Here is a 68,571-nt window from a genome sequence, read left to right as displayed (position 1 = left end):
TTATAAACTACTTAGAATAAGCGTAAGTACAGTAGAATCATACGTATTTAGGATTGAATGCAGTGATGCGTTATTGCACTGTACCTACGCTACCAGGTTGGTCCTGCACCTGCAATTTCTTCCCGACAAGTTTGGGGGCCGACAAGGCAAGCATGCATTACACGAGGCCCGCGCATGGTCTGTCCAATGTCCATACTCTACTCTCCATCTCTAGCCACTGAAAACAACACGGGAAGCAGGGTCACTGACGTCCATGCTACGAGTACCATTCTCCTCGGCCGTCCAAATCTCTCATTTTTTTTACAAGTACGAGCCGGAAACCTATCTAGGTGTGTGTTCCTCTTCCTGAACAAGATCGTAGAGAGAACATACTCCATTTCTTGGTCTCGTAACAACTAACAAGCATGTAGTACGACTGCTGCAGCCTGCTAGCTGCTCCATTCTCCCACACAGCTAGCTCTCAGCTCTTCCTCACTGACCTGACCGCTGAGTGACGACGACCAAGCGTGCATGGTCCTTGCGCCATGCCCATCATTATTCCCTTCGCTTGATAATGTCTCTGAATGTCCCCAACGCAAGGGTCTTAGTAAATTGTGTTTGCATATAGTTTATGCACGGCTTGTATGCATGCCACTTCCAACTGTAATTCTACCGCCCCCTATCTAGGCATCTATCTGTAGTTTATATGTGCATGTGTTACCCACACTTGGAACCCGAGGTGACTGCATGCCTGATCCTGTAGATTGCTGCCGGGGCATAGAATCCAAGCCTGATCCTGTAGATTGCTCACACTGTAGCTGCTAAGTGCTCTCCTGTCACATTGTGTATGTAAATGCGAAGAGCAACGTTTGCTTGGAGTTTCTTGAGTTGTTGCCACATTCAAGAATCAAGAAGCCGGCCGGCGCGGTCACCGTGATGACGATCTAGCGCTTGCAACCTTTTCCCGTCTTTGTGTATGCTCCCTCCGGATCGGACTGTGCCGTTGCACGAGAAAGGAAAAAGGGGGTAGGGTCGTGGCACGCACTCGACTGCTCGATCGATATGTGACGCTCGACTCCAGCGAACTGCCAGCCCAATCATGATAGGATACGGTAGCCAGGCCGGCGTATCTTGACAAATTGCCATGGCGCTGCTACGGTAGATCTCGCTCGCATCGCGCCGTACATGTAACGACGACGACGCAGGCGATCGATTTTTTGTCAGATTCCGAGCTACTACTACACTAGCTCCGATCGATCGACCGCGGCTGCGACGCCGCCGGACGGCCTACGACCTTATCGGTCGATCTTTACGTGCAATCAATCGTACGTACGTCTGTTATCTTGCTGCGTCCCGCTTCAAATGAAAAAAGTTATCTTGCTGCTTCTTGGCTTCTTGCAATATTCTCCGACAGGATGAGGATGCTGAGTTATTTGATACAGCATGGCGCCAAAAAAGGCGTGAATGGAAATGGACTGCGAGCGTGCGTGCGACAATCAGCCTATGGTTTGATCAAAACTACGCCCTATTGTTTGATTCAAGCGTGCCAAAATTTACATATTCAGGATTTTGTCAGGCTACTTCCGTGTAATTCAGTTCAGTTCCTTAGTTTTTGGTTGGGTCTTCTCAATTTGGCCCATGGACTGAGTTTCCCCTCCTACACGAGGAGGCCCAAGTGATAGCCCGGCCCAACACTAGAACCGCCTCTGCTGCTGCTGGGGTCGGCACAGGCACAACGCACCCGCGCCGCCGCTCAAAACGCAGCCGAGGGGGAAAGGGAAGCACGCCCAAAAATTTCCCAGGTTTTCGCCTCTCGCGGCGCACCAGCAAACACCCGGAGCGGCTCGCCGTCGGCGCGGAGGAGGTACGTGACCGGCGCTGTATTACAAACCTACTGGGCTAGGGGCGCGCGCCTGTCGATTAGGGTTTTTGTTTAGCCGCAAGATTTCTGATTTAGCTTCCGTTTGTGCTAACCGTCAGCTTGATCTCTTGCGTTTGTGCTTTATTTTCCGCGCGTGTCAGCTTGGCTAACTGGGTTTGCCCTTTGTTTTCCCCTTCGCAGGAGGGCGGAGGATACGCGATGGCGGAAGAGAATGTAAGTTGCTCTGTTGGTGCTGTTTAAGGATGCAAATTTCTCGTTTGGATTTACTGTTGTACTTTTAGAAGCCGAGATTACTGTGGGGAACCCGATTATTTAGGCCGGAATTTCAGTTTAAGATACATTCCAAGACTTTTAGCCTCGTATTTCCATATTATTTTCCTTACCCTAGACCTAGGCTAGTTTGTTAGTTGTGAGGTAATGGTCAGGTACAACCTTCGAATTTTTCACTCAGAGCCTTGAATTGGCTAATCCCAACAATTATGTTTAGTGAAAGTGCTTAAGTCAACTGTTGCATTCAGTTTTTTGGAGCAAGGTGCTGTTACTAGGTACTTACAATCATTTGGGTCTGCTACTTATGTGTGCCATCTTTCCACAAGAGAACTTAAGTCAACTTTTTGTTTGAACAAACAAGAAATGTGAAATCGGTCCCATTAATGCATAATGCCTTCTTACAGCAATGTTAGTAACTAATCAAGGACTTAAGCTTATCTTGCTGCAGTCAACCAGTGAAACGGTACTTGCAACTTTTTTTTCTGCGTCCTTTAATGATCCAGAACTTTTGTTATGATCAAGATTGCTAATTTGACCAACTTTTTAAGGGCTGGGCATTTTTATGTTAACCAAATCTCGTAGACTCGAAACATTTTCTGCCTGAGCATAGATGTTGCTGTGATATCACAGAGAAATACAGTTTCTGGTGGAATCATTGGTATGCGTGATTTTTGTGCCTTACATTTCTAACCTCTATTGGTAGACAGAGACAATTCTAACTCTATATCTTTAACCATTTACAGCAGGCTGGAAAGAAAGAGGAGGAGGAATTTAGCACAGGTCCTCTGTCTGTCCTAATGATGAGTGTTAAGAACAACACCCAGGTGTGAACTTTTTCCTGTTTCCCTGCAGTTGTTTTCTCAGAAACCTGTGATCATTGTGCTTCTTTAATTTTGTTCTTTGGGTTTCATACAAAATATGAGACACCAGTCGGCAAATGGAAATAACTTTGACCCTGGCTCAGCCTCTGTTGTTCACACTAGATCTAATTTCACTGTTCCCAATTCAAGAACCTGACTATTATATGACGCATAAAAGCATTTGTTTTAAGTTTCTGTATCTAGTATCCTTTGTGCATGCTCTAGTTGGTTTTCGAGCTTATTCATCTGCCATCAGTTGTAGTTGTTGCATTGATGTATATCTTCTTAGTCTTCAGATTGATTTAATGGTTAAGTATACATTGCACCATGTTGATGTTGCCCTGCTGCACTTTGTCCATAATTAGTCAGCAAAGTTAAAACTTCAATATCTGAATGTCTTCAGGTGCTCATCAACTGCCGCAACAACAAGAAGCTCCTTGGTCGTGTTCGTGCTTTTGATCGCCACTGTAACATGGTGCTTGAGAACGTGCGGGAGATGTGGACCGAGGTAACGAGCTGAGCTATAAGAAGGCTGTGATTGTTTCATATTGACCCTACAAGTTGTTAAATTTTTTAAAGTGTGATGGACTGTGACTCGTTTCTTTATAGGTCCCCAAGACTGGCAAGGGCAAGAAGAAGGCTCTGCCTGTGAACAAGGACAGGTTCATCAGCAAGATGTTCCTCAGGGGTGACTCGGTCATCATCGTGCTGAGAAACCCGAAGTGAGCGTCCAACAAGTCACATTGCAGCTGTTCCCTCGATCTGGGATCTGGGGAAGCCATGTATCTGTTGAAGACTGAACTGTAGCTTATCTGCCTTTGTATGTTTTGGAGGATTAACTGGTAGTCCGGAACCGCTGCTCATGTGGCATGGTGATGGCGCATGAGCACACGTTTCATGAGTTTGTTAACTGGAGTATGTACCTAGCAACTGCAGTGTTTGGATCACGGAATGCTATGCCTGCGTTTCTGGTTATACGGGTCTTGCCCCTTCGTGTGCAGTAACCCTTGCATTGACAGTGTAGCATGTGATTGTTCCTACTAATGGCTTTGCATCCCCACTCGTCCATCGCTGCTAGGCGTGGGCCATGGACGCCGCTAGCACCAACGCATCAGCACGGGTGTGGCCGTGTGGGAGCGCCCTCGTCGGGGATGGCGCAGATGCGTAGCCGTGGCCGCAAGGCAGCATCGCGTAGCCGTGTGGGTATGTGTTGCCTGCCGGGGCCGGATGCGAACTAGCTGACGCGGAGGCTCGTGCCCAGTGTGTGATTCTGCACAAGTTCGCTTCGTTTGTCAGCAATTTTCTCAACTATCCCAGGTAGGATCGGATAAGTTTCGAGTCTTATGCTTAGCGCTACTGCAGCACACGAAGCAGTTGAAGATGACCATGCATTTTGATAGTCGGTTTATTAGGCATGGAGCAAACCCTTCAGAGGCCACTTTGCTGAAGCTTGTCGAACATCACAGGTGGAACAAAAGTGCACAACGGTGGGATAAGAAAAAGGTGCACAACGGTGAAACGAAAACACACACGAGACGAAAGAAGATGATATATGCCGCTCAACTTGTACAGCTACAAGGGCGGCGGCACTGGCTCAGACATCGGAGGGCAGCAACACGCGAGCAGGCCGCAGCAGCTGAGGAACCACAGGCTGCAACAAAGAAACACACGCGCGCCACCGATCAGATGAGCAAAGTGTAACCTTGAGGACGACCAAAGGAGGCCTCGTGTCATGTGTGTGCACGTGAACATGCTGAGATGTGGTTTGCTTTGTTGCCCCCAATCTCCTGTCGACAATGCAGAGAAGGCAACGTATTGAGGCGTGGTGGAACGAGAACTTACCATAGCCGGAGACGGCCATCGCGCACCGGCTCGGGAGCTGGTGGAAGCAGAGGCACCTGGGGAGACCAGGCGGCGGCGGCGGGAGGTGGATCCATGATCGCTAAACTGAAACGGCCAAAGAGACGGAGTAGAATATATGTAGTGGCTTTGCGATAACTCGTGACATGATTGACGGTTATAGATACCCGGCTACTGTAGAGGGTCCAGCCGATCATTAATGGGTCGGTTTGACTTGATGAAGAAAATAGAAGATAGAGTCCAGTTAGAACTCTTCATGTGTTGTAATCCGACTAGATCTCATTTATAGTAACCGACTAAGGGTTCTTACCTCTCGGAATATATAAGGGGAGGTAGTGACATCCCTAGGAGGAGGAACCGATCCAATCTCTCGATACAACAACCAACACCCGAACGCAGGGTGCAATACAATCCCCAAAACAGAACGTAGGGTATTATGCTACACTGGCTGTCTGAACCTGTATAAATCTCTATGTCTTATGCCTTGCGTTACCAAGTTCATGGTTCTGCGATCCTCTCTACCTACAAATCAATCATCTGGATATCCTACGTGGACTGCTGGCTACTAAATCGGACAAGCGATCTTTGTCACCTAACGTTCTTCAATGGAACATTGCCCAATGCCCGCACCTGACAGTCTGCTGCGATTCCGGTTCCGGCGACGCATGGACGAGCCTCCTCTGCAGCGCATTACCCGAAACTGAAAGGCTGAAATATGCAGCTGAAGGTAATAGTTTCAGCTTGTTGCATTACACCGCTCTGACGGAGCTAGCCTGATCTGGTCTGGTCTCTGGTGTATTTGGACTCCAGCTCCAACTCCGGGACCTCGACCTCGGCCGTCCAGCCAGACTCCAGAGCGGATCAAACGCTCCCTGCAACAGTGGGCCCAATGGTGTGGATCTGGAGCGTTGGATCGCATATTAACGGTTAGATTAGCCTTGACCCTCATCAAAGAGAGCAAAGTCTCCCCGTCCTCTCGAGCATCTCTGACAGGCCGCCGCTCCTTCCGGATCTGGGCGAGGCGAGCTGCGGCGCCGGGGCGTCGCGGGGAGGGGGAAGGGAGGATGAGCTGGATCGGGCGCAAGATCCACCTCTACAATGTCACCATCGGCCTCTACATGCTCGATTGGTGGGAGCGCTACCTCTTCAGTATCCTTTCCCCCCGATCGCTTCTCCTGCTGTCTCGTCGTTCCCATCTCCTCCCGATGATTTCTCAGTAGATCCATTTTAGCACCCGGCTCAGTGTAGTTGCCTTTTTGTTCCTTGTCTTTCGTTGTTGAATCTGTGAAAGCCGTGCGGGGATATCCTGTGATCTATCGAATTTAGGCATCTTTCGGCATGCATTGCGTTAGCAGTATTTCTTCCTTTGGCAGCGGCAATTTCACATCTTTCGATTGTAGTTGCCATCTGGGATACCAGAGCTTCCTTTGAGGAATTATACACTAGTAATAGGGAAATTTGTAGTTTTGTAGCCCCAACTATTCGGAGAATATGAGTTGTGTAACAATTTGTATATTAGCTCGGAAGTTCAGAAAGTTTTCTTGCAGATGTTGCGTTTGTCTGCCAATCATAGCAGAGCTCCTACACTAATCCAGGCTTAAAATGACTCAAAGCACTATTTTAGGAAGTCTGAATTTGGATTGTATCATTGCCATTTTTTTTTCTAAAATATGCTGAGAAAGTCATTGTGCACCTGAGTCTTGCCTAAGACAAAGTATTCCTTGTGTACCTGAGTCTGGCTAACCCTGCCCTGATCATGGCATGCTCCTCGAGTCACTGTTTTAACAGTATGCAGCCATTGTTATCCTGCAATTAAGAGTGCTATGCACCATTTTCTTCCTGGTTGCTTTAAATTTCTAATAATACCAAGTTCTATAGTAAATGCTAATGTTCATGTCCACATTGGCAAATTAGCTCCACAATACATAGAGAATCCTGGAAAACAAGATATCGATATTTACTGTCCCTCCACTTCATAAACCCGGAAACTGTGCAAGAAATTTTAGAGGCAACCTTTTATTCAGTAAATTATTTGTTTTCCCTGCCTTTTTTATATTTATGCTGATAAAAAGGCTTTAGTTGATACATGTACACATCCTTTTGACTTTCTCTTGTGTCTTCATGGAATTGAGTGCTGAGTGTGCTGAAGAATATCAGGAACTCTAAAGTTTTTCAATGATGCTGTCCTTTACTACCCCATAAATGCTCCTAAAATAACATGTTATCCCTTGACAATGATTAGATATTTTGATGGTTTGCCTCTTTTGGTACATTCTCCGGTATCTCCTTGGGTTCTTCCAAAGGTACAAATGGCTTGCCTTTTTCAGACTAAGCACTTTCTGATTGAGCCAAAATTGTTTCGGCTGTCATATTCTCCCTGAATCAGAATTTGTGAGGAACTCAAATGGCCATACAAGCATATTATTCGTCCAAGTTTCATCTTTTGTGAAGATGCAAATTCATGAATAAAGTGTAGTAGATATAGGTACAGTCATACAGTAGCAAATACAAGCACAAACTTTCATTAAGCTATTTGTGTCAAGGACACGAGGAAAATATTCATCCTAGAATATTTTGCATTCACTTGTATTTGCCATCTGTGACTAAAATACTATCACTGCCTCTTGAATGTTAGATATCTCTTCGTAATCTCTTTCTTTCTTTTCCTTTCTTTTGTTAAAGATAGAATCTTCGTTGGAATGTAATGCCAACTTTCTATGCCTTGCAGTAATCTGAAGACACTTTTCCAAGATGGAAACTATCTTGTGGGAGGCAGTACATAGCCATGATTGGACGAAATCTGCTTATGATCATTTGCCTGTGTAATTTCATCGGTTTAATTAGTTGTTAACTGCGTAACAGAGAAGGAATTAGACAATTATCACCGTGTAGCCATTTCTGTATCTCCCCGGAAGCTAAAAGTCTTCTGGTATTTCTGTCTAGTGGAGGACAGTACAAATCGATTGTTGTGCAAGATTGACATTTCTGTGTTGTACATGATTGTCATCCCGCTGTGCTTCGTGGACACACCACGACTCCTCTGTGAGATTCATTCCTGATTTCATGTATTCGTACGGTGTGTTATTCATCAGTTCATCACCGAAGTCCAGGGCCTTTTGTCATGTGGCTAAGCATTAGTAACTGTTCATCACCAGATGCATAAATCTTCCAAACGCAGCCTTTACTCGGAATGCAGGTTTTACATTCTTCAAAGTAACTGTTCATATTCCTCCAAAAATCTTGATTTTTCAATCCAAACGCAGAACACAAAATGATGAGCAGTACCGAACGTCTACTATAGCTGAGCTGGTTGTTGCAAGGTCCTTGTCCTTGCTACGCTGGGTGCATCCATGGAAGCACCTATCCTTCCTGCATTCTCCTGGCATCTTCCAGACAAGCCAGGCCTCTCTGACGTCGGAACGGTTAACAACTCTTGTCGCGGCGTTCTCACCCAACAAACCATCGGTGAATCCATCAGGAGTCCAGGCCTGTACGTCGGTTCATTCCGAAGCGTCAACGTTCGCAGCTACTGTCAGTAGTGCAGAAGCAATCCGCAGCCGGAATTCGCTGCCACCCGTCATCACATAGCCTTTTCGAGCGATCAGCGTTCTGGATTGGCCCCGCCCGTTGCGTCTCGTGGCCGTTGGCCGTCGGTGCTTATCGTTTCTTCTAGCATATGCATAGCACACTGGCTCTTGAGTCTTGAGACGTCGCTCTCGTTCCTGCAGAGAAAGAAGAGGAGCTGAGGAGGAAGGGCTGGAGCAGGTTCAGGCGTTCAGCCATGCTTGAGGTCGTGATATCCATCCCGGCGATCCTCCTGGTGATCCTCCTGGCGCTAGGGTGCTACCTGTTCGGCCGCAACCGCGGCCGCGCCGAGGCGGCCGCGGCGCCGCAGCAGTTCGCGCCGCCGGCGCCGCCGCCAGGACTGCCGCCGCCCAAGTAGCAGGGCGGCTAGTCTTCATGCACATGTCCTCTTTCTCCGCTTGGTGCATGCTAGTTCTGCATAGTGTGTTGGCTCATGCTGTGTGATTTCCTCTCCCTTGCTAGGTTGTGGATTGTTTTTCCTTGTTTCTTTCACGATTTTGTATGTCGAGACTCGAGATGTTTGAGTTTTCCAGTTCTAATTTGTGCAAAGTTTGTGTCTCCCGCGCTGTCTATCTGATTGCGTTGTCGTAAATTTCCGTTGGGTTTGGGCGATGTTCTTGGATGGAATTGCGTCGCGGTCTCTGCCTGTATTGTCAAACTAGGACTCTGTTGAAACTTCAGATGAATTCTCCCTGTCGCCACGGATCGTGGCCGCAAGGGTTCACACGCCTTCACGGCTTGATATTCCTTGCAGTCCTGGAACCTTCTAGCTATTGTATTGTTACTGTATTTTCGTAGTCGAATCCAAATCCATGGCAGCTATGCAAAGCGCTTAGGTGTGTATATCGTGCCAGATCAAGATTCAGGCGCCATATGTTCCCATGACCAAACTAACTTCGCCAAAGAGACACACCATAGACAACTTGCAAGCCAGATCAGATGTAGTCCTTGGCCCTGACGCTCTTCCAAACCGCGTAGCTGCCGGCTGCCGCCATGTGAGCCGTGGTATGCCCGCGTGCTGCTCAACTGAGATGAAATGCAGGCGGGCGTCGTCAGTACGCACTGATGGTCTCCAGTGTGCTTTGGATCTCTTTGGGCTTGTAGCCCGTGGGCCGACCACGTCTGCACTGCTTAAAATATGGGCCAACTTTGTGCCGCAAACTGGGCTGATACTCAGTAAGCAGATCGTGCGTGGGCCAGGCAGGAGGCAAGCAAGCCCTATGCGCGCCAAGACGAGCCCAACCAACCTCTTCTCTTCTTCTGTTCCAGTAGGCCTCCCAAAAGTCCGCAGACATCACTGAACAGTGATCACACTGGATTCTGTACTTTATGTTCTTCTTGTGGATATTTGCTTGCTTCCATTTCCAGCAGGGCAAGCCAGCAGCCAGCTGCACATCCGTTGGATAGCACAATTCCTGAAGATTTACTACGGTGGCGGTCCGGGCGGGCACGAACCGCACCACCAACCAAAAAGACCTTCTTTTTCCCCGCGGTGCGTGGCGCAGAGCGCACCATGGCGCTAGCCGGCGTCGTCGCGAGGCGACCAACCGCAGGCTGCACCTACCGGCCTCCGCCCGCGCGCGAGCGATCGCCGCATGTTGTGTTTGGTGGGACTTGTGGATGGCCGGCGTGCCATGCCGACCCAACCAACCCCCTCCCCCCCCGGTCCCGCGACCCATCGACGCCGCCCCCGCCCCGGCCTGCTGCGCTACCTACCACCGCAACCCCCCTTGCGCTGTGCGGCTGTCCCTCCGCGCATCGCATGCAGCGGCTACCGGCTAGCGACGCGATGGCGTACATCGCCGGCTCGCCTGCAATAAGCATGCCCTGCCGGCTGGCAGGTGCCAATCGGCTGGCCGCAGGACGTTGAATGCGGCTACTGCTATACTGCATCTGCACGGCTGCAGTCCTGCAGTGATGGATGGGAGCCTGGGCCATGGCCGGATCGATCGATGGAGACACGAGTTGAACTGATCGAGGAGCTGGTGCTGGTGCTGCAACCCTGCAACCACGTCGTGGCTCGATGAATCATGAGCCCACTAGCTAGCTGCCCAACTAACGTAACGTCGATCCGTCTGTAAACGCCTAAGCCTAACTACCCGGAAGCGTCTAGCTTTCTTCTACTGGTAACACGTACGCGTGAGGCTAGCTACGGCGGATTGGAACGTGTCATTGGGCGTACTGATGGTTACGTTCCTGGGAACGGGCCTGGGTCACGGACAGACGACATGGCATTCAAGAAAGACAAGCTCATGCATGTCTCAATATGTGCGCACTGAGTTTCTCCTCGTCCATGGAGGGATCATTCTTCCTGTGGCTCCTATTTGTTTGCACGATCGAGGTCCCTGTGACCCTGAAGGTGATCGGAGCAAAGAGGTAGTCGACCAGAAAATTTAGCTACGATACGCTTTCTTCAGTGACCGACTGACCACCCAATCCATCTACCTGCCGCGTTCTGTTCATGCATGGAGCTAGCAGAGTTTGGCACAGTTTGGCCGGGCTCCTTGTGCTCCGGCTCCTGCCACTGTAGCATGGCAGGGGGTAGAGGAGCCACGACTCCTCTGGCTCCTTGCCAGTTTGTGAGAGGGAGTGGGGAGAGAGGAAAGTAGCTTCCGTGAACAGTATCGCTACAGCGTTGCTGCAGTGTATTTCCAGGAGGAGCCGGAACCGGTAGAAGCTTGACCAAACTAGCCCTTGTACGACTTCCCGATCGATCGAGCTAAATGGATGCATTCTGCTAGGCTGTAATAATCAAACTGCATGCCTGAAGTACGAAGGATCTGGTCTTTTCCCGTGTTTGTACCCTTGCATTTGCAACACCAACCAGGCACCATGCCGACGAACAGATGAACCGTCTGGGGTTCCACGTACGCGACCGGCCATGCACCGGACGGGGGGACGAGCTCTCGCAGGGCAGTCCACGCATGGCAGCGCGGGGGTCGGAGCTCGAAGCACTTCGTCATGCGTGGGCACTATTTCAGCGTTGGTGGCCGCCGTTGGCTCCACCCGGCCGTAGACCAAGCGTGGCCTCTTCCCGGTCTTCCCCTGCTCAGTTCGGCGCTGATGATCGTTGAACTCGGCGAGGAATGTCAACACACGTGTCTCACCAACCCCAACCAGAAATGGCATGGTCGACCACAGCGGCTTCGCTTTTGGTGGTGGCCGAGGACACCTACCTACTATACGCACTTACGCAGCAGGGAATGCTTGCACATATGCAGCTTGGTTATTAGTAGTTGGTTACTGGTTAGCAACAAAAAGAAGCACGTCCGCGCATGATGTGGTGACGGATGGGGAAAGTTGACTGAACAACTAACGGTGATCTCAACGGGTTGTTGGCCATAGCTGTTCTGTTCTAGCGGCCAGGCCAATCTCGCGGAGAATTGCCCAGCTCAGAGAGACAACGGGACGAAAAGGTGCAGGAATTTTCCACTATAAGGAAATCATAGGATAGGAAACATTTCCACGAAATCATTGTTACTGATGAAGTGGTATGACTGATCGAGACCAAACCGCGCATAGATTTTCACAGAAATCCACATGCAAATAATTAAGACGCTCCCGCATGATAATTTCTTTGTATACTCCTTGACGTGACAGTTGGGATCATGATCTTCATTTTAGTAGCTCCTCGAGAAAAAAGCTTCCTTTTAGATGATGAACTAGTTAAATCAAAGGATAAAAAGGGAGCCTCTGAGAAGCATAGACAGGGGCGCTAGGCCCCCATTTGACAGTGAAATTTCCACTACAAGATTTCAAATTCAAATAATTTTTTAAAAATACTAGCAATGTTGGCCGCACTTAACAAAGAGAAAAACGAATTGCTAGCTCCGCATGTATAATGGAGTCTGCACTAGTTGCATATAGGTGCTCACCTTTGGCCCGAATTAAATTCCAGATTATATAATAGAGGAAGGGCAAGTGGGTGCTTTTGGTAGTAAAAACGTGCGCATATGCTATGTAAGGTTAAAAACTAATCCAGTTTAAACCTAATTTGCATACTTTTGACCAATTAATCCAATCTTATGTATATCTTTGAACTAAAACAAATCATATTTTTTAAGCAAATGGTTGTCTCCTTTTACCTTCAGAAAAAAAAACAACACTGAACTCAAAATATTGTGACTTGATTGAACACGTTCTATAAGATCGTCAACTTCTCTGTACTTAATAATTAAACTTTGTTAGAATCAAAGAGGAAAAAGGGGAGTCTCTAATCCCCAGGCATGGGAGAAGCAGCTTAGTTAAGATTTTTGGTGTTGGATCCTAACCTACTGTATGCGCTCACACTACTACAGTACTACAGAAAAGATTTTTAGTACTGAGTAAAAAGTCATTTGTAGTGGCGGGTATGTTACCCGCTTCTGCTTTTCTTAGCTACAAATAGTTGTTTGCAGGAGCAGTTCCAGATTAAAACATGAAACAACCACGTACCTATTGTGGTTTTTGAACACATAAACTATATTATATGTGTACTAAAATTAATTATTTTGGTCAAAGTTATCTGAAATTTGTTATTCTTGCGTTTAGGAATTAGTAAGGGGGCACTTGATCACCTCTAGCGCGTTTGCGATGAGGGAGAGTGTAGTGAAGAGGTGAAGAAGGTTGGAGTTATTAAGTCACTTGTTGAGTCGCATGAGAGAGAAATAGTGGGTAGAAGTAGGTGTTTGTATCCAATTGGGACGTGATCCAGATTATGCGATGGAGAGGGATACACAATTGGATTGTAGTTATACATAAAAGGATGATTTCAAAACTTAAAATGTTTGGTGGATGCATAGAAGTACATGAATTTGAGGAGAGAGAATGACCATATTGGAAATTTTTAACGAGGTTGAGCCTCATGCTCATTCCTCCCGAACTACAATGACGTGAGCCATTGCATAAGAAATCTATAGGATTTATGGAAAGCTCAAAGGTATTTCTAAATGAAATTTTGGTTCAGAACTTTTGAAAATCCTTTTCTTTAAAGGTTCTTTTGAAAATCCTTTTCTTTAAAGGTTCTTTTGAAAATCCTTCGCTTTCCCTATTTTCCTATTCTCCTGGCCTAGATGCGGAGTATGTGCGCACCTGACTGACTTGGACCAGATATGTGACTAGTGACTTGACCACTCAAGTCTTGCAATTAGTCAATACTATGATGCTGCAATATTCATGGGCAGAGGTAGAGGAGGTAATTCCCTCGAAAAAGTGAAGTTTTAACAGCATATACATCCAAGGTAATTTCTGTTGCAATCCTGACGGGATGCGGAGTGTGCATGCAGATGACCGACCCGGCGCGAGACCAGAGCTCGTCCCTATCACCTTTCGTGTGTCTCTTGTCCGTGTGAAGATGTTGGGGTACGGTCAAGACGGCAAGACCCAAGGACTCCAGAGTGGAGAGAGGCCCCCACCCGCCTGTAGCACCGGCCCAGCAAGTCGTTGCACTGAAGCTCTCTGCAGCTGCACCGTAATCTCGTGCGCATTACAGATTATTCCAGTCTTTGTCGTACTCGCTCTCCACTTGAACGGAGGTGAGAGGTGACCTCGACGTGAGAAAATTAGCCATGTTTAGTTTCTCAGAACTCCCAACTTTGACACTATGCAAAAAGAAGATTTCCCATCATATCAAACTTGCCGTACATGCATGCAGTACTAAATGTAGACGAAATCAAAAACTATTTTCACAGTTTTGTTGTACTTTGCGAGATAAATCTTTTGAGCCTAATTAGTCAATATTTGGATAATAATTCACAAATAGAAACGAAACGCTACAATGTGCTACAATACTATAACGGTAATTTTGCACCTCTAAACTTTGGGCAAGCAGAGACTCATCCGGTGGTCAGGTCAAGTGTGCACTGAGAACAAAACACAGGACTGCACTGCTGCGGTCAGACCGGAAGTCCGCATCAGACGAAGACGTCTGGTTACCTCTGCATTTCGACCCCAATCCCACACCATTTCCGCGAATTGGAACAGCAGCGCGCTACCTGGAGACCAGGAAGTTAACAAACGAAAGCTCCGGTCACTTGCAGCGCGTCAGCCGTGATTCAGTCAGCAGTGCCTGTAAGACCGTTCGTCCATTTGTACGTAACTGGATGCTTACAAGAGATTGGGACTGAAACAGCGTCGTCTCGTATATGCTAATGTACAAACTGAACTGTTCGTGTAACACATGGGACTGTGGGAGTCTGGGAGACCGACTCGCTGACGGACTGTGACGGCGATAGCTCTCTGCAACAAGACAACGGTTCAGCTGCACCATGATTCACTTTGCCTTGCCCGCACAGAAATCGAAGCTCAAAATGTGTTTGGTCTGCTTGCTTTGCTGCCTCGGGGCCTGCACAAGCAAGCATTTCCTTGCCAAAGCGAGCGAGCCGGATTGGCTCTCCGCTGCGGGCAAGGCAAAGCCTGGCCTTGCAAGCAAGGCCAGGCAAGGCTCATGTTGCTACCAAGCAGGCCCTTATGGTATCCGGCGTATTTCTGTTCGCAGCTCACGTTGCAACTGTTCTTTAAGGGTTTTCCCCCCCTCTCCCTCGATTTTAGTTTCAGGCTTTCAGCACAAGATGTAAGCAGCCGCCCAGTGGGATATAAACTGTTCAATGCTGACAAAGTGAAGCGGTTGCGTCAGTACGATGTGGGTGTTAATTACTTGAGAGTTCAGCCTTTTGGCATCGATTAGGTAGCATTTCCAGCACAGGTTTCAGCAACTAGCGGGCATTTCAACTACACATGGGAGGAACATGTTAGTTGCCAACGCTTAAGGATTTGTTGCATGATTAGTAGTCAGAAGATACGAGGGACTAATGATAAGAGAGCGACGAGAGAACGAGATGTGGTTGTTATTTTTTCCCTCTTTTTTCCCCTACTAGTAGAGTGCAGTGCCCCAGGCACGTGTTTCCAAAAACTCTAGTAAATAAGAACTTTAGAATTGTATGCCAAGTATGTGTTTTCAAAAAAAGAATTAGCAAATAAGAATTTTAGATTCGTAGAAAAAAATATACTTATCGGAAGGTACATTAGTGTGTCCTTTGTTTTTTTAAAAAATAGTAGAGATGCACCAACAGATTTGGAGGAAATTGGTAAAGAAACTGAGACTAAAAATTGATCGCACGATTAACCAAACTAAAAAAAATGAATCACGAGTGTATTGCAAGCCTCAATTACCATAACAGTATAACACGTACTTATACCAGGCCCAATGCTAATACTAGCTCCATCCCAAATTATACGTCATTTTAACTTATTTAGATTCATAGATTTTGTTATGTATTTAGATATACCATATGTTTAGATGCATAATAATATCTATGAATGTAATGACTTATAATTTGGAATGAAGGGAGTATAATTGAAGGCAAACATATTGATCTACCGAGTGTTTTCTTTCATATAATATATTCATTCATATCACCCAAGCTTGGAGCAGTCAGAGAGGCGTCATATATCACAGTCAAATATTCATATTGCATAATAACATGAATTCACAGGTTGAAGGAAATGTGCTAACTAGCCTCATATGCAATCATCAGTATGTACACCTCTCAAGTCCCACCAGGCTCGCATATGCAAATTGCAATCATCTAAACCAAAGTAGTTAGATTACCTGTTGACCGGCACGCAGGACATATCAAATAGCTACATCACCATCGCTGTCCAGTTGCCCACGCGCGGGCTGGTGACGGCACAGCCTTTCGCACCCTCGCATCGCCTGTTTGCGTCGATCAAATTAACCAATGCAACGATCCAAATAACGATCTTGGTGTTGCTGTATGGGCTCCGTAACCAAGTTGAAGTTTGCTGCACAGCAGTCCAGGGGGATGGCCTTGCGGAGGAGGGTGAGGCACCGGTGAGCGGTCGCAGAGAGGCGACGGTGATAATGTGAGATGACGGCATCGCGTGGGGGAAGCCACAGGGTGAGGCATCATCCTTCTGATTCGTGATGGATCAATCACGGCGTACGTCACGCGCACAAAATTAGAAACAACGGAGGCGTGTGACTGGGTGGGAAATATGTTTCCTAAATCCTAATTGGCAAGCGCAAAGGGGAGGAAAAGAACGCGTGGAAACCGGGTGGGTACGGTGGGCGGGTAGGAGAAGGGGCTGGTGACTCTAATTCTTCTCTAGAGGTGTAAACATTTTAGAAACACATGATTTCAGGTGTTTCTCCATCCTCCTTCCTCTTTCTCGCCTACAGTGTGGGACCATATGTGAGGGGTAAGGAGGTTTAACCTCAGGTGAGAATTTTTTAAAAATATTTTCGATCCTTATAGTATAGAATTAAATAAAATTTGACAAATCTCTCATCACCTATATTAAAAAATAGACGTTTGTTGTCACCGCAATATCCATACAAAGAGAACCTTGGAATTAAGCGGCTTTCAAATATCTTTGATCGTATTTATACATGGAATAATTCCCTGCAATCTATACATATTGGAAGGGTTGATAGAAAATTTAGTTCATTCCACCCCGAATCCATACATGGAAATAGGGAATGGTGTTATCCAAATAAATCCTGATGGGATTGCCGGTAGCTGTATACCAGCCTGTTCGCTTCAGCTTATCAGCCGGCTTATCAACCACCGAACAGTGTTTTTCTCTCACAACAAATTAGCCGTTTCGGCTTATCAGCCGGCTTATAAGTCCAGCCGAACAACCCTGTAGAAACGAATGGCAGAATAAAGACAAGGCGATCGAGTGTGTGAATCTACTATACTTGTGTGTGTGTAATCGTTCATAGCAAGGTTTGGACGGTAGCGGATAAAACGGTTTCTTATCATTTTCGATCTGACCTCCAACATAACGAAGGCAATGTGGGTGAACAGCGTAAATCCATCACAATTGCGCGGGCTACTCAAGAATTCAAGATGACCACGTAAGGGAGAAACGGATCAACTTTGGTTGCAAAGTTGTTAGCGAAAGCAAATCTCCACACCACCACAACAGCGAGAGTGCACCATTTTAGTCATCGAGGCGCAAGAACACCGCCAACGATAACGCAAAGGTCCGGATGAAATGTCCCCAAAATGGCAAAGACGCACGCCCGGACGTTACGGGAACCCAAGACGGGGACAACGACGACAGCCGCGAGCCGAAACAGGCGTGCCCCGTGCGGCCACCTCCAGCGTGTTCTACTCCTGCTCCTCTGCCCGCACCAACCCCCGTCGTCTCGTCCCCCCGCGCGGCGCGCACCCACCAGAGCCACAAACCACATCTCTCGATGGCTCCGCCGGGCGGCTGCCGCAAAGCCGCCACGGCGCAGCTCTACGTAGCCGGTAGCCACCGTCTGGTCAGTGCGAACCAATCCAGCAGCGGTCAACCCCTGCCCCAACACTCTGACGTCCCGACCAACCCCGTTCCCCCACCCACCCTGCTGCAGTGCTGCCGCCTATTTAAACGCCTCCCCCTGGCCCATTCCCCTCCAAGAAGAGCCTGAGCCGCCGCCTCCTCTGGTACTCGCGAGCTCTTCTCCACTCCACGTCTCCTCCATCCATCCAGGCCGCCCATCACAACTACCAAGCTTCCAAACACAATCACGCACACACAAGCCTCTCCGCCGTTTCGAAATGGAGTGCGAGAACGGTCACGTCGTCGCTGCCAACGGCAATGGCGTCTGCCTGCCGGTGCCGCCGCGGGCCGACCCCCTGAACTGGGGCAAGGCGGCGGAGGACCTGTCCGGCAGCCACCTGGAGGCCGTGAAGCGGATGGTGGAGGAGTACCGGAGGCCTCTCGTGAGGATCGAGGGCTCCAGCCTGACGGTCGCCCAGGTCGCCGCCGTGGCCAACGGCGCCGGCGAGGCCCGGGTCGAGCTCGACGAGTCCGCCCGCGGCCGCGTCAAGGCCAGCAGCGACTGGGTCATGAACAGCATGATGAACGGCACCGACAGCTACGGCGTCACCACCGGCTTCGGCGCCACCTCCCACCGCCGGACCAAGGAGGGCGGCGCGCTCCAGAGAGAGCTTATCCGGTAAAAATAAGCACTAAAGGACAAGTTTCTTTCATCTGCCAGCGGTGAGGTGGCTCATGTATGGGTAATTTTAGAGGCCTTGTTATTTACGCGTCCAGCACGTTTTGTCTGTCGTACCTGTACAGATTCCTTAACGCCGGAGCGTTCGGCACCGGCGACGACGGCCATGTGCTGCCGGCGTCGGCCACGCGCGCCGCGATGCTCGTCCGCATCAACACCCTGCTGCAGGGCTACTCCGGCATCCGTTTCGAGATCCTCGAGACGATCGCGTCGCTGCTCAACGCCAACGTCACCCCGTGCCTGCCGCTCCGGGGCACCATCACCGCGTCGGGGGACCTGGTCCCGCTCTCCTACATCGCGGGGCTCGTCACCGGCCGGCCCAACTCCGTGGCCGTGACGGCCGATGGGAAGAAGGTCGGCGCCGCGGAGGCGTTCAAGGCCGCCGGCATCCAGCACGGCTTCTTCGAGCTGCAACCCAAGGAAGGCCTCGCCATGGTGAACGGCACCGCGGTGGGCTCCGGGCTCGCGTCCATGGTGCTCTTCGAGGCCAACGTCCTCGCCGTCCTCGCCGAGGTCCTCTCCGCGGTGTTCTGCGAGGTGATGAACGGCAAGCCCGAGTACACCGACCACCTCACCCACAAGCTCAAGCACCACCCGGGCCAGATCGAGGCCGCCGCCATCATGGAGCACATCCTGGAGGGCAGCTCCTACATGAAGCTCGCCAAGAAGCTCGGCGAGCTCGACCCCCTGATGAAGCCCAAGCAGGACAGGTACGCGCTCCGCACGTCGCCGCAGTGGCTGGGCCCCCAGATCGAGGTCATCCGCGCCGCCACCAAGTCGATCGAGCGCGAGATCAATTCCGTCAACGACAACCCGCTCATCGACGTCTCCCGCGGCAAGGCGCTCCACGGCGGCAACTTCCAGGGCACGCCCATCGGCGTGTCCATGGACAACACCAGGCTCGCCATCGCGGCGATCGGCAAGCTCATGTTCGCGCAGTTCTCCGAGCTCGTGAACGACTTCTACAACAACGGCCTGCCATCCAACCTGTCCGGCGGGCGCAACCCGAGCCTGGACTACGGCTTCAAAGGCGCCGAGATCGCCATGGCCTCCTACTGCTCCGAGCTCCAGTTCCTGGGCAACCCCGTGACCAACCACGTCCAGAGCGCGGAGCAGCACAACCAGGACGTCAATTCCCTGGGCCTCATCTCGTCCAGGAAGACGGCCGAGGCCGTGGACATCCTGAAGCTCATGTCGTCGACGTTCCTTATCGCGCTGTGCCAAGCCATCGACCTGCGCCACCTGGAGGAGAACCTGAAGGGCGCCGTGAAGAGCTGCGTGATGACGGTGGCCAAGAAGACCCTAAGCACCGGCGCCACCGGCGCCCTCCACAACGCGCGCTTCTGCGAGAAGGACCTGCTCACGGCGATCGACCGCGAGGCGGTGTTCGCGTACGCCGACGACTCCTGCAGCGCTAACTACCCGCTGATGCAGAAGATGCGGTCGGTGCTCGTCGAGCACGCGCTGGCCAACGGCGAGGCCGAGCGCGACCCGGAGACCTCGGTGTTCGCCAAGGTCGCCACGTTCGAGGAGGAGATCCGCGCGGCGCTGCCGCGGGAGGTGGAGGCCGCTCGTGCCGCCGTGGAGAACGGCACCGCCGCGATCCCGAACAGGATCGCCGAGTGCCGGTCGTACCCGCTGTACAGGTTCGTGCGCGAGGAGCTCGGCACCCAGTACCTGACCGGAGAGAAGACGAGGTCCCCCGGCGAGGAGGTGGACAAGGTGTTCGTGGCCATGAATCTGGGCAAGCACATCGACGCCGTGCTCGAGTGCCTCAAGGAGTGGAACGGCGAGCCCCTGTCCATCTGCTGAACAGAGGAGCCATGCCCTGTCCCCAAGGAGATGATGGAGTGAAGAGTGGATACAGTACAGACAAAGATAGCGAGTTGCAGAGTGGTCAGACCCAGGGTCCTCAAGGTGTCCAGATGTGCGTAGCTGATTGTACTTTGTTTTGTTCCTTGTTTTTTTTTCCTCCCCTACATAGTTACTGTTTGAAAAGTTGTATCCGGGCTGCGACATCATCGCTAATGTTTGCCATTTCCAAGGCATGTATGGTAATGGCAGCCCCTGGAACTTGTGTTGATGTAAGTTAAAAGGTACCGAGTGGGACAGATAATTTTTCGTTGCCAACGCTCCCTGGTTCTTCATGTTCAGATAGTAGTACAGTAGCGATCCAAACCACAAGTCAAGTACAGCTATGGCTGGCATGCGAACATCAATCGAGGTACAAAAGGACAAATAATCTTAGCCAGTTCCTCGGATACTCCATGTATCACCTAATTTCAGTAGTTTAGGGCTGGAAATTCTTCTTTTATTTGCAAAACAGCTTCACATACCCGTGCATCATCAATGTACTGGTTGTCAGTCAAGGAAAACGGACATGAGGAAAACTGCACATCAACCAAGGCCGGCAAATACAAAAGCACCATGAGTTTGGCGTGGATGATGCCCATACTTTATCCACATGAACGCACATGCCCGAGAAGTGTATTTGTGTATCCCTGCACACACGCACCCTCCTCCCGCCGGCGCCCCTCCCTCTCACTGCCCCAGCCGGCAGCGGCCGGCGCCCCTCCCCTCTCTCCTTCCCCGGCCACCGCCCCCTACCCGGCCGCCGCGCCCCTCCCCTCCTCCTCTTTCCCCGGCCATCGCCCCCTCCCCTCCTCACGCTGGCGCCGCCCCCTCCCCTCGAATCCCGGCCGCTGCGCCCCTCCCCCTTCTCTTTTTCCCCGGCACCGCCGCCCCCCTCCCAGTCCTCCCTCGCCTGGATCCGGCGGCGGCGGGGATCCAGCGGGGGAGCGCCCGACCGGCCCGTGTGGCCGCGCAAGGGAGCGGGGGCGGCGGGGGTGGGGTTGCCGTGCGGCGACGGCAGGCGGCAGGAAGGACGCCGCCGGCGGGGGTCGGGTGGGGAGGGACACCGCCGGCGGGCGGAATGGCGGCGAGGGCCTAGGCGGGAGGGAGGGTGAGAGAGAGGAGGGCAATAAATGAGGGCAGTGGGGGTTCAAGATGGGCTTTAGATTTTAGGAGGGGTGGAGCTCCTAAAGAAATTGAAGCCTCCTAAATGTTTTTAGTCACTTTTAGTCATAATGTTTGGCTCTTTAGTTCCTTTTTAGTCATTTTTTAGGAGCTAAAATTTTAGGAGGGTGGAAACAAATAGGGTCTAAAGAGCAACTCCAAGAATATCCTAAAAAATTCTTCCCCAAAACTATGTATTGGAAGTTCTCCAAAAAAAATTTCCCCCAAAAACATATCAGTCCACAGCAGATCGCTAATAAATAGCCCCCAATATTTCAAACACAGGGCACGTTATTGTATTGGGCCCATCGGAAGGGACGCGCGAGCGTGCGGGAATTAGGATTGGGGGAGGAACGCCAATGCTAAAATATACACGGTGGCAGGTTATTTTTTAGCATCGCTAAATAATTGGGGAATGTTTAGGTGGATTGTTGGAGTTTATTTTTTCTCTCTTTTTTTTTCTAAAAAAATATCGAGGGGGTAAGATTAGCAGACTTTTGGAGTTGCTTTACGCGTGGTCAGGAGGTGGATAGACTTTATCTGCGCGGAGTAGGATCTGTGCAGGTCTGAAGCTGCTGACGCATGGGGGCACATACGTATTCAGTATTTTTCTTTTCTACAGACAGCTGTGCACGTTACCTGTCGACGTGTAGTTCCCGTGGATGGCTCCTCTGTTGCTCGCGTGTTGCCGGTTTCTGGAGAGACCGATCTCTGCAGCCTCGCCAGCAACGGAACCGTAGCAGCTTCACAACGTGCGGTAATAACCATGTCCTTTATACCTCGTTCACAATCCAACTCTCAATTCTATCTATTTTTAGCTTAAAATTATATAATCCAATCCTTTTAAGTACGATCTTTAAATTTGCTAGATTAAATTTAAAACCCTTTACCATCCTACATGTACTGCGGCCGTGTATGTCTTCTTGCAGGAAAACAATGCTGCGAAGTACTGAAGAAGCAGCTACCGGGAGGTCTAGAAGACCGAACCTGAACAAGCCCATCCTGATTCCTGAGGTGAACGTGATACCGCCAGATCCACCAGGAATTCGAGTTGAAAACCAACCCGATGGTCTTGTTTGCTAGAATCCTTACTGCCGTTTTGCTGTGAACTTTGATGCGCTGTGTCGCGGAGCGGCGGAGGCTACGTAAAGGGCGCATCTGGCCATCTGGCAAAGCCTCCAAAGTGGACGAAACCGAACGAGTGATGACAGCCAGAGCCAGATACAGAAGCAGGTCCTGCAATTTCAGAAATTTCACGACCACCGCCACCACCGCGACAAAAATTCAAGTCAGCTGAGCCTTGGCTTGGCTTGTCATATCCGTCTGAATTTCATATTTTTTTCCGTATCCGTCTGAATTTCATATTTCTCTATGAAAAGAAGTAAAAAATCCTCATATACCAAATGTTCGCTAATTAGTACTGCGTCTTCAAAATTTAACCCTCCCAAGCATATAAGCTACTAAATGTTTTTCCTAATAAAGCAAGTTCCCACCAACCGTAGCTGTTCCCTTTGCTAAAATTTACCCTTTTTAATGCATTTATTACCCTGCGGAACACATGGTTTTTTTTCATACAAGTATTACCCCGCGGAACCTGTAAGCCAGCGCAGAAGCGATGAAGGAAACGCGCTCCACTTCCACTCTCATGCAACACCACCTGAGAAAGACTACATCATAGGAAGATCCTGCTGCTAGTTCTTCTCTCGAATATTTTACTCGCTAGTACGGTGGTAGTAATAGTCTCTGTAAACGATTCTAAGTGAGTCCTCTTTAGCGAGCAGGCCATCTGTGTCTGGTTACTGAAGATCTATCTTTTGGCTCTTCGGTTTGTAATTAAACCTGCAATACTGTGCAAAACTCTGTAATTTCGTTTCTCTTAAAAAGGTAACGAAATTCGGATGAGACCTTTGATGGAATTTTCTTTTTATTAGAGCGCTGATGGGTTCGATGGCGCATCCACCCGGCCCGCCACGTGGCTAGGTCACTTAAGCAGGCCTGAACCGAACTGGTAACAAGCCAGAGGGGGCGGCCCAGCAGCAGCTTTGGGTGCAATGGGCTGGGCTGGTTCAAATAGAACAGGCCGAAATACTAACAGACGGAGCCCACTTGTGCCCACTACAACCAGCCCGGCCTAAACCACCTGAGAGACAAATTAAAAACGGTGTGGAGGATTTGGGATGGGTTTTCAATTCAAAACATTTTCTATTCACGTAATCTAATGTTCTCTGTAAACTCCGATGAAATAAAACGAAAAAATGACTGATCCTTCAATTATCGACCCCATACCTTTTCGTGCTTTATTGAGATCATGTTGATCCATGCACTGTAGAGGGATAGCGCGTCGTCAACAGACACCTGTATTATTGCTTCAGCGGCATGCTTCTCTCCTAGTATGATGGTCGTCCTCATCTTCATTTCACTGTTTCAGATAAAAATAACCGCAAAATGCCAAACCAAAAGGTGGCTGGTAAGATGAGACTACTGCTAATTTTATTTTGGTCAGAGTTTCAGCAGAGGTTTGGTCATTTAGTGCAACGCTATGCTCCAGTGGTTGGAAATAAAATCGCACGGTGACAAAAAAAAGCATACGCGGCTACAAATTTGTAGGTCAACTGCAGGCGTTACCAAACAAACCTCACCAAAAGGTTTTTAACCTAACCACACTATTGGAAACTCAGCATTCGTCCTGAGGCTAAGCCCCGACTCGGTACTAAAGAGGTACCTCCCCTCACGTGTCAGCCCCCTTTCTCGCTCACCCTCTCCCCACACGTACTTATCCGCTCGTCCTCATCATCCGGCCTCTCTCTCTTCTTCTCCCCGTCGAATCCCCTCTCACCCCACACAGATTGATCCCCTCGCCGCCCTGCCATCGCCGCCCCTCTCCTCCCCCCTCCGCTCGCCCCTCACCTCTTACATGTAGCAAGGAGCGGCAACAGGGCAAGGAGCGGCAAAGGCAAGAAGGGAGGGTGCGGTGAGACGGTGGAGCGTCGGCAGGGCATGGCGGAGCAAGGAGTGGTGGCGGGGCAAGGAGTGGCGGAGCGTCAGCAAGCGTGGCGGAGTAAGGAGCGCGTGGATCTTGGAGTAGCGGCCACCTCTCCCTCAGATCCGGCAGCGGCGGCAATCGGCAGGCTGAGGAGTAGCGACGGCAACAACCGGCGGCGGAGGCTGAGTAGCGTAAGTACGCCGCCTCCCTCTCTCCCTCCCTTCCTCTGGTGCGGGGCTCAGGTGTTGTGCGGTCACGGCTCCGGCGCTCTGGTGGACGGTGGCAGGGTGCGGCCGGAGCTCCGGTGCTCTGGCTGACAGCAGTGGGGTGCGGCCGGAGCTCTGGTCGGCGGATTTCCTTTTTTATTTTTTAATACCCCTTTAGTACTGATTATTTGACCCGGTACTAAAGCCCCCTCCTTTAGTACCAAAGTAGTAATACCGGTTGCACAACCGATACTAAGGGGGTTAGGAACCGGTACCGAAGGCGCTTTTCCAGCAGTGCTTAGTTCCAATTCTCACTTGCATATAGGTGTAGATCGTGAACTGGACAAATGCTAAGATCTGGTGCTTACTGGTTACTGCTAGTTTCTTTTCCTTGTTTAAAACAATACAGGGTGCTTCCGTCTTGGTGGTTGCTTTGTGACGGCATATTTAATTTGGACACAGATCAATGTTGAGGGTGCTTCCGTCTTGGTGGTTGCTTTGTGACGGCATATTTAATTTGGACACAGATCAATGTTGATACTGGTTTTTGACCAGAATCAACCGTTGTGGATAAGGTTCTAACAGCCAATAGAGGAGAGAGAAAGAGCCTGAAGTTGGCGCCACGTTGATCAAGACTGGCCGCTATTGATCACGATTCTAGAAGCGATGGAAGATCAAGCGGGCCCAGTCCGAAGCGAAATCGACTCAACCAAATAAGGGAAAGCTTGGAGATTTATCTTTAGTAGTTTTTAGAAATAGTTGTAATAGTTCATGTCGTATTCGACTAGGATTTTAGTCTGCTCCAGAGTATAAATATAAGCCCATGAGCTTTGCAATAAAAAATCATCAATCAATCAATACAATCTTTCGATGCCACACTAAAATTATAGGAGTAGGAGTAGAGTAGATTCGATTGAGTTCCTTCTAGCGCGCAAGGCGACATTGGCTTCAACCTCAGGCGAGCTTGTAAGTACCGTCACTCGGTCATTACGACCTCTATAAGAACTTTCTGAGTTAAGTCTCATATTCTGATATTGTGTGGCTAGTTATTGAGTTATCTTAGATTGCAAGTAGAAATTTTTAGGCTTTGTCCAATATTCTGCTTGTTTTCAACGTTGCTCAAGTTATTGAACGGCTTAAATCTGGTTAGGTTGTCTTGCCTTGTTTAAACGTTCACAATTATCAGATCGTATTAGCTGGTAGACTCTGCATGCGTTTAGTACTTTATATATGCTAGGTCCGATAGATCTTTACCTCCTGCCCCTCATATTGCTAACCGTCAAGCCTCTAACGTCAGCGCGCTACCATTAAGAGCCAATGCTTTGGTCGGGTCTTATCCGTATCTCACGGAAGCATGATGACGTCATTGAGTCGATAGGGGTGCATGCGAGGCCTTGCTGTTGCGAGCCTGTCTGTTAAGATTAACGGGTCAAAATTAATGCACTCTCACCGTGTTACTTGTCTAAGTTCAATTACATGGTCATGACATTGATTAGACTTTGTTACATTAATAGGCTTGTAAGCGGTAGGCAAGAGGTCTTTGGTGATTGTGCTCTAGTCTTTTACATTGTCAGATCGAGGTTAATGCTCTCTCATTCGTGTTGCCTTGTCTAAGTTCAATGCACTTATCAAGACATTAATTAAGATCTGTCAATATATCTGACTTGCGTAGAGTCAACATCGACTGTTTCTTGTTGCTATGTTATAATCTTTTAAGTTAGTAGATTGATGCTAATGCTCTCTCATTCGTGTTACTTTATCTGAGTTCAATACACTTGTCAAGATATCGGCTAGATCTGTTAGCTTATCTGATAAGCGCGTGGTTAACAAGAGCTCCCCTTTTATGACTGTTCTGTTACAATGCTTTATCTTAGCCCGTCGGCTGATATAGCCGATGGCGCATGCCATTAATATTTTATTCATTTACACTGCATGCTTACATTAAATATCTATCTGTTGTGGTGTTTATTCCAAGAACGCCTACCCATAGGTTCGAGAGGATTTGCCACCGATCGGTTCAGGAATTTAATGTTTACCTCGTTAATTTTCAGGTCAGATTGACTGGCACATCTTGCACCACTCGCGAGCCGATTTGCAGCTTGCATTAGAGTTAAACAGATCTTTCAGATCCTCCATGTTATTCAACGCAGAACAATCAGTCATATTCATAGCTTCAAAGTTGAGAGACTCTAAAAAACCCACTAGATTCACGTTCAAATTCGAAATAAAATCCTTAAACTTAGTACTCGCTCAAGAGCGAGACCATTAGTAATAGGACCATTTAGGTTTCTCCGGGCCAACTGGCCCGTTTGAACGTACAGCTTCTGCGTGCTTGATTTAAACGATTTTTAGCATATTTTTCATTTTATCGCGGCTCGTTGCAGAGCATCTTCGATGCTCGAAAACGCCGGTAACAAACAACCAGCACACAGCGCAGCTGGTCAGGCTGCTAAATGCTAATATCCAAACTCTGGCAATCAACCGGTCACCTCAACCAACTGTGCTGGTTAGAAACCATGCATGGGCGCATGGCTGTCTCGACCTGCTCGTGCTGGCACGTTTGATCAGAGGTAGTCTTGACCCGTAGCTCCAGATGTTCGTTCAAATTCGAGACCAAATCCTACGTACTAAAGTTTCTATAGAGCTCTTTTTTCCTAGCGCTGGTCCCTCATCTCAGAGCTCGGAGCTCATCAGTAATAGGGTCCAATAGCTCAAGCTCATCTGTGCCTCAATGCCCCATTTGAGCTATAGTACAACAGCATGGCTCCTGGTTCCACAGGTACGTGCAGTGCAGACTGCAGAGCATAAGACAAAGGCTAGCAAATCCCGGAGGTTAAAGGACAAATAAAGCGTGCCTTGCCACTTTGCCAGGGCTGATCGACGAGTACAAGTTTCGACCACCATATACGTAGGGTGACGTTGCTCATCGCGTACGAGAGAGATCGAGATCACGAACCAGACGATAAGAAAAAGGCTGCCATCGCACGCGAGGGAACTACAGGATGGAGCGATTGGTTGAGCGAGTACAATTATTGGTGATTTCCAGGTCCCAACAACCCTCGTTTCTCCCTTTCAGGGTTGGTGAGACCGGTCGATCGGTTTTGCGCTCATCCGCTACGCTGAAAACCTGAAAAGGGAAGTGAGGTGATCGGGCCTGACCGGCTTCGGCGCTACGTGACCGCAGTCGCGGTGGAACGGTTAGCGTTGGCACCCGGCCGGCGTTCGACACGGCGGCGCGGTACAACAGAACCGGCGTCTGCCGTGATGATTCGGCGGCGGCGCGGTACAACAGAACCGGCGTCTGCCGTGATGATTCAGCGGCGGCGCTGCACGTACCACGCGCGTCGCGGGACCGGAAGTCAACGCTCCGTCGTCCCGTCGCCATAGAAACCTGGCCCTCCGAAATCGATGCCCTGTTGCGGGCGGACTACTGGCTGGTTGCTTCCTGTCAACACCTGGGTTTTGTTGAGAGCGCGGACGATGGAGAAAGAGGGTTGGTGAGAATGGGCATGCACCTTAAAATGTCGCAATGTCATGTCGTGAATGTAACGTTATTTGGGTTTGGTTGGGGAAGCGGGTCGGTGGTATACTTTTTTAAGATGAAGAAATAAAATTTTTATGGCCGCTGCACTAATTAAGGATATACATAACCGTTTGTTATTACAACTTAGAAAATAGTGAGAAACACACAATCCAGAGATGAAATCAAATAATTTTGAAGACATGACTAAGACCTCTAGTAGATACATAATAATAATCATAAGAGTAAATACGTGGGCAATCCTTCAACTTGTCGTAAGTGTCACCTAAGTCCCTAAACTCTCAAAATGTATTTTTAGGTTCATAAACTTATCTCAAGATGACATCGGATCTCTAAACTCTCAAAACATATTTTCATGTCCCTCAACTTATCTCGTGGTGTCATCTAAGTTCTTAAACTCTAAACATGCATTTTAAGATCCCCAATCAAGAATCAAGCAACTGTTACACTTGGTTTTAAAATAAAACCAAATGCTATCTATATGTATATGTATGCCAGGATCAAGTTTCTACATATAGTGACATCATCAGTGAATAATAGTAACATTATCACGTAAAGGAATATAAATAATGACTTATGAGCCTATCATATATATATATATATATAGCTTAATCCTGGAAACGAAGGCTCCAAACTTCACAGGCAATCGACTAGGGGTTGCGTACGTTTAGCATCATCTTCAATAACTTCACACACCTTCCTTTCCTGAGCAGCAGTAAGCAAGGGTGAGTGCACTTATGGTTAGTATTCAGCAAGGTCACAAGAAATAATAAGAATAACGATTTAATTCCATCTTCAAGTTTATTAATCATGTGAGGGTCCAGGCTGCTCTTAACCGTAAGCACGGCTGATATATCAGTTTTACACACTCTGCAGAGGTTGTACACTTTCACCACAAGTCGCATAAAAGTTCAGAAGAACTTTAGACCCAACCATGCTGTGAAAAGTAGCCACTTATCACACTACCGAGGTGTGATTGCATAGAGACGCTATGAGGTCTTTACAAAGATTTCCTAGTAAGTAGTAACCCGCTAAGGTTTTAGGTCAAAGCAGAGCATAAACCTCTCTCAAGACTGCGAAGCTACCATAGAGCAGATCAGCTTGAGGGCCGAGCTACGCCTCCCCTCTTGCCCTTTCGGTAAGATTACCCCAACTTAGAGTCTCTAATTAATTAGCCAAGACCAGAGCCATGTAGTCCTTGTGGTTGCACTGTTTTCCTTGGTGGTTTTTCATGTTCCAATTAATGCACGGTATTCTTATAAATAAGCATAGATAGGCCCTGTTTGGCATGGCTTCAACTCTGGGTAAAGCTGCTCCACTCCAGAACTCCAGGTGGAGCCAGCTCTGGGTGGAGTTGGAGCTGTCTGTTGGAGGTGTTTGGCTGGGAGGGTGTACCTAGCTCCAGAAAAGAGGAGTTTGAAGGTCAATTGTCATTCTTGCCCCCAACTCATGATCCCACCTGTCATCCTCTTATTCCCCTCTTCTTCTTCCTCAGGTAGCCAAGCAGCTCGCGCAGGAAAGGACCTTCTCGCGCCGCCGCTAGGCCCCAGCCGAGCTAGCTAGCACAGGGGCTGTAGCACAAGGAGGAGGTGGATCAGGCGGAGGAGTGGCAGGAATGGGAGCGGCGGGAGGGTGTCGGGACGAGGCGAGGTGACCACCACGTCGGTGAGGCGGCGCGTGAGGAAGTTGTCCTCCGGCGAGTCAGAACGGGGTGGGTGGTAGTCAGGGAACGGGTGGGGCAATGCGGTGGTTGTGAGGGGCTCGGACTCAGCCGTCGGAGCACAACTATCAAGACAATTCTGCGACAAGTTCGTTTTCCGTACTTCCAGAAGACAAATAAAATCAAAGCTTTTAATTTCTTTTGAAGAATATGAAAGATAATGGTGTTTAGTTAAGTTGGCTGCACATAGATCACGCAACTCTACCTTGGAACAGAATCGTCATTTGGTTTAGGAAATGGAACGGACTAGCCTTGATCCATCACTACCAATTCATCAATCATATATGGCACGTGGTTAATTTATACCGAGAAATTTTCACGCCACATCTATGGGGCGACAAAAATGATAAACCACTCTCCTCTTCTGTATGAGTCAATTCGTTACCCCGCAAACCCTATAAAAGTTTGCATAAATTTCACGACAAAAAGAAGTTTTAGTTCTGGTAGGAATGTAAGAAAAAACGGCATAAAACTTCTGAAAGGATCAGGTGGCGGCCCGCGGATTAATCAAGAGGGTCAATGGGTTGCAGTCCTACGGCGGCTACTAGAGACAACAACTGGAGTCACACTGTAGTTGGACTTTCTCCGTTGCGAAGGCCAAAGGCCTCTTCATCCCCCGACCAACCAACGCACATCGGCACATACAGCCACCTGTCTTCAATTCCAACCAGCGCACGCTGGACTGCATCACTGGAGCTCAGCTCTACAATGTCAACATACAGCCACCTGCACGCACATACTCTCGCCATGTCAAGAGGAAAAAAAATAGAGGAAAACAAGAAAAAAAATGGGGAGAGAATCCCACTCTTCTCTCAGATCAACCACACCACACACCAACCCGGTCGCCAACCCACCCACCAACACCCAGCTTCACCTAAACCCTCCGGCCCCCGGTTGCTTTATAAACTGCCGCCTCCGAGCTCCGTTTCCCTCAGGAAGAGCTTCGCAGTCCTCCGCACAACCTCCCGAGCTCTTCTTCTTACCACCTACTACCACCACACCGCAGCTCCTCCTCCTCGCTTCTCAGCAGAAATGGCGAGCAACACGGCCATCCTCGAGAGCGACCCGCTCAATTGGGGCAAGGCGGCCGCGGAGATGGCGGGGAGCCACCTCGACGAGGTGAAGCGCATGGTGGCGCAGTTCCGCGAGCCCCTCGTCAAGATCGAGGGCTCCAGCCTCCGCGTCGGCCAGGTGGCGGCCGTGGCCGCCGCCAAGGACGCGTCCGGCGTGGCCGTCGAGCTCGACGAAGATGCCCGCCCCCGCGTCAAGGCCAGCAGCGAGTGGATCCTCGACTGCATTGCCCACGGCGGCGACATCTACGGCGTCACCACCGGCTTCGGCGGCACCTCGCACCGCCGCACCAAGGACGGGCCCGCGCTCCAGGTCGAGCTGCTCAGGTACTCATCACGAACCCACATGTCTTTCTCTTTGTTTACTTCTTGTTCCAGTAAAGTGCCGTGGAGTGGTTGCAGCTCCAAATGATTTATGTGCGCGCCCACTGACAACGACTGGTCAGTTGTTGCAAGTTGCAATTGGCGCGGATGTGTTCAGGCTCTGGAGTGATATCTGTCAGCGGCTCACTCTGACAGGCCCGACAGATTCTTCGAACATTTTTCGTAGGCTGAGCTCGAAATGTTTTGTCCTCTCGAACCAGGCATCTCAACGCCGGAATCTTCGGCAATGGCTCCGACGGCCACACGCTCCCGTCCGAGGTGTCACGTGCGGCCATGCTCGTCCGCATCAACACCCTGCTCCAGGGCTACTCCGGCATCCGCTTCGAGATCCTCGAGGCCATCACCAAGCTCATCAACACCGGCGTCAGCCCGTGCCTGCCGCTCCGGGGCACCATCACCGCGTCCGGCGACCTCGTCCCCCTCTCCTACATTGCCGGCCTCATCACCGGCCGCCCCAACGCGCAGGCCGTCACCGTCGACGGCAGGAAGGTGGACGCCGCCGAGGCGTTCAAGGTCGCCGGCATCGAAGGCGGCTTCTTCAAGCTCAACCCCAAGGAGGGCCTCGCCATCGTCAATGGCACGTCCGTCGGCTCGGCGCTCGCCGCCATGGTGTGCTTCGACGCCAACGTCCTCGCCGTCCTGTCCGAGGTCCTGTCCGCCGTCTTCTGCGAGGTGATGAACGGCAAGCCCGAGTACACCGACCACCTCACCCACAAGCTCAAGCACCACCCTGGCTCCATCGAGGCCGCCGCCATCATGGAGCACATCCTAGAGGGCAGCTCATTCATGAAGCACGCCAAGAAGGTCAATGAGCTGGACCCGCTGCTCAAGCCCAAGCAGGACAGGTACGCGCTACGCACGTCGCCGCAGTGGCTCGGCCCACAGATCGAGGTCATCCGCGCCGCCACCAAGTCCATCGAGCGCGAGGTCAACTCCGTCAACGACAACCCGGTGATCGACGTCCACCGTGGCAAGGCGCTCCACGGTGGCAACTTCCAGGGCACCCCCATCGGTGTGTCCATGGACAACGCCCGCCTCGCCATCGCCAACATCGGCAAGCTCATGTTCGCGCAGTTCTCCGAGCTCGTGAACGAGTTCTACAACAACGGCCTCACCTCCAACCTGGCCGGCAGCCGCAACCCCAGCCTGGACTATGGGTTCAAGGGCACCGAGATCGCCATGGCCTCCTACTGCTCCGAGCTCCAGTACCTCGGCAACCCCATCACCAACCACGTCCAGAGCGCGGAGCAGCACAACCAGGACGTGAACTCCCTCGGCCTCGTCTCGGCCAGGAAGACCGCTGAGGCCATCGACATCCTCAAGCTCATGTCCTCCACCTACATGGTCGCGCTCTGCCAGGCCATCGACCTGCGCCACCTCGAGGAGAACATCAAGACCTCCGTGAAGAACACCGTGACCCAGGTGGCCAAGAAGGTGCTGACCATGAACCCGGTCGGCGAGCTCTCCAGCGCGCGCTTCAGCGAGAAGGACATCATCACCGCCATCGACCGTGAGGGCGTGTTCACCTACGCCGAGGACGCGGCCAGCGCCAGCCTCCCGCTGATGCAGAAGCTGCGCGCCGTGCTGGTGGACCACGCCCTCAGCAGCGGCGACGCCGAGCGCGAGCCCTCCGTGTTCTCCAAGATCACCAAGTTCGAGGAGGAGCTGCGCGCGGTGCTGCCCCGGGAGGTGGAGGCCGCCCGCGTCGCCGTCGCCGAGGGCACTGCCCCAGTGGCGAACCGGATCAAGGACAGCCGGTCGTTCCCGGTGTACCGCTTCGTCCGCGAGGAGCTCGGCTGCGTGTTCCTGACCGGCGAGAAGCTCAAGTCCCCCGGCGAGGAGTGCAACAAGGTCTTCATCGGCATCAGTCAGGGCAAGCTCATCGACCCCATGCTCGAGTGCCTCAAGGAGTGGGACGGCAAGCCCCTGCCAATCTGCTAAGCTGAGCACCAGCACCAAGAGGAGGAGGAGACCGCACCGTACGCGAGGAATAAAGAAGGGGGAAATTTCAGTACTCCGAAGGTTTCTTATTGTTTGCGACTTCGCAGATTATATTGTTTCTCTGTTCGTCCTTTTTTAGCTTTGTCACTGTGATCCGTGTAATCGTGTATTTTGTCCCATTGTTCTTACCCTCGATCGCTGCAATGCCATTGGCCATGGCCTGGCACTCAGCTTTCTGATCTGTACTCTATTTTGGAAGTAAAATGTACTACGGCTGTATTTGAGTACATGTGCTCCCCTGTCTCTGTTGGAATGTTGTTTTCTTCTGTTACGTGAGAATCGAACTCTGAACTTGTGTTACATCACATGGTCTGTAACTTCATACTCGTTTCGCAAAAATTATATACCGAATCACTGAATCCTCTTCTTTCTTCTTTTTTAAACCAGGATCTGTCATCAGGACATCAGGTCAGCATACTAATGGCGGGAACGTAACTGCATTGCACGTGGTTGTTTGGCAAGAGCAGTCCCGAACTACTGAGAGTGACAGAAGTCCTTTTTCGCGTGATCTTGCTGGACGCGGCGAAACACAACTGGATATGCGTCAGTTCGTCAGTTGTCGTACATCGTCCATCTAGGTAGGGGTCGGCGAGGATGGCGATGGCGCGATGCCCACTCCTACCTACCATTTGAGTAGTTGAGTTCTCACTTCTCATCTCGTTCCTAGTCTTGTTCTAAGTCGGACTTATCTATTTTAGTAATTTTATGGAGAAAACATAACACCTATGATATTAAATTAGCTTTATTAAATCCAAAGAAATTATAAAGCGCTCTCAATCAGCCATTGGGAGAAATGGGAGAAATTAAAAAAAGGGGAAAAGAAATTAAAAAAGGAAGAAAGTTTGAGATGTTTGACCTTAAATACAATTAAAATATCTTACATTTTGAAATAGACGGAATGCAAGCGAACGAGTGATGCAGAGTTTGAGGCTATGATCTGTCCTATACGTGCTAGCTAAATGTTCGGTCAAGGTCTCAATGGCCAGAGAACATTATCTGAAAATATCCAGTCAAAGGGGGGCTGGATTTTGGCACGAGTTCGATATATTTGTAATGTTGTTCACCGTTAATAAGCATCGTGAAGGCTGTTTTATTTTGAATTTGAACTGAAGTACGCTTTGACTGTCCATGGCAAACATCCTTCATTGACTGGATGGACGGAGGAAATATATTTCACCATATTCTATATTATGTCACCCCGGATGCTACACAGTCAGCTGGCGCCCCCTTTGACTTGTATGATGAGGTAACGAAACGTGTGGAATAGTCGGCGTTTTATCCTGTGTCATGAATGGGTGCTCGTAGTCTAAGAGGAGGAGGAGGAGGTGAATTAGACAACTTAAAACCTTAACCTATGACTTCCACTACTTTTGTATCAAACTTAAACTAGATCATGCTATCAAGATGTGCAACTATGGTTGATCTAGTGTGAAAGCTTCATCCCAAAACAAGTTTTGCAACTTAGAGCCAATCCTAACAAGATACTACAATAATAATGTAAAGGCACACAAGTTGCAAGAATATAATGCGGAAACGTAAGAGAAGGGGATGATGGGAAGCAAACTCTTGACACGATGATTTATCCACGTGGTATCGGTAGGTACTAAGCCACCACTAGTCCACATTGTTGAAGCAATCACACAAGAGTATTGCTTCCCGGTCACCAAGTCTCTTCTGGGACACCCCTTGACTTGGCACAAAAACTTGGCCACTAAGGCTCACGTGAAGTTCCCCGATCACCTTGATGCTGTCTCCACTAAGGAGCTTCTCCACGAAGGAAGGGGGTCTCCACATCCCCCGCACAAGGTCGTCAACGCCGCTCCACACCAAGCTGGAGGGTTGAAGACTTGCCGGCGAGCCACGAAGGCTCCAAGGCGGTGACACACCTTGTACAAAAGTGGTTTACTCTAGAACCTGATCACAAGGTAGGCACACATTGCACTTTCTCTTCTCTAGGTCTATCCTAGCACTCATCACTTTTCTAAGCTTGTGCTAAGCCTTTGATGAATCACTTAAGCACTTTTGGTGGTTTGGATGTGTTCTTGATGTGTCCTACTCTTTAATGGACTCCTGCACACTTTAACTTCATCCAACAACTCCAAATGGGCGAGTGGAGGGGGTATAAATAGCCCAAGAGCTCAAAGAGCCGTTGCTCCAACAGCCAGTTAAAGTATACCATCGAATGTTCCGATGGTCTATTTTTGGGTAGCATCGGAACATCTGGTGCAACTAGCCATTGGCTCCCCTACGCCCAACTTCTACAAGAATTCATCCGATGCTTCATCCGATGCCCCCATCGGATCATCCGATGCTGATGGTTTTCTGGCCAAAATCTCTTTAGAACTTCGTAAAGTAAACATACTTCATCCGACGCTTCCCTTGACCTACCATCGGATCATCCGGTGCTATAGGGTTTTCCTCGTCTTCCAAATCTTCTCCTTAGAATTCATCTGACGATGCTACAAAATATGGTATCGGAACATCCGATGGTCTTGACTCAGACAACCTTCTGCGCGTTGTACCAATTGCTCCGATGCTTACTCCGACATTTGCTCCGGTGGACCATCGAAATATCCAATGGTACTGATTTTTCTGTGTTGAATACCACCACTTGCACACTGAATACCACTTGCACACTCTGAATTTTCTCTATCATTTGGATGCTTGAATATCATATAATAATCCTAGATACCATGATTTGGTCACTTTAATACCATAGCTTAAATACTTGAATATCATGATTTGGACCTTGCCATTATTTGGTTTGCATACTTGGGACCTAGAAAACCTACTAGGCACATACGTGACAAACCATTAGTTCCAATAAATTTATTGTCACTCAATCACCAAAATCACAAACTATGGCCTAAGGGGTCAAGTTCGCTACATCCGATCCTGTCAAAGCAAGGAATGAAGTCTCTACTCTTTCCTGACAAAAGAGTAGGTGTTTGGTTACAGGGACTAAAGTTTAGTTCTTTAGTATCTGTCACATCAAATGTTTAGATACTAGTTAGGAGTATTAAACATAGGTTAATTACAAAACCAATTGCATAAATGAAGGCTAATTCGCGAGATGAATCTATTAAGCCTAATTAGTTCATGATTTGATCATGTGGTGCTACAGTAAATATGTGCTAATTATGGATTAATTAGGCTTAATAGATTCGTCTCGCGAATTAGCCACGGCTTATGTAATTAATTTTATAATTAGTTCACGTTTAGTCCTTCTAATTGGTATCAAATATCCGATGTGATCCGCACTAAAAATTAAAAATTAGTCCATAGATCCAAACACCCTGACCAGTGCAAACTAGCAATCCATAGCCGAAAAAATTGACCGCACGAGGAGAGAACTAGGCCTGTTTTGGTGATCTTGCACAGCACATTATCTAGTTCCCCTTTTGTTTTCTCTCTCCCTGTCTTCGTTCAGCATGCTGTTTATGTACTGTAACAATTGGTAATTCAGTAACATATACTATAAATTAAACCCATAATTCTATTGCAAATTTCAGAGGCATAAGTAGTTTCCAAATCTGCAATACGGTTGCAGGTAATGTAATGCAACTGTGATTTTTTTTTTGGATCTTAAAGGCATACATAAACCAGAAACTAAAGGTAGTGCTCACCTAACGTTCGACAATTTGATCCTTATCTGATATCAGTACGCCAAGTCACCAACCATGATATCAGTACTGTAGTTCGATCACCAAGATTCAAAAAGGAGCACCTAAATATCTGACTTAGTACAGTACTAGTACATACTCCGGAAGGAATAAGCCATGCTGTATCCCATGGAAAACAAAAAAGGTATGGGACAAAAACCAGACTATTCTCTGTGGCAGTTCTTTCAACAATTCCTTGTTCAAAAGAAATGAAAGGACGACCTAAGCTCCGAGATCACAACATTTCCGAACACAGGTTCCTACTGACAAAGGTCAGAAACATTGGGCTACTTAATTAGGCAGAAAACCAGCGAGAGTATCATATGCTAAAAAGATAGCTGAGGTAACGTAGCAAGATTTCTCCTCACGAGTTTGAATCAAGGCAGCAGCTTCAAAGAAGATCCTGAGCAGGTCAGAAAACCTTCATGGATAACGTATAAAAGACAATTCTAGCTTACTCGCCAAAAGAAAAGACAATACTAGCTGACTAGAATAGTTGTGATTACGTTATTGAACTGTCAAAGTACAGCTCTTCGGTGGACGTGCAAACTGTCATTGTTTTATCCATTACTCAGTTGAGGGCACGCATTAAGTTTATTACTAATCCTCTCCATGTGCTAGTGTCTGGTGGTCAAGAACCATGTGCTTCCACCTCTGTTAATCCTCCTATGAACAAACGACCACGTCCTAATAACGACCTAAACAATTGTGCTTTCCTTTGTGTTGACGAAATGGCCAGAGAATATAATGCATGGTTCATCTCACGGTACATGCCAATCAAGCTGGTAGCTGTTACATGTACGGATATTTTTTTTTTTTGTTTAGCTGGAGAGGCCACATACATGCATGACATCCGATAAGGAAGCACGTACAGTACTTGCATTGCCATTTAATTTCGTTTGGCACAAATAGTGGCTATCCGTATTCCGTAGTATCGTACATCTCAACCTGTTAATTGGGTTGGAACCCAAACTGTAACCCCACCAACCCATTATCATAAATATATAAATTTAACTCACACCAAATCAAACTTCCACCTTCACACACCATACCACCCCAAACTTTTCAGTGCATAAGTTATACAAACTGCTTGCCAAATATGGTTACAACCCAATAAGAACCCATTAGATAGCTACTAGTAGTCAAACAAGTTGCAAAGACCTATGTTACATATATATATATATAGGTTGTTCACGCTTGTGCTTGATTGCTCCCTGGCTGGACAGACGAGACGATGACCCAACTGCCGACCAGACCCTGGTTGTTGCCATCGTCCAACCCTTATGCTTATCTCCTCACAGGAGCTCGGCGAGTTGCGTTATCTTTTGTTGGCCACCAGTTTCTGGTTCTTCTGGCCTTTGCTTGTCCATGTCATTCTCACTTTGCTCCTGCACCTGCCAAATGCCAATGCACATGTCTCATACCTGCTTCAAGTGATCCACAAGTCGCTGGACATGAAAACATGGGTGCAAATAGTCTTTCAAAAAAAACATGGGTGCAAATAGTCTTTCAAAAAAAAACATGGGTGCAAAGAAAGCCACAGGTAGACCGTCATGTCTATCTGTGCAGCTGCTTATGTGGCTCGCATGCACAATCATGAGCTTGCAGATGTGCGGCTCCATGAAAATATTATCAACATGCCCCTAGGACCAGAATTAATTGAACAGATATACATCGATGCTGTCCAAGTATGAGACAGCGACACCAGGTAATTTGAGATATATATACTGATAGGCAAGAATTTGAGAAAAAAGAAGCGAAAACAGCACATCAACTAGATTACAGGCTTACAGCTAGATTTACAGCACATCAATTTGCTTTCTTAAACTGGATTAGGCACGTGTTACAGGCTTACAGCTAGATTTGCACTGTCATAAGTAGGATAACAGGAAAAAAAATAGCAAATGATGCAGTATATCAACTACATCCCCAAGGCTAGTACATTCCAAAGGCACTAGCATTCTTGCAATATGAGCAGATACATCAAAAATAACTTGTTTGCTACTCTGCTCCATGTTGGTCAGTTAAGGTCTGGGGCGCAGCATTGAAAACAAACAATGCACTTTCAGCAAGAACTGAAGTACATTAATTTAGCTACGAAGTCAGTAAAAAAAATCTGAATGTTGACAGGTTAGTTGATGAGTGATCTATCAAACTTAAACTTTATATTCTAAAATGGACTAAATGGAACCTCAACTAGAATTTTTCAGACAACAATATCTTTTTCTTTACTTTTCCTTTTGCACTTACTTTTCAGCTTTGCCAGAAATTTCACAAATTTACAACAATAAAGAGCATGCAGCTCTGAGGAAAGGATGAGAGCTTACTGTTGCTAGGATCCAGGAAGCCAATGGCCACAAGAGCTCCAGGTCCCACATGAGCCAAGAACTTCCTCCATTTTGGCTGTTACCACCAACAAAAAATAGCTGGGGCAGAAACAAAAAAGGGGACTGAATTTTAACTGAAAACATGGAAATACTTCAAAGAAATAAGGTTTTCTACTAACATGGTAATACAAAAGTTAAAGCATTTAAAAGAGAAACCTCTATGCAACAGCATCCAAGAATTTAGTCCATTTCACTAGTCTGATGGAGTGGCAAAGGTGACCATTTCACTAGTCTGATCTTCACTAATTTGTTGACCTGCAATATAATGAGCATATAGTAAGTAACAGAATATGAACATGGAAATATGCACACATGCCAAAACAGAATGAGGGTATACCTTCATTGTCTGCATCTTTTTCCTTGAATAACCAGTCTTTCCCACACACAAGGGCTTCTAACATCTCTGGAGTTAGTGAGCTTCTTGACTCCCCAAGAATCCTACCTCCAAGACTAAAGGCTGATTCGGAAGAAACTGTACTTAGAGGAATGGCGAGGAAATCACGTGCCATAACTGATAAGATCGGGAACTTCTCAGCATGTGCCTTCCACCAAGCCAAAATGTCAAAGTTTTCAATATCTTCCACACAATCTTCTTCAAAGTAGATGTCAAATTCAGATTTTGGTGGACGAGTCTTTCTTCGACTTGACTTGAAGTTTGCAAATTCTGATCCTAGCTGCCTTTTCGCAAGCACCGGTGAGCCCACACAAATGCTGCCCTCACTTGAATATGTAACAGAGTATGCATTAACTCTCCTCAAGCGTTGCTCATACTCCAGGAAGTATTTTTTCATCCAAACTAGAGCAACATCAACACTTGAATCAATCTGATCTATATTGCTACAAATCTTCTGGTAGAAGAACTCTGCATATTCTGCTTTTCCCCTCGGATCTAACATTGTTGCAATAACAATTCCAAGGTTGACATCATAATCCTTTTTATTTCTGCGAGGAATAGGCTGGTTTGACTCATCAAAATCTCTACCCCAATACTTTTCAAACTTGATCCTCATGGCTGCAGCCAGGTCTTGTAGTGCCACACTTGTCTGCCAAGAAGGGTTATCCAAGGCATCCCAAATTGAAACAATTAAAGGCAAGAACATGTATGAAGTTGGTTTCCTATGAGCTGATATTGCTTTTGTAGCCTCTTCAAAAGTTTTAAGAAACTTACAGATTGAATCAGCTGTGCTCCATTCTTGTTCATTTGGAGGAATTTCTGCATGTTGATTTGCATAGCTATTCAGGACGGTCTTGTACTTGATTGCTTCTGCAACCATCTTGAAGGTGGAATTCCAACGGTTGGGTATGTCAAGAGCAATACCATGTTTTGTTGGAAGACCATTCACCACTGCAATTTCATTAAAAGCTTGCATTCTTGAGGGCGAAGAGACAATGTGCTTCAAGAGCTCCCGAATCTTCTTTATCCCCTCATGAATAATTTTCATCCCATCTTGAACCAAAATATTCAGGATATGCGCACAACATCTCACATGCAAATGTGCACCCTCAAGCATCAACTCATACTTGTGAGTATCTACCAACAGGTCACATGCAGTGTTGTTGTTACTAGCATTGTCCACTGTGAGAGTAAACAATTTGTTTCGTATGCCCCACTCAGTCAAGCAGCTAACAAGTGCTTCTTCGATAGCAAACCCTGAGTGTGGATATTTGACCTCTTTGAAACTTATTATCTTCTTCTTGATCTTGAAGTCAGGAGTGATATAGTGAGCTGTTACAACCATGTAGCCTAAATTTTGGATTGATGTCCACAAATCCGATGTCAAGCACACATGGGAGTCTAGGCTTTCAAGTTCATTCTGAATATCTTGCTTCATTCTCTGGTACTTCTTTAGACAATCATTGCGAACAGTTTGTCGTCCCATAACACTTAGAGTTGGCTGCATGGACTGAACCCATGGTTCGAAGTATGGATCCTCAAACTTGTTAAATGGGATTTCAGCATGTATGACAAACTCTATCATACGCTCACGACTAAACTGAGGGTCAAACACAAAGTTCTCTATGGGCTTCTTTAAGGTTGCTATGAATCTGTTCCTCTCGGCTTCCCCAATTACATGACAATATTGGGAAATGTGGGTTCTAAGGCTACTAGTTCCAGATTTGGTGCTTAACTGCATTCGACAATACTTGCAAACAGCTCTAAAACAATTATCCACTTCCACAAGATTCTGCTCAAAATGTTCCCACACCTTGGACCTTTTTGCACGTGTTTGAGTTGAATTAGAGTCATCAGAGCTTTCCGATGTGTTAAGAGACATGTTGAAGAATCCCTAACAATTTTATGACTTATCAGAACTTAAGTGACAAGATAACATCATATAAGAATTACAAAGCAATGACAGTATGTTTACATTCAATCAAAGACAGAACATCAACAAATGATTACAGATTTGGAAGAACCAGAACATGAACTTCTTGAATTTAGGTTTCCCTCAATTAATACACACCATTATCACTTGTGAACATCAACAAACAGTACAGGACACATGACTTGTTAAGTTGATGACCTTGCTGTTAAACTGCACAAATTTTGCATCCATATTCCATCTACACTAACCCTTTATAAATTTAAGGATGATTATTTAGAGCATGTGCAAGGCAAAGACAAACTTTCAGTCAGCTAGATGTCACAACTTTATTGTGGCAGTTTGTGCATTTAAGTTACAAGAATGATGTCTAACTCTAATTGCAATTCCAATGCCAATTTCAAGGGTGCAAAGCATGAACTCAAGTAATGAACAAATACTACTTGTTAATTGCTAGTTCTACTGGCATCAGCAAACCATCAAAAACAATGCAGACAAATTATGTAAGCAGTTTAAGATGCTCAGCTAGGCATTGACATCTAAAATGATACTGTACCAAGCAATGAAATATGAAATGCTAGCAAGCGAGGAGAGAAACCCAAAGCAAGCACAAATGGCCAACTACGTCATAACAAACTGGGACTAACAGTTGCCAAAAGAAACTATTAAAGAGATAGGGTTCCACTGACTAATTACCAAGTTAAGAAGCCTGCATTTATCATGCTCTGATGCCCATTACCATCCCGGAATGTAGCCAAGTGGATTCTGTGACCTTCACAGCGCAGCACACCAAACGGATGTTCAAGAGCTAACGCAAAATGCGTAAGCGCAATGCGTCTCTTCACTGTGTCGAGCTAAATGGATAGCTCGATCTGCTCAGCTGAATGAGCAGCCAATAGTAACTTCCTGAGCTAAATGTACGGTACATCCGTGAATCCACAGCGAGCACATGACCACCCACGCTCTGAACATTTCCCTCTGTCACGACAGAAACCAGTAGGATCGACCCAAAACGAATCGAGCGGTTGAGGGCCTCACGAAATTACAAAATGCAAGCATGCAAAGATTCATCCTTTCTCGTCAAACAAGGGGCGAGGTCTATCCGAGGGGTTCTGCAGAGAAGTGGAGCACGCAACAAAGGGCGTTCTGTTGGTGAACACATGTGAGACGGAAGGGGTGGTCGGTCGTTGGCAAGTTGCTGCTCCGTACCCGTGCATGTGGACCGTTAGTTGCCGCAGGGCTGGCCAGCCGGCCCAATTGCATTGGTTTCCCAGCGAAACTTAGCACAGAGACGCACAAGAACGTGTGGTATATATGCTAGCTGTATGCGTTTACTAGCTGAATAAGTCGGGCAGGATGTCAGTGAAGCCCTCCCGTTTCGCCAGAGACTGAACGCAGTAACTTTCAGCGCAAGTGCAATAACCAGACGTGTAAACTGCAGCCGGAAAAAGAATGCTCGCATGGGTCAGGATGAACCAACAAAAGGAAGCAAGCTATTAGAGAAGCTCTTAGAGACAGGTAAAAATGGACGGAACAACTATCTTTTTAAGCAAAGCTATTAGAGAAGGCACGTGTCGCTGTCGTCTACCAACCTAGCCTGACGGGATCAGCTGGTGCGTGTCCGTCCTGGGGCGCGAGCGCGCGAGGGAGAGGTAGGTGAGGAAAGCAGAGCACCCGTTTGACTTGGGGCTCTCAGATGTGCGTCATCGTGGATATGCATCGTTGAGCCCTCCGAAATAAGAGTTGGTTGAGGTCCCAACCACCCCTCCACTAGTTAGTCAGATCGAGTGGTGGTATTGTTGAACCCAACTCTTGTTAAAAAAATATACTAACCTTTAAAAAAAAACTATAGCCAGCAAACAAGAAAGGATCGCTCAACCATACTTGTAATGCCACTTACCACAACTCCACAAGGCACGCATGATGACGAATCAGGTGCCAGGTGAGGTGTGTGTTTATGGGTGAAGGTAAATGGGGGCTCTACATCGGATCAGGGATCACCCAACTTCTCTTGTCCATTAATCATACTCTTACTTCCTTTCCACAGGCACACTCATTTCTTTTGGAGAAAACACTCAATTTGCCTGGCACTACGCAAGGCAGCATCACATCCTGCTCCACTAAGCTAGATAACAGTTTTTTTTTTCTTGAAGTGTCTACCGATAAAATTTTAGAGGTAAAATCTATCAAATTTTATAATGTTGCATATGTAATATGTTATTCTCTAATATAGCAGTTATTATCGGCTCATGTCGTATGTGGCTGAAACATGAAGTACTATGCAACATGCAAGAACAATGCTTAAAATATAGTAAATGATATCTGCAATATTAGAAGAATCTGACATATTTTCTCTTCTAATATTACAAAATATTTTGAAACATCGAAAAATAATGTTTGCCACATCAAATACAACATTTAAAAGAATTTGACAAGACGAGGCCAACAGGTGGAATTACTACTGGGCCAGTCTTTGCCTGCACGCGGCGGGCGGTTCCGTCCGATCGACGCGGGACACGCGCTATAGCCCACTTGGTCTCACTGGGCCCTTGTGTGGTGTTGTCGCCACCTAAGCCCAACCAAGTAAACAATACGCGGTCCATTCCTTCTCGTTGCGTTCGTTTCGAACGAAAAAAACGCTACGCCACCGGCCGTCGTTGACCTCCTCCTCACCGGCGCCACTCGTGCTGTCGCCACCCAGCCGTCAAGACCGGACCTCCTCTCCCATAGCAGTATAGCACTGACAGCACACACCTCGCACCGCACGTAGCAGTCTCGTTAACCGGGCGCGCTCTGTCGGGACTCGGGAGCGTGGCCGCCTGCCGATGAGGTTCCGGTTCGGACGGGGACACGCCCGGGGCCTAGACTCCAGGCGAGGTCCGTAGCCCCTAGTCACGCACGCGTGGCACGCGTACGGTACGATCCGCGAGCGCAGCGCGGCGCGCCGGCCGGCCGGGCCAGACGGCACAGCACCTGCCGATGCGATGCGTGGGCCGAGTGGAGGATGCCGCAACGTGTTGGGCTGCCGACACGTGGGCCTGTGGCATCATAGGGAGCCGGGTGTTCTCTTCTTCCTTCCGTGACGATTTTCTTTCTCCGCGAACGAACATTCCGGGGCCGCCCCCGTGCTTTCCCAATTCCGAATTCTCCACCGGATTTCTCGCGCCGCCGCGGCTCAGTCGGAGGAGGGGAAATGGCGAGCGGAAGCTACGAGGGCATCCTGCTGGGGATAGGGAACCCCCTCCTCGACATCTCCGCCGTCGTCGACGAGGCCTTCCTCGCCAAGTACTCGGTTCCTACTCCACCACTTCTCTCCGCATCGCATGATCTCTGAGCTGTGCCCTACTTGTTGTATCGGCTGATACTTGAGCGTGTAGTTATGTTAGTGGTGGCGTGGTGTGGGCTTCAGCGTAACCGATTCACTATCTCTTTCGTGTTCGCCTGCGATTGTGCGCGCGGGTTGTTGAGGTGGTACCCCTGAAAATCTCTGAATAATCAGTCAGTAATCAGAAATATGCAGAGGGCCTTGGCGAAGCTACTAAGAAAATCAATCTAACACAAACCATTTTCATCATTCCATTTGGGCTCACTTCGCTTGACTGCGATGTTTTTGCTGATTCTTCTTCATCACCTGCCTAAGCCATAGTCCGCGGAATTTTTACCTTCACTTACGTTAGCTATAGCCTATAATCAGAACTATCTGGGTTGGATTTGATCCTGCCTTTTCTCGCGTGCTTGTTCGGAGTAGTGTGGTGGCACCTGGAGTTGTACCGTGAACTAATTGAGACTTTTCTCTCTCTGCAACCGTGTCCTAGGTATGATGTCAAGCCAGGCAATGCCATTCTTGCGGAGGACAAGCATTTGCCGATGTAAGTTTCTTTGCCATTTTACTTTCCTTGCATTATTCAATATTGTTGGCTTGTTGCTAGTATGTCGTGAATTCAGAATGTTAAACATGTTCTAGATATTGTCACGTTAAGCACACATGAAAGGAAAGAAAAAGTGTGTCTGAACCCTGAACCTATCAGTTTAGTAGCTTAATATCCGAGCTGACCAGTCCAGAAGCCATAGTGGAGAATTTATGCAGATAGCTGTAAACTGGCCGTTAAATATAAAAACCATGTGGATTTGTATGACCTGAATTTCTGTGATTCCAGGTATGATGAATTGGCTAGCAAGGGCAACGTTGAATATATCGCTGGAGGTAGTATTACGACTTGTTCTATGTTAATCTATTAAGTTACTGCTTGGAAGTACTGTTATTGTTCTTCTCTCACTTTTTATATTTGCTATGCTTGATTCTTTCAGGAGCCACTCAGAACTCTATCAGGGTTGCCCAAGTAAGCTCTGAAGATACTAAATCATAAATATCCAAATCTATTAACCTTGAACGGTCCTTATTATCATGCGTGCTCATAAGAAAGGAAATCATACCAATCCTGATTGCTTCTCAGTGGATGCTTCAAATTCCCGGTGCGACAAGTTACATAGGTTGCATTGGAAAGGACAAGTTTGGTGAGGAGATGAAGAAAAATGCACAAGCTGCTGGTATTAATGTAAGTTATAAGTTTGCTTTTGTTAATTTTTTTTCTTCTTCATGCAATGATTTTCACCCTTTTTCACCACTAGATGCTTAACGTTGGCATTTATACAACAGGCCCATTATCATGAGGATGAGAATGCTCTGACGGGCACATGTGCGGTCTGTGTTGTTGGTGGCGAAAGGTATGGTTCCTACATTGTCTTCACTAACAAAAGTGACTTAATTTTAACGAATTTTCTTCTATCTATAACCAGGTCACTCATTGCAAACTTGTCCGCAGCAAACTGCTACAAGTCTGAACATCTGAAGAAACCAGAGAATTGGGCACTTGGTAATGAAAATGGATAGCTAGAGTTGCTTTTTGTGATTTCCACCGTTATTTTCTCATGGTACAGACAAGGTTCACATGTTGTTTGGGCAGTGGGCACAATGTTACAAAACATCCTGCTTTGAATTTTTCCATTGTGCAGACATCTTGTGGATGTCCAGCTTAACATAAGTACATTTATAGCTTTGCATATAGCCAAAATTTTGAGTGGAACTGCACCATTATTCTTCATTTTCTGGGGTTTATTTTTAAGTAGTACTTTAGTACAGGGGGCGTAAGCAATTTCCAAATGTTATCTTATAAAATAAGTTCATTTGCTATGTTTCAGTTAACAACATAGCACCTTCTGGTACCTAGCTTATCAAGTCATTGTTGGCAGTTACTTACAAAGCATCTTTGCTAATTATTTGCACTTGGTGGATTTATATTATCGATCATGTTTCCTAACAATGATACTCCTTAATTGTAGTTAAGAAGGCAAAATATATTTATATTGCTGGCTTTTTCCTTACTGTGTCACCGGATTCTATTCAACTTGTTGCTGAGCATGCTGCTGCAACTAACAAGGTAAAATGGTGCCAGTAAAAAGAGACTGTTTTCCATTGATATCATTTCCATTAATGGCCATGTTTGCAGGTGTTTTTGATGAACCTTTCCGCTCCCTTTATCTGTGAGTTTTTCCGTGATGCCCAAGAGAAAGCTCTTCCGTAAGTGCTGGAAACTGCATGCATAATTATGTTATGTGACCTTTATGTGAGAGCAGTATATAAAAGGTTCAGTTTGGGGTGCAAAGCTTTATTTCAACTCTCTTGCATGTTAGGTTTTTCCAATATTTTGGTGTGCTATATAAAATGTATGATTTTCTTGCTGTTTCCAAACATAGGTACGTGGACTACATCTTTGGAAATGAAACTGAGGCAAGGACCTTTGCTAAAGTTCGTGGTTGGGAGGTAAAGTTTCATCTTGTGTTGTAGTTTTCACCTGGTTAGAAAGTTGTAATAAATTGCTCCGTAAAAAATTGTAGACTGAGAATGTGGAGGAGATTGCTCTGAAGATCTCACAATTGCCCAAGGCTTCAGGGACACACAAGAGGATTACTGTGATCACTCAAGGCCGTGATCCAGTAGTTGTGGCTGATGATGGAAAGGTAAACCTCCTGCTTTCCATGGTTGCGTATTGGTTCACTGATAGGCTTCATTGCATTGTGATTATTGTGAATTTTACATTCTGTTGAAAATATATAGATTATTTGCGGCACACTATCAGTCGTGACAAAGTTAACATTCACGTAATTATTGTGTATTGAACCTTGGCTACTCGAGGTAAATGTTTATCCTGATCCCTGATAATCTTAAATAATACGATGCTTGCAGGTGAAAACTTTCCCCGTGATCCTTTTGCCTAAGGAGAAGCTTGTGGATACTAATGGTGCAGGTACGCCGTAGCTTTCAGTAGTAATAATGTTAAATTATGTGCTGCAGTTTTCTTTTCTTGAGCAGCTGAGCCATCCTCTATTTCAACGTAAACTTTGTAGATATGTACCACTCTATTGAAACAACACAGTTGACCATTACAGTAAATGATTCTCGCATACGCTTTTGATGTTTATTATGTTCGCGTCGTGCTAGTTACTGAATCTAAGCATTGTTTGGTAGGTGATGCCTTTGTTGGAGGCTTTCTATCTCAATTGGTTCAAGAGAAGAGCATCGATGAGTGTGTCAGAGCTGCTTGCTACGCCGCGAATGTTGTCATCCAGCGTTCAGGCTGCACTTACCCTGAAAAGCCCGACTTCAATTAGAGCGATCTCTAGCATATTGAAGACATGTAAGGCCACAGTTTTTGTGACATTTCCTCTGTATAACTCTGCTCCTCAGCAGATCTGGCCAACATTATCTATATCAATCTCTAATTTGCGGCACATCTGTACTTATCCTTGTGGCGCGTCCTTGGTCGAATGGAGAATATGGAACGACAAAAGTAATCGCCGACATGGACTACAACCCTACATCCTTGACATCTGACAGCGTGTTAAGTGTTAACATGTTCAGAGCAGCTTTTTCGGACTGCTCCAAATCCTAGCGAGGCAGGACACGAAGCCAGAATGCCAAATTCACAGGACGACGCCACTCCCGAGGAGAGTAGAGGAAGCACAGGTGCCGTTGACGCCAAAGCAGCACCCAACGTCTGTGCTGTTTGGGTCGCCACTCGCCAGCAACAGCAACACAAGCAAAGGCGTGCAGAAACGTGCTGCTAGGCCGCCGAATCCTAACCGCAATATTTGTATTGAGGAAACGACAGTTGAAGGTACGCAAACGCCATAAATTTTAGTCCTGCTTTCATTTTCGGATAGTGACGGAGCAAGACAATACAGTAGCCTACTAACCTAGGAATAGCTATGTGTGATAATGATGTTTTAGGAGGTAAATCAGTTGCACACACAAAGGATGCAGAGTTTACTCCCTCCTTCCCAGATGGAGTATAAATTAAGATTCGAGAGTACCGAAGAACTACCTAAGGACTACCTAAAACCCTAGAGGAAGAAAAAGTGAAGAAATAATCTCACTCTACTATTTATATTACACACTTATTTTTTTTAAATGGCAGGAGCTTATTTTTTTGAAACGGGAGAGGTGCCGATTATATTAAAAAGAAGAAAAAGTCCAGACAGGACGAATATAACAAAATGAAAAAATAACAACAAACACCGGCAGGTTGAATTGGGTAATCAACACGTACCACACCACGTCATCGCACTCAACTCAACTAAACAACACATCGGTCGGTTGGATTGGGACATCAACATGTGTCGAACTCAAACACATCTCAAGCAGATTTGACTCCGCCCGACAACGGCAACACAATTGAAGCTTACCGCGGCACCCACCAACATTCACACTCATATAGTTGCCGAAACCTCCAGGCATGACCCTACGTCGATAGGGAACCTGATAGAAGCAGACTGCACCGCACCGAAAAGACCACTGCCATGCGGGATCCTCCGCCAAAGTGCCGCTGCAACACCACACTCCACCTGACAGAGTGATACCATTGAATCTGGACCTCTCGCAGGCTGCCTCGCAGTCTCCACCATGATAATACAACACGCGGGGGTCTTGCCACATCCGCCGTTAGACTCCACATTGCTCTCGTCGCCTCGAAGACACACCACGCGGGGGGGGGGGGGGGGGCTCGCCACACTCGCCACGGTACTCCACGTCATGGATCTGTTTCTTTTGTCGCCGTCAGGGTGGAGAGCAATGTTGCCCCGCTTCCCTGAATCTCCATCAATCAGCCGAGCTGCCGCCGCAGGTTGGCCTTGCCTCGTTGCTTCACCCGCGCATATAGCCTCCGCCGTCGTGTCAGTGAGCCAAAGAAGTTGCTTGCACCGTTTTCTGACGATGTACCACATCGGATGGCCCAGCCAAACTGAGGAACCTGCCACGGTCCGCTGCAAGCGTAGTCGTCCCACGATGCCGTTGCCGCAAGCGCCGTCCTCCGACGCAGTCCCATGCCGCACTGACCGTTGCTAAGCAACGCCAGCCACCGCGGTCCGCTGCAAGCAGCCAAATCCGACAACCATGTGACAACCCTTGGCCGCCACCATAACTGTGATCGCCTCCATGTGGGCTCGACAACACCCGTCCAGCTTGCCACGCGGCGGGATTGCCGCCACCAGCTGCTGTCGCCAATGACCAATGGACTAGCAATGCCTCAAGTTGAGTTGGGTCTCTAGAGACGATGCCTCCAAGGAGGGCACGGTGCCAATGGTGCTGCCGTCGCTCGTCCAGGATCTGGACAGGGTTTTCACCCAGAGAAACCCCGTGCAGCAAGGTTGTAGTTCCTACATGACACCCCCAATGGGGAAAACGACGCCCTACTAGGGCGTCGCCATCATCTCCACCAGCACGAAGGCCGGCGAGGGCTTTCGCCTGGAGTATCTCATTCCCTCGCTACACGGTCATGGCAGCCCAGCCGGGGTGGCGCCGCCACCGCGCCTCCAGACGCCACGCTGCCGTACCTCCACCTCCACTGCGCTCGCCGCCCAGAGGCACCACCACTCGACCTTCGCTCCTCGCACGCGGTCACTGCCCCAATGTTGCCAGGCATCTCCCGGGGACGTTGCAACACCGCGTTGCCAAGCCTCCTCTATGCCGCAAGCCCGCCATCCGACCACCGCTGCCCACGCGCAACGCCTCCGCATGCAACCTCCACTGCTCGTTGCCCATGCGTAGTGCCTCTACGCGCCACCTCCAGCCCACCACTGTGCCTGCAAGCCACCGCGCCCCAGATCTAGCGCACAGGCCTTTCTTCCGCCGTCGCCACCTACTTCTGTGGCCTCCTCCTCGCCCACGCACAGAGTTGTTGTGGTTGCGCACCATCACCTCTACGCCGTCGTCAGCCCGAGCCGGTTGGCTCAGATCCAGCGTGTCGCGGCTGGCGGCTGCCGACGCGCAGCCACCACACCCCGTGCGGGCCGCCGTCCAGCGGCTACCACCTAGCTCACCCAGACGTCGACGCCGCCCCCGCACACGAGGCCTGGCCACCCCAGAGGCGGCACTCGCCATGCCGGGCGGGTGGCTCCAGCCCGCGTGGGGGAGGCCACGGCCGCCACACCAGATGGCGGATCCGGCGCTATGGGCACCGCATCCGGCCTCGCCGGCCCCGCCGTGTACCACCTCACGGCGGCTCCCTCCGGTAGCCATGGTGGCCGCGCCCGCCAAGGGATGGAGGAGGAGACGAAGGGCACCTCACCGTCGCCGTCCTCGCAAGCCGCGCAGGCTTCTGGTGGCTTGCTTGGGCGGTGACGCGGCGGTAGGGAGGTGGAGGAATGTCCGCCCGTGTTGCTCACGCGGGGGCACATGGGCGTGCATTTATTATTATTATTATTATTATTATTATTACACACTTATGACCCACGAATAAAACATGCTACGTACGATATTTCCAACAGCTGCAAACAATTACTAGCCTATGACAAACCACCATTGTCCTGGCGATAATTACAGGTCCATGCTAAACATTATGTGCACATGTTATTGTTAGCGCCCGAACGTCCTGATGGAGTCAAATCCATCGGACGCTCCGATAGTCCGTTGCAACATCCAAAAATAGCGTCTACAACATAGAAAATCAACATTTGCAACCGAAAATCAATGTTTGCAACATCAAAAAACGTGTAAAAAACTTAGTGATTCGTTGATGATGGAAAAAACCCGCCGCAACATCTATATCATGTTGTGTGCGACATTCAATCTCGCATTGGAAAAAATGCAACATCCTAAACTAACTATTGCAACATCAAAAAAATTTGTGCAACATCCAAAGTAACATACCGAAACATCATGAAAAATGAACCATTCAACATCAAACTGTCGATGCATGAAACATCTCATCCCAATCAAATTGCAAATGCAACATCGCAGATCGCACATGAAACATCACAAAAGTCGTTGTTGAAACATCACAAAAATCATGTTGCAACATCTCAAAATCGATAAAAAAAATCCCCAAATCACGGTTGCAACATCCCGAAATGGCGTCGAGCTCCCCGTCATCCGCCGCGCCCATGCGCGCCTCTGGGTAGAAGCGCACCACCAAGGCCGTGGAGATCCATCGGAACCAAAAGGAAGAGGAGGAGGTCACGATGGCATCCTCCTCCAAGCGTAGCTGCAGAGCGTCCTCCTCGAAGAAGCCCAAGCCACCTCCCAAGCAGGCCAAGACAGCCAAGTCGGGGAGGAAAAAGGCAGAAGCGGAGAGGGCGGAGCCCGTGGAGGACGATGTGTGTGTCGAGGAGCCGGACGAGGAGGAGATGGCCATGGGCGAGGAGGAGGAGGCGACGGCCGAGGCTGAGGAGTTGGAGGCGGCCGCGGCCGTCGTGGGGTCGTCGGGGAAGAAGAGGGTGGCGTAGCCCATGAAAAGGGGAGTCGCAGCCGTAGGAGCGGCGAGGGGTGAGCACCACCGCCGGTGTGGCAACTGCGAGCTACGAGCGCCGCCGTGGAGAGAGAAAGTTAGGTATGAACACCTGAACAAAATGAGCGGTGCGGAGAGAAAAGGAAATGTCTGGAAGCAACTGGTAAGAAGGATAAGGACGTCCGATCTTTTGTGCCCGCGTCGGTCGTATGCTTCCTAGCATTTCCGTACTACGAAAAGCTGGGGAGAAAAGGATCTCCATTTGGCTGACGAGTACAATTTCAGTGCAGTGAGAGGGCCCCGGGATCGCTCTGGGTAGATGATCATAATGGGTGCCATGGGACCAAAAATCAACGCTCCATACTCCGTTCCACCACCATAAGAAACTGGCATCCAAGCTCCAGAATTGCTCATTCCTCCACAGCTAGCCTCCCGCGCTCTTCTTCTACCATCTCGCATCGCGTCACCTCTGTTCCACCACCGACAACTGGGGACCAATGGTGGTCACCTTTGGATGATGAGTGATTGATAACGTTGTGTTGGTTTGATGTTGCTCTTGGCTTGTGATGTGCAGGTGTAGGATGCGATGTGGCTATCGAAGGCGTGCGGTGAAGGTAAGTGAAAGGTTCATGCCGATGGACCAAGGGTGGTGAAGGATGAACGCAAGTAGGCTTGGACCGATGGACCCGAGGAGTCCAGGCGAAGTCATGGGCGGTCCACATGGTGCACGGAATGGCGAGAGAACATGACGGGATGGAGATGGCGTCGGTCGAGTCGATCGGGAGGCTTGACGGAGGCCGGACACGCGTCGACATCGAGGAGGTCGCATGGCGGCCAAGTGAAGATGGACGGTTTGGGTGGTTTTGGCCTCAAAACCACAGTGCAGGCAACTTTCCCGATTTGGGCCTCAAAATCGGGGGCGAGCCCGGTGCGGCCGGAGCTTCGAGAAGGAGGGCACGTGGCGTTATCGCGAAGCTTGCGTCGAGACAAAATAAAGTCGTGAAGGCGCCGTGTCCATCCGATGCGCGGATAAAAACTTGGACCAAAATACCTCTTGTGTGGGTAGTTATCCTAGTTATATTGTTAGGGGTAGTATGGTAATTCGTCTCGGACTATATATAGGGATGGGGGCTGGTTATTTTTAGCACCTCTTTGCTTAGCAACTCATTATCATCTTGCTTAGATGCTAGTCAAGTGCTTAGAGTGAGAGGAGAGAGGGAGATTAGAGAGTGATTACTCTTTTCTCTTTATTTCTTCATCTTTAGTGGGTGGATGAAGGGAGGAGGCTAGTACTCATCTTGTATAGAAGATGTTCTTGTGATTTATCTTTGGTTGTTGTCTCAAATCGTGCAAAATCTTCGATTCCCGTGCGTTTTTCTTTTTCCTTATTTTCGGAGCTATTTTTGGGAAATTTTCGTTCATCATGTTTGAGCTCGAATCTCGTGAGATTGGTTAAGGGAAATGTTGCTAGGACTTTGGAGAGCATCTTTGATATGATCTCCATTCAAATCTCTCACGAATCCGGCTTGATTTTGAGTTTTTTCCCAAATCGTGTTCTTGGGCTAGGGTTTCGATTTTCTCCAAGATTTAAGATGAATACTTGAGATTTTTGCGATTTGTCACGTGGATCTATTTGCCCTCGGGATATTGCTTCCTTGTCTCAAGTTTCGTTTCGATCCTTGGAGTATCGAGGACGGATTTTTGAATTGAAGTTCAAGCCGAGTTCTTGGTGCTTTTCGTTTTCTTTCTGTCTCCAGGTCGAGCGGCAGGCAAGAGGCTCGTGGCGGCGCACGCAAGCCTGCACCAGAGCAGCAGGCCAGCGAGTTGCGCAGCAGGCCGGGCAGGCCGCGCCGCAGGCCAGCTCGTTACCTGGGCCGGAACGGCTCTGGTGGCCCAAGTTGCAACAGCAGGTGCTTGCGGGCCAGGCTTTCAGCAGTTCCAGGCAAGCACCCGCAGGCCATCCAGTGGCACCAGGCCGGCCCACACGTGAGGTGAGCTGCATGGCAAGCCAGCTGGTCCAGCACGTATACTAGGAAATGAGCAGGTTGTGATAGAACAGTGAGCTTGTCTTTGGTCCTTTGTTAATTCCTTGCATTTACTAGTTAATCTCTGTTAATTTTAATTAGTATTGTATCTTGTGCTAATCATGCTTAGTTCATTTAATCAATTGCTAATCCTTTCATGCCTAGTTAAGTAAGTGATTAGTAGTGTTCTTATTTTGTCTCATCTGTGCAAACGAGTCGATTCAGGCTATATTTTCAGTGTGATTTGTGCGTCTCTTATCGTTCCTAGAGTGAGCTTGTCACGAGTTGACTTGCGTTATCTTGACGATTGAACGCGCGGTATGCTTTGAGGTTGCATTTGGGACATAGATCTTGTTTTCGTTGAGAATTTTTATAAGCTTCTATTCACCCTCCTCTCGTCGTCTTTTTGTCCTTCAACAGCCCAGCGAGATGGCGTGCAACACGGCCATTGTCACGAGCGACCCGCTAAACTGGGGCAAGGCGGCCGCGGAGCTGACGGGGAGCCACCTCGACGAGGTGAGGCGCATGGTGGCGCAGTCCCGGGAGCCCGTCGTGAGGGTCGATGGGTCCAGACTGCACGTTGGCCAGGTGGCGGCCGTGGCCGCGGCCAAGGACGCCTCGGGCGTCGCCGTCGAGCTGGACGAGGAGGCGCGCCTCCGGGTCAAGGCCAGCAGCGAGTGGGTCCTCAGCTGCATCGAGAACGGCGGCGACATCTACGGCGTCACCACCGGCTTCGGGGGCAACTCGCACCGCCGCACCAAGGACGGGCACGCGCTCCAGGTCGAGCTGCTCAGGTAGTTCGCGCTGCACTAGAGTAGAAGTACAGCACAGCAATGGAGGAGCCACTGGCGACGTCATTCGGTAGTTGCACGTTTGCAACCTGCAATTAGCCAATTACTCTGTTTGCTACACCTTCATCATTTAAGTATGGACTAGCAATTTTAAAATACAATATCAAGAACTACTAAATATTATATTTTTTAGGCAAAACACAAGAGCTTATATTAATCAGAGACACGAGTACATTTTTGGTAATTACATCTGCCATCCTAGGTGGGGCATAGGTAATCCAAACATGGTGAGTACTACCAAGCTTAGCTAGCTTAGCACAAACGTGTGCATATAAGTTTGCATCCCAATTTACATGAGTGAAAGAAACAGAAATAAAACTATAACTCAGCTCTTGGACATTATGCCATATGCAAACGACTATGGCATGTTTTGAACAACAACCAAACAGAGCCTTAAGCTCTAACTACGGATCAGGGACGTAGCCGGAAAAAAAGTGTCATTGAGGTCACTTATTGTAACTACATGCTCCAGTAGGGTGTCGATCACTAAAAGTACCTTGATTTGCATGGATTAGCACAAAATTCATCGGGATCATTAGGCCCCTTTGGATACAATAGCATCGCCCCTACCCTGGATGGGCAGCAGGGCAGGTTCTACTCTGAGTAACCGTGAAACATAACAAACCGAGAGTTGCAAACTTCTTGCATGTTGGACTAGCTTTTTATGGCTGAGGTTAATTACCGTGCTGAAGTTAAGCTCTGTTTTCTTCTCTCCAACCAGGTATCTCAACGCTGGAATTTTCGGCACCGGCTCCGACGGCCATACGCTACCGTCCCAGGTATCACGTGCAGCGATGCTTGTCCGCATCAACGCCCTGATGCAGGGCTACTCCGGCATCCGCTTCGAGATCCTCGAGGCCATCGCCAAGCTCATTAACACCGGCGTCAGCCCGTGCCTGCCCCTCCGTGGCAGCATCACCGCGTCGGGGGACCTTGTACCCTTGTCCTACATTGCCGGCCTCATCACCGGGCGCCCCAACGCGCAGGCCGTCACCGTCGACGGCAGGAAGGTGGACGCCGCCGAGGCGTTCAAGGTCGCCGGCATCGAGGGTGGCTTCTTCAAGCTCAACCCCAAGGAGGGCCTCGCCATGGTGAACGGCACGTCCGTTGGCTCGGCGCTCGCGGCCATGGTCTGCTTCGACGCCAACGTCCTCGCCGTCCTGGCCGTGGTGCTGTCCGCCGTCTTCTGCGAGGTCATGAACGGCAAGCCCGAGTACGCCGACCACCTGACCCACAAGCTCAAGCACCACCCGGGCTCCATCGAGGCCGCGGCGATTATGGAGCACATCCTTGATGGTAGCTCGTTGATGAAGCACGCCAAGGAGGTCAACGCCATGGACCCGCTCCTGAAGCCTAAACAAGACCAGTACGCGCTCCGCACGTCGCCGCAGTGGCTCGGCCCCCAGATCGAGGTCATCCGCGCTGCCACCAAGGCCATCGAGCGTGAGATCAACTCGGTCAGCGACAATCCGGTCATCGATGTCCACCGCGGCAAGGCGCTGCACGGCGGCAACTTCCAGGGCACCCCCATCGGTGTGTCCATGGACAACGCCCGCCTCGCCGTCGCCAGCATTGGCAGGCTCATGTTCGCCCAGTTCACCGAGCTGGTGATCGACTTCTACAACAACGGGCTGCCATCCAACCTGGCCGGGAGCCGCAACCTGAGCTTGGATTTCGGGTTGAAGGGCGCCGAGATCGCCATGGCGTCCTACTGCTCCGAGCTCCAGTACCTTGCCAACCCGGTCACCAACCACGTCCAGAGCGCCGAGCAGCACACCCAGGACGTAAACTCCCTGGGCCTCATCTCCGCTAGGAAGACAGCCGAGGCGGTGGAAATCCTGAAGCTCATGTCCTCAACGTTCATGATCGCGCTGTGCCAAGCCGTCGACCTGCGCCACCTCGAGGAGAACCTGAAGAGCGCCGTCAAGAACTGCGTGAAGACGGTGGCGCTGAAGGTGCTGACCACGAGCCCCGACGGCGAGCATTGCAGCGCCCGCTTCAGCGAGAAGGCCTTGCTCGCGGCCATCGACCGCAAGGCTGTCTACAGCTACTACGATGACCCCTGCAGCGCCAGCTCCTCGTTAATGATGACGATCCGCGCCGTGCTGGTCGACCACGCCCTGGCCAACGGTGAGGCCGAGAACGAAGCTGGCGCGCCCATATTCTCCAAGATCACCAAGTTTGAAGAGGAGCTGCGAGAGGCCCTGCCAAGGGAGATGGAGAAGACCCGGGTGGCCTTCGAGACCGGCACCGCGCCGATCGGCAACAGGATCAAGGAGAGCCGGTCGTACCCGCTGTACCGTTTCATCCGCGAGGACCTCGGCGCCGTGTACCTGACCGGCGAGAAGCTCAAATCCGCTGGTGAGGAGTGCAACAAGGTGTTCCTGGCCCTCAGCGAGGGCAAGCTCATCGACCCCATGCTCGGGTGCCTCAAGGAGTGGAACGGCGAGCCCCTGCCCATCTGCTAAGCACGGGCGAATGCTACGTATAGTACGACGAAGAGGAGCAGACCACCGTACTCGAAAAATAAAGGAAGTAGCATTTCAGGATTTGGAAGGCTTCTTATTATTTGTGACTTCGCAGATCTTCTGTGTTCGTCCTATTTGAGCTTGATACACTGATTAGTGTAATCGTGTATTATGTTGACCAATACAACAGTGTACGAAGCTCATACTCCGTCCTGAAAATAAGTGCAACTTTAACGTTCAAAAATTCATCTTACGAAATATGATTTGTAGCTTTTCGACCAGCTAGATTTAATCGTCTTTGTTTTTCACTTTCCAAGCTACGTACATATTTAATGACTGATTTTTTCTTACCAAGGTGCATGCACATTAAATCGCTGGTTTTCCCCTTTAAAGATTTGGTTCATGAAGGTACATGCGGCACGTTTGGTTAACTAACCTCTTTGATTAGGGGCAAATAGATCATTTCTAGTGACTACTAGTTTTCCTTAAAAATTCAAGAAAACGCACCTTTCAAGATGAAGATAGTACTATTTGTATGGCCTGGACACGTCGCCCCATCGCCGCGTGCCACTCAATCGTATGTGGATGGCCCGTGATGGCGTACTCTACAGATAGGGTGCAGCCTCCCCCAGCTGGTTCCTGCACCGTACGTGTATGATTGACCGACGGGACGATGCCTCTCCCATTTGCTTGCATCGCCAGTGTTCTACGGTGCACGTCGCCCCAGCTCCACTGGTTGGCCTGTGTGCTGCGGCTCGCCCTCTCGCCTTCTCCAGCAGTCCTGCTCCGTACGCGCGTGGTGTGACCGACGGGATGGGTGGACAGTGGCTGCCCATTTGCTTGCATCGCCAGCATTCCACGGCACAGGTGCCTCACTTTTAGGTGAGGGCTACATGCTCTTGCAGTGTCTCACATTTGCTCATTCCGTCCGTTGGAGACCTTGGTCTCTTCTCTGTTCTTCCCTTTTGCTTTCTTGCTGGGTCTTCGATCCGGTGGCGACGGCGGCACATAGTCAGCCTGAGGTGCTGACAGCGCATAGCGCCTCCTTCTACACCTCCCTTCGGCCTTCATCCATCCCCGACACCTGCTGTCCACCGCTAGCCAAGGAACCGACACAGTGTTCCCGCCAGCACTGCACAAGGTGCGCGCAGGTGCAACGAAGACATGGGACGTGCAAGTGTAGGCAGCTCCCTCACACCCCGAGAGACCTCCCATGGCGCAGAGCCCGCCGGCCATTACCCCAGTAGCTAGAGTGGCCGTCAATATAGACGACGCCCAGAAGGTGCTTGAGGAAATGCCTCCAAGGTAAAGAGTGGCCGTCAATATAGACGACGCCCAGAAGGTGCTTGAGGAAATGCCTCCAAGGTAAGCCGGTCACTAAATAGTTTATTTTTTCAGTTTTAGCAAGTACCAACGGATGTATCTCATATCAGTCAACTCTATCCATTTTTTATTCACAGCGAAGATTCTTCACGCCCTGTTCTTGCTGTTACAAGTTTCCATGGATTTGTGACTCACCAAGGAGCGAGGCCAGGCGAGGATGGGTTGCGAGGATGTGCTGTGCCATGGCTAAAAAGACCACTCGTTTGTGCTGTTGCCGAAGCAGTAGGTACAACATTCCTTTCATTCACTTTCTGCTGCTCCGAAAGCTACTCATGGATTCTCCCTATTGGATTTAGTGACCGGCAGTCCACCAGGGGTTACCCATGTGGCAGATTTGTAGGCGGGGGAGATCGTAAGACCAAAAACTCGAATGGTAACACAAGGGTACAAGGTTTAGACAGGTTCGGGCCTACAGAGAGTAATACCCTACGTCCTGTGTTCTGGTGGATTGTATTGCAAGTATGGGATGAGAAGGGTCGATGTGCGTTACCCTCGAGGGGCGTCCCTAGCCGCCTTATATAGGCTGACGACCTAGAGTTACAATGGATAAGATATAATCCTAGTTGGTTGTTACATAGAAAGCAATCTGAGTCGGTTTATAACAAGTATCCCGTGATATCCGGGTAGAATCCGTTCGCCTGGCCTCCGGGCTTGTGCTCCACATATCTTCATGCCTTGTCCCGCACGACATGGTCGGGCTGGCCCATTTATTAGTGCCGACTAGTATTCTAGTCGGTGGGGACCCGTGGGTACCCTTATCCCTTCAGCCCCCGAGCAATGTAGAGTCAAACAATAGCCTGACGGATGCACAACGAAGCTTGTAATGCACGCAGCTGAAGTTGCGATATCGTCATAGTGATGGAGAGGCTTCACAGTGCTCAAAAAGGGAATAAAAATTGAAGCTTCCATAGACGTATGACCAAATGCGCATGGCTATGCGACCGCCGAGCTCCGGGATGTCTGGCAGCCTGTAGATTGAAGGGAAGCACATGGAGGGTGTCGCAAGACGCACTCCATATGGAGTAGCCTTCGAGCATTGAAACGATTAAAGTAATCAGTCCAATGGTTAAGAATCTGATGTATTGTTTCCGTCATAAAAGCGATCTAGACCAAAGTAAGGTGCCCAGCCCAGGAGCTTGGGAGCCGGCTGAGTCATGGAAGTACGCTGAGTTGCCACCTGCCCCGAGCTAGAGAGGTCGGCCGGGCAACGGGAGGCACGCTATCATATGTGGCGCCCAACCCCTGAGCTTGGGAGCTGACTGAGCCACGGAAGCATGCCGAGTCACCGACCGCCCCGAGCCAGAGAGGTCGGCCGGGCAACGGGAGGCATGCTGAGGCATCTGTAGCACCTAGCCCCCGAGTCTGGGAACCAGCCGAGCCACATAAGCACGCTGAGTCACCTTCCACCCTGAACCTACTTTACCTCTTTCTACAAAATGCATTTCATAACATATTAGGATGCCTGGTCTAGTGTGAATTTCATAAGAAAAGGGTGCCCGGTCCATTCTGTATAAAAAGAACTACATGGCGAGGAAGAAGCAAGAAGTTACTAATAAGAAAAGATGACAGATTACATTACATGGTGACCCATACACAACTACGAAACAGAGCGCTGTCCTGAACATGATATCGGATAGCTAAGTGACAATGGGAATTGGGCCAGTAGTGAGAGGCCCGGTGTGATGAGTTAAACGCCCAAAAATAGAAATCGGCTCAAGTTATTCATTTTTAGGACTAAATCTAATTTCGTACCTTAAAATAAAAATGTCAACGATAGATTACTAGGAAATATTTTGACTTTGAAATGACCGCTCCGCACCAGTAAAGAATTCTAGAAAAAAAACAAAGAAATTCCATCTTCCTATTCGAATGTGCACACAATTATTTAGGATATATAAAGGTATCATCTATATATGCATCCCAACGCAATGGTCATATCCGAACAATGTAGCACATGGGCCCAAATTGGCAAGTCTGTTTAGACTGCACCTAGGAGAGCACAACAAAATTAAGGCCCAATAGCTTATTTAACTCCAGCTATAGATAAAAAAATATATATGCAAGCAGATAGAAAAATAAACAAAGGTTTCTAAAATGGTGTACAAACTCAACCAAGCTGTTGACGGCAGCTAGCATGCCAGTTTGTGAACCGCAAGTGCACGGATCGTCGTAGCTTTTCCCTCAGAGTATTCCATCTAAGATTTATCAATCCGTGAATCGGTAGCGAACTAACTAGGGTTTTCCATCTAATCCTAACATGAAGCATAGATTACATATGAAGAGGGTAACCTTGGTGTAAAGGTAAATCATGAGAACAGGTAGATCACATCCACATATATGTATATGATAAAACACCACCAAGGGTAGTAAGAGCCTATCGTCTTCTAGTTGTAGTTCTAGCTAACAAGGAAGCACAACACGCATCTCATCCAAAACAATCTTTAAACTACTACCTCCGGCCAACCTCCCGAAAACCCCCACCTTACACAAGCCAGATTCTATCATGATCCTCTCTATCAGCGTAGGCAGTTTAAGAGCACAAACACAAGTGAACATATCTAAATATTATGAAAGTTCAACATACTAGATCTAGTCACCATGATTACATAAAACATGCTATGAAGTCTAACCTCGAATTGGACTAAGGAACAAGCATATTCATGATAAGAAGAAAGCATAAAAGGAGACAACGAGTCACTAATAGATCGGATGACATGAAAAATATTGCTCATATGATAGATGTATTTAGATCATCATCACCGAGTACATACCATTGATGATCATAACTAGCTCCTGAACTCCACCATGACACAACCGCACAGGGAGGCCAAGGTGGCTAGAGTCGGTCTAAGCCATCTCCTAGACAACTTCAAAGACTTGCAGCGGCCCTCAGCTCCCTCTGGTGGATGTCCTTCATTTAGTCGAGTTCTCATGGATGGATCTGCGTGCTCGATGAAATATCGGAGTATTTATAGTCTGGAGAGCGCGTGATAGAAATTGCAACGATAGAGGAGCAAGAAAAGGCCCAGGCCGATTGGCCCTGTGGCCTCTCGCGCCCTCCTTCATCCCCAAGTATTCTTAGGTGTCCTGGAGTCTTATTTTCACTTGCATGTGGGATTGGCACGTCGGTAGCTTTGGGATGAGATTGATCTTCAATAACTTTCCAAATCTCCGCTTGATCCTCTTTCATTCCTCTTTTGATTCTGAAGTGATCCTTGCCGTATCTTCACAAACTGAACCCGTAAGTAATCTATTTCGAGGAGTGCTTACCAAAAATGAGCGTCAGAGGAGGCTAGAAGACCCCTGGCCGGTCGGCTTGGGCTTCACCAGGCCGATCGGCTTGGGCTCTTTTTGAGCTTGTTGGCCTTCGTCTTTGATAGGTTCGTTGCTTGTTCGAGGCTTTATCCAAAAATATACTTTTAGATCCAATTTTCTGCAAAAACAGAATATCCTCCAAAATATAATGCATATGCAAAAATGGGATTATTTCAAGTGCCAAGTGGCGGGTTAGTATAAGAATATGTATGAAAACACCACTTAAATGACATTAAAAGTGTGTCATAACGAGCGTCAACATTCTAAAACCAAACCCCGTGCTAACGACATGTTCTTGATATTGATTAAGTTGGAGGGAGTCGGAGACTACCACGGAATCCTACCATAGTTATGCCGGTGATCTTCATCACCAAAGCGCCATGACAGTTCAAAAACCCTTCATATAATCTCTAAACGTTAATTGTTTGGCTCATTATAGCCACTCGATCGCTGGGAGTACGTGTAAGGCTCACGTTCAGGTTGCCCTCCATGGGTAACGTCCCCTCTCTATTGCCGTATCCCGTAACGACGGAATATGAAATTGCCCCGCATATCTAGATAGCAGGATAGGCAAACGCTTTTATCAAGTGAGGACGATACAGGGAAAAGGCTAGGGAGATGATAGCGTAAAGGAACCAAAAAGTGTACCAACAACGACGCTGAAAAACATTAATTATTTAGGATATTATACCACGACACACACAATGATCAGGTGCATTCATCAAATGACGGCGGCGTGCGAGTGGGCGCCCCAGCCACTAGTTCTATACTATAAGCCTACAATGCCGGAATTTCAAAAACAACGTCATGCTTCGTTAGTTTATCAGTCTAACAAACTTAAGTTCAAGTGATTATGAGGTCGATTCCTAATAACTAACGGAAGCACAAAATACATTTTATCAACCTAAAAACACATAAACTCCAGATAGAATTTCACCGAAGTGGGGAAACCACAGCAAGCTAAGCAGAGGTACGGTGGTGAGGTCCGTGATCCGCCGTTCTTTTTCTTCACCTATGCGCTCACAACATTATTTGTTACTCGCTTGCTTATCCTGGTCATCTTGATTGCATTTTGTTTTCTTATGTATCATAGGCTCCACATCCATCCATTCCCTTACTCGTCCCTAAATTATATCTATTGTCTTATCCCGCTTCCTCTAATTTAGGAGGGAAATCTAGAAATTTAAGAAGAAGTTCAAGAGTAACTTGTCAAAGAGTTGCATATCAATTGTTCTGCTCATACCACTTGTATAAGTATGTGTTGTTGATGAGGTCTAGAGGTTCAAAACTAGTCTTAGACTCTTAGTAAAGTAAACGACAAAAAGATACAACCGAGAGTTTCAAAACTACGTCAACAAAATCAAAGGAAAATCCGATGGTGTATCTCCTCTACAAAGAAATCCAAATCAAATCAGTAGTAATGGGAAATGAAATCTATGTAGGTTGGCCCCCAAGCCCATCAAAAGAGGCTAAGTGGGCCTATTAGTTAGCCATTGTAAAGATGTCATAAAATTGTTTGAGCCCAGGAAAACATTCCTAGTAAAAAATGTTCCCGTCAAAAATAAAGAACAAATAAAATACTTTGAAAAAAAATTCCTGATCATATATAGAATAGTCCGTATCACAAAGGAAAATGGTCCGATGCTCTGTTTCTAAATAAAAAAATACTGATTTTAAACAAAATTAAAAATATACTTATGTTTGATCTAGCAAATAACATTGTTTGCCGCAAACTATTTTTCGTGTAGCAGCGTTCAGCCCACACTATCAATAATAATGTTTGCGGCAAATAATTTTTTACTTCCTCTGTTCCAAATTATAGGTATTATTATACATCTAGATATATTGTATAGAAAAATCAAAACAAAACTACAATTTAAAACGGAAGTATATCATTTTCCGCAATCATGCGTGCAGAAACGGAAGCATATCATTTTCCGCAACCATGCGTGCAGGTCAGTTCTGTCTCTTACTTCAGGCGTCTTTTGTTGACCATATCGTACGTGCTTGCTTAATTGCTGCGCGCCGGCTGAAACCGTATGCACCGAAATATCATACCCCTTTTACAATTTACACTCGACAGCGTCTGCGTGCACACGTGACGTTGCAGCCAAAAAGATGTTCAGAGGCGGCTCAGAGCAGGTATCGTGGTGCGTTCCTGAAGAATCGAATACAGAACCTGGAACAATCCCAACTAATTGCTAATAACATGCCCTACACCCTATACAAAACTGACAGCATGTTCAGAGCAACACCTTTTGAACAGCTCCGAACAGAATCGCAGAAACAGAGGAAGGGTGGCGGCGTGGCGGGCGCCCGATACCGTGGTCAGCTGCACAATGCCAGCCTCGACTCCCGCTCGGCATCGACGTGGCAGAGGACGCCGAGGAAGGCGTCCTCGTCGCAGGGGATGCAGAGCCTGGTGTCCGCGGCGGCGAAGCCGTACTCGTCCCGCGCCCGGTCCAGCAGCTCGCGGAACAGCGGGTGGTCCAGGGAGGACACCCTGACGACGTATCGCCGGAGCTCCTCCCCGACGTACACCACGGTGTGGCCCCTCGGCACGTCCCTCGGGATGGCCTCGCCGCCGCCGACGCCGCCGTCAAGGTGAGCCCACTCGCCGGCCCCCGCTGCCTGGGCGGCGCCTACTAGGTGCAGCTTCTTCCACGCATGGAGGAAAGCCCTGAGGTTGAGGAATCTCCTCCTGGACGACGACCCGGCCTTCATGCTCGTACACTTCCGATCCAATCCGATCGTGTATTTGGCAGTGTACTTGGCAGTGGGTATTTATACAGCGGGGCTGCTTGTGCGGTCGTGCCCTGTTTGAGCATTGTTAAATGCTGACGGTTTGGCCTCAAGGTCTGTGCTATTGCCTGTATGCAGGTCGCTAGGGTGAGCTGGAAAGTGGCGACATGAGCGATGTTTGAGGGGAGAGGTTTGGATAAAAGCTTGGGAACAGAGCGTCGTTTGTTCTGTTTTCGAAGGTGATAAACGGCACGCACACGTAGGTCTAGATCGCAGGCTCGCATCCACTGCAAGTTGCGAGTGGTTCTCAACAACCATGGGGATTCATTCCTCCCGTCACACGCATCGTTGTGTGGGCAACTCCGCTTGCATGACGGCGTCATTTCAAAAGTAGTACGTAGAAATATATTATTCTGCTTCATACTTCAATTATTGGCCGGCTTGGAGAAGAGAGCAGCAGCGCTCAGCACCAGCCGAAGACATTCCACCAATGGGTGTACAATTGTACAAATGACAAAACTAAAGGTTGGAAATGGGACACATGTAACGGGCCAATATCATCATCCTGCAAGGAAGCTGACTTCTCATGTCGATGGAGAAGTATACCCAACAAAAGCCATTGGGGTCAGCACTCAGCACCATGAAGCGCGCGAATTTAGTAGCCGGCATGTGCTGACCACGCAAGGGCAAAGGCTTCCATAGCCTTCTGAGAACATACACTCAAATAATTGTTCAGAAAAGGCATGGCAACGCGTACGTACACGTACATGAACGTATGGAGATGGTAATGCCGTAAGGGTACATGATCGTGTATTCCTTTCGTCCTCCCGGCAAGCGCAGCCTTTTCGCTTTTTATCTGCTTGCTTGGGGTCTTGGGGAGGATGAAGTACGGGCGAAGGATTCATTCAAGTACAGCGAAGAATCTCGGTCGTCTTCCCGTCTCGTCTCTCTCTCTCCAATAATGGAAGGGGAATGAAATAACGAACTCCGCCTCGAAGTTGGCAACGGAGTTAGATCCTTGCACACCTTGCCATGGTTCGGTCGGCCTGGCCCTGCCCCTTGAGAGGCGGATAAGGCCGTTCGTCCGAGCGTGGCTGCCGCGACCGCGAGGACGGAGCTGGAGAGAGAGTGGGGGATGCTCGGATATGGGTCGCTGCGGCGGCGCGGCCTCATTGGAGGGGGTGACGCCGGCATTCATGGCGTTGGAAAGGAGGAAGGTCTGGCCTCTGGAGCAGCTCCTCAGTCTCTGGAGTATGGATGGGGTCTGCAGCGAGGCGGCCGCCCAACGGTCAGCTTGGACTTCGGCGGCGGCGCAGTTGCCAGGTGCCGCCGGCGGAAAAGTCACGGCGTTGGTTAGATGTGGGCTTCCTTGACTGGAAAGGGCCCAAATCATTTAGCCCGTTTAGCACGCATAGGCCTGCCTAGTCCACCACGCACCGGGCCGGCACACCACGATAGAGCCCACTGAACGCCTTCAGTGTCAGCTGCAGCCTGCAGGGTCCGAGATGGCATATCTCCATTCATCGGCGATGTGGTGGTGCTCAACTTTTCCTTGATTCAGGATTTCGGGGCACGATCCGGGTGCTCAACCACATCTCCACGTACTGGTACTGCTACAGAGCCTCCTCCGGGGCCACGGAGATCGGCCGTTTCGGGAAAGTTCAACGCTAGCAATAACTCCCACCACAGGTTCTCCGACGTCCACAACAAGTTCGTCGTCGTCGGCTGCAACACGCTGAGCATAATCCTCGACCCCAATGGCACGCGGTACAAGAGCGCGTGTGCGTCTCGACGTCCGGCAAGCTGTCGGAGTTGGTGGACCGCTCCTGCTCCGGCGTGGGCCTCTGCCAGATGGCGAGCAATAACCCAAGGCCAAGGGGCCTGCGAATTCGACCTGCCAGGCTAAGTTGGGACATTCTGCTGACTTACTAGTCAAAGTCAAGTCTCCGGCGCGTAGTCACGAGCGACACTCGTAAGTGCCGGCGCGGTTTGGCTCCAAGAGGCACCGGCCACTGGACACCCCCATTGTTTGGGGCGAAGACCTGGACAGCTGACTATCACTGTTACACAAGGTCGCGTCGCTTGCAAACGTGTGAATTGTGATGCGCGCCCCTGCAGGTCTTTCGTCGATCGCGTAATCCGGTTGTCGTCACAAGGTTCCGGACTGTGACCTGATGGGCGTTTTGTTCTACGAGGAAGTTTCGTTTTTCCAAGAGATAGAAGTATAGAACAGCGTTAAAAATGCACCACACGTTCCAAGTTCAAGCACTGTCACCCTCAGAGCAAAGAAGATCCCAATATTGTCATTTTTGCAACTTGCAGTAGCTTGTGTCGTAGGAATAAGCTTACCACTGCAAGACGAGATCGTTTTTACACGCCTAGGACGTATTGTCTGTTTTTTTTCCAAGATTTATCTTTGTTAAGACAAAGTACTGGAGGAAATATTTGAAGGCCCTATGTTTTTTTTGAAACAAAAGTTTCTATAGACTCAATCGCTGCTGTGCGTTGACTGACTCCCGATGACCACGTACGTTGACGCGAGATGAGCTCTTCTTATATACTGAAGCTATCTCCAAAGGTTCAATGCTCTTTGCATTTTTGGGAATACAAGACTAATAGACGCAACCGGGCCGGACGTGATGCGTGGGCTAGGTTTGGTATGATTTTGCAGTTTTTAATCATAAGTTCATGACTAGTAACTGACGCAGTGTTTAGTGACTAGTAACTTACGTGGATTAAAAGGCTAACAATAAATGACTAGTAATGGTTGCCCGTTGATGACTGGGGTTACTAGTAACTTACCATTTGATGGTAGTCAAGTAATCACAATTAACCTGGATGCTCAAGAGTCTCTGCTACCTATAAGTAGAGGCGCTCCTTCTGTCTTCCACGCGGTACAACTACTAAGAGAGCTACCTGAAACCACTGCTGCGCTGCATTTTACTTCTCCGTTCCGACGACCTGTGTGCATAGGGAACATGCCGGAAGAGCAGGTCTCCGAAGCTACGCTCTTTGCCTAAGACTCTACACCATGAGGAGTAGAAAGACGATCAAGTTTTTAGGAGCATATCGGCACGACTGCTCGCTGCACCCCTCTACTTTCTGGAGGCGCATCTGCACGACGATCGTTGTTGACTGGCACTCTGCTGCTCGTCTAGCCACCGGCGCGTACCGGGACAGGACACGGACGTGATATATTTTTGGAGCGAACTAGACGGAGAGGCCCCTTCTGGCGAATCCAACCGCGATGCGAAGAGCCAAGTGCT

General features: G+C 48.7%; 8 protein-coding genes and 1 long non-coding RNA gene across 10 annotated transcripts; 6 read left to right on the top strand and 3 right to left on the bottom strand.

The window, feature by feature from the left end:
* The first annotated feature begins 1,669 nt into the window (after positions 1-1,669).
* On the top strand, positions 1,670-3,966 carry LOC117864163 (uncharacterized). Of its 2 annotated transcripts, none has more exons than XM_034748179.2 (5): positions 1,670-1,843; positions 2,042-2,074; positions 2,878-2,955; positions 3,395-3,499; positions 3,601-3,966. In XM_034748179.2, the coding sequence occupies exons 2-5, from the start codon at positions 2,060-2,062 to the stop codon at positions 3,715-3,717; spliced, it is 315 nt and encodes a 104-aa protein (XP_034604070.1). In that variant the 5' UTR covers positions 1,670-1,843; positions 2,042-2,059; the 3' UTR covers positions 3,718-3,966. The 2 variants fall into 2 exon arrangements, with proteins under 2 accessions (XP_034604070.1, XP_034604069.1); XM_034748178.2 differs by having other exon boundaries at positions 1,695-1,843; positions 2,875-2,955.
* Positions 3,967-4,365: 399 nt separating this feature from the next.
* LOC117864165 (uncharacterized) lies at positions 4,366-5,000 on the bottom strand. Its single transcript, XR_004642356.2, has 2 exons — positions 4,834-5,000; positions 4,366-4,642 (listed from the first exon to the last, which is right to left on the bottom strand). It is a non-coding gene; the product is annotated as an uncharacterized lncRNA (long non-coding RNA).
* A 728-nt stretch (positions 5,001-5,728) lies between these two features.
* LOC117864164 (uncharacterized) lies at positions 5,729-7,846 on the top strand. The gene is made up of 3 exons (XM_072294942.1): positions 5,729-6,000; positions 7,094-7,154; positions 7,580-7,846. The coding sequence occupies exons 1-3, from the start codon at positions 5,916-5,918 to the stop codon at positions 7,632-7,634; spliced, it is 201 nt and encodes a 66-aa protein (XP_072151043.1). The 5' UTR covers positions 5,729-5,915; the 3' UTR covers positions 7,635-7,846.
* A 10,004-nt stretch (positions 7,847-17,850) lies between these two features.
* LOC117865862 (phenylalanine ammonia-lyase) lies at positions 17,851-20,409 on the top strand. Its single transcript, XM_034750115.2, has 2 exons — positions 17,851-18,388; positions 18,514-20,409. Exons 1-2 carry the CDS (start codon positions 17,988-17,990, stop codon positions 20,258-20,260), a joined length of 2,148 nt encoding a protein of 715 aa, XP_034606006.1. The 5' UTR covers positions 17,851-17,987; the 3' UTR covers positions 20,261-20,409.
* A 10,425-nt stretch (positions 20,410-30,834) lies between these two features.
* On the top strand, positions 30,835-33,595 carry LOC117864498 (phenylalanine ammonia-lyase). Its single transcript, XM_034748625.2, has 2 exons — positions 30,835-31,310; positions 31,568-33,595. Exons 1-2 carry the CDS (start codon positions 30,946-30,948, stop codon positions 33,306-33,308), a joined length of 2,106 nt encoding a protein of 701 aa, XP_034604516.1. The 5' UTR covers positions 30,835-30,945; the 3' UTR covers positions 33,309-33,595.
* Positions 33,596-39,653: 6,058 nt separating this feature from the next.
* Positions 39,654-42,654, bottom strand: LOC117864784 (zinc finger BED domain-containing protein RICESLEEPER 2-like). The gene is made up of 2 exons (XM_072295047.1): positions 42,438-42,654; positions 39,654-41,705 (listed from the first exon to the last, which is right to left on the bottom strand). The coding sequence occupies exon 2, from the start codon at positions 41,691-41,693 to the stop codon at positions 39,660-39,662; it is 2,034 nt and encodes a 677-aa protein (XP_072151148.1). The 5' UTR covers positions 41,694-41,705; positions 42,438-42,654; the 3' UTR covers positions 39,654-39,659.
* A 2,155-nt stretch (positions 42,655-44,809) lies between these two features.
* On the top strand, positions 44,810-48,530 carry LOC117862931 (adenosine kinase 2). Its single transcript, XM_034746481.2, has 13 exons — positions 44,810-45,026; positions 45,557-45,610; positions 45,899-45,945; positions 46,050-46,081; positions 46,196-46,297; positions 46,399-46,466; positions 46,539-46,615; positions 47,082-47,179; positions 47,249-47,319; positions 47,496-47,562; positions 47,637-47,759; positions 47,986-48,046; positions 48,268-48,530. Exons 1-13 carry the CDS (start codon positions 44,935-44,937, stop codon positions 48,408-48,410), a joined length of 1,035 nt encoding a protein of 344 aa, XP_034602372.1. The 5' UTR covers positions 44,810-44,934; the 3' UTR covers positions 48,411-48,530.
* A 5,131-nt stretch (positions 48,531-53,661) lies between these two features.
* On the top strand, positions 53,662-58,123 carry LOC117862860 (phenylalanine ammonia-lyase). Its single transcript, XM_034746392.2, has 3 exons — positions 53,662-54,513; positions 54,967-55,340; positions 56,119-58,123. The coding sequence occupies exons 2-3, from the start codon at positions 54,976-54,978 to the stop codon at positions 57,863-57,865; spliced, it is 2,112 nt and encodes a 703-aa protein (XP_034602283.1). The 5' UTR covers positions 53,662-54,513; positions 54,967-54,975; the 3' UTR covers positions 57,866-58,123.
* Positions 58,124-64,541: 6,418 nt separating this feature from the next.
* Positions 64,542-65,287, bottom strand: LOC117865976 (auxin-induced protein X10A). The gene has a single exon (XM_034750259.2). It carries the CDS (start codon positions 65,285-65,287, stop codon positions 64,892-64,894), a length of 396 nt encoding a protein of 131 aa, XP_034606150.1. The 3' UTR covers positions 64,542-64,891.
* Positions 65,288-68,571: the final 3,284 nt, after the last annotated feature.

This window comes from Setaria viridis, chromosome 7 (genome assembly GCF_005286985.2).
Source record: "Setaria viridis chromosome 7, Setaria_viridis_v4.0, whole genome shotgun sequence".
NCBI lineage: Eukaryota > Viridiplantae > Streptophyta > Magnoliopsida > Poales > Poaceae > Setaria > Setaria viridis.
The sequence above is the reverse complement of the archived record's forward strand: the minus strand, read 5'-3'. Positions and strand labels throughout refer to the sequence as shown.

Excerpts from the sequence above, each read along its gene's own strand:
- LOC117864163 (XM_034748178.2), top strand. Across the intron at positions 2,956-3,394 it reads GTGTTAAGAACAACACCCAG|GTGCTCATCAACTGCCGCAA; the intron begins GTGTGAACTTTT and ends GAATGTCTTCAG. Across the intron at positions 3,500-3,600 it reads TGCGGGAGATGTGGACCGAG|GTCCCCAAGACTGGCAAGGG; the intron begins GTAACGAGCTGA and ends GTTTCTTTATAG.
- LOC117864164 (XM_072294942.1), top strand. The coding sequence starts at position 5,916 with ATGAGCTGGATCGGGCGCAAGATCCACCTCTACAATGTCACCATCGGC. Across the intron at positions 6,001-7,093 it reads GTGGGAGCGCTACCTCTTCA|ATATTTTGATGGTTTGCCTC; the intron begins GTATCCTTTCCC and ends GACAATGATTAG. Across the intron at positions 7,155-7,579 it reads CTCCTTGGGTTCTTCCAAAG|TAATCTGAAGACACTTTTCC; the intron begins GTACAAATGGCT and ends TATGCCTTGCAG.
- LOC117865862 (XM_034750115.2), top strand. The coding sequence starts at position 17,988 with ATGGAGTGCGAGAACGGTCACGTCGTCGCTGCCAACGGCAATGGCGTC. Across the intron at positions 18,389-18,513 it reads CTCCAGAGAGAGCTTATCCG|ATTCCTTAACGCCGGAGCGT; the intron begins GTAAAAATAAGC and ends GTACCTGTACAG.
- LOC117864498 (XM_034748625.2), top strand. The coding sequence starts at position 30,946 with ATGGCGAGCAACACGGCCATCCTCGAGAGCGACCCGCTCAATTGGGGC. Across the intron at positions 31,311-31,567 it reads CTCCAGGTCGAGCTGCTCAG|GCATCTCAACGCCGGAATCT; the intron begins GTACTCATCACG and ends CTCTCGAACCAG.
- LOC117864784 (XM_072295047.1), bottom strand. The coding sequence starts at position 41,693 with ATGTCTCTTAACACATCGGAAAGCTCTGATGACTCTAATTCAACTCAA.
- LOC117862931 (XM_034746481.2), top strand. The coding sequence starts at position 44,935 with ATGGCGAGCGGAAGCTACGAGGGCATCCTGCTGGGGATAGGGAACCCC. Across the intron at positions 45,027-45,556 it reads GACGAGGCCTTCCTCGCCAA|GTATGATGTCAAGCCAGGCA; the intron begins GTACTCGGTTCC and ends ACCGTGTCCTAG. Across the intron at positions 48,047-48,267 it reads TGTGGATACTAATGGTGCAG|GTGATGCCTTTGTTGGAGGC; the intron begins GTACGCCGTAGC and ends ATTGTTTGGTAG.
- LOC117862860 (XM_034746392.2), top strand. The coding sequence starts at position 54,976 with ATGGCGTGCAACACGGCCATTGTCACGAGCGACCCGCTAAACTGGGGC. Across the intron at positions 55,341-56,118 it reads CTCCAGGTCGAGCTGCTCAG|GTATCTCAACGCTGGAATTT; the intron begins GTAGTTCGCGCT and ends CTCTCCAACCAG.
- LOC117865976 (XM_034750259.2), bottom strand. The coding sequence starts at position 65,287 with ATGAAGGCCGGGTCGTCGTCCAGGAGGAGATTCCTCAACCTCAGGGCT.